The sequence below is a fragment of the Pleurodeles waltl genome, chromosome 9, assembly GCF_031143425.1.
Source record: "Pleurodeles waltl isolate 20211129_DDA chromosome 9, aPleWal1.hap1.20221129, whole genome shotgun sequence".
In the NCBI taxonomy this organism is placed as follows: Eukaryota; Metazoa; Chordata; class Amphibia; order Caudata; family Salamandridae; genus Pleurodeles; species Pleurodeles waltl.
Window position 1 is genome coordinate 943,707,918 of NC_090448.1, and position 72,089 is coordinate 943,780,006.

Consider the following 72,089-nt stretch of genomic DNA (forward strand, 5'->3'; position numbering starts at 1 on the left):
TCCGATTCCCCTTATCCGATTTTATTCATTTGGTGGCATTTTAAAGCTACAAATATTTCCTATTGTTATAAATTGATTTTGGATTTTTAAACTGTTTCCTGTGTTTTATTTAATTACTGTTTTGTGATATTTGAATGCTTTACGCTTTGTCTCCTAAGTTAAGCCTTGTCGCTCATTGCCAAGCTACCAAGGATTGAGCTAGGTGTAATTTACTGAGCCCTAACTGGACCTAAGTGGAGGTTAGTGGCCTATTGCTAATTGTAGGTACTTACCTGCCCTTACCAATAACCCATTTTCCAACAAAAATAATTTGGAATTGACAGAGTTGTGAAGAATGTAAGATGTGGAAATCAGGAGAAATCCCTACAAATTTTGGAAGCACGTTATATTATTAAATTAAGTTCCAAATTCCCTTTGCAGTCTTAATAGAGGGGAAGATTTGGGTATACATAATGGAGAACAACATTTTTCCCCCTCCGATCTTTTTGATTCACGCAATTGATGATCACATTATTATGCACTTGTTGCATTTATACCTATATATTGTCTTTCAGGTATCAACTAGTTTTGCTGAAGTGGGACAATGTAGATATACATTTTTTCATGATAGGTGAATTTACAATGTATATTTTGTATGTTATATTTATTGTAATACCCAAATACATCAAAAGGGAAGTACGAATTAGGCACTTGCCCTTCATGAATCTTACATGTTGACAAGGAATCGCATCCACATGAGTTTTATATGTTGAAAAGGAATCATATTCATAAGATTAAAGTAATGTGTTGTCCCCATTTGCACACGGTATACTGCCTGATGTTATTGTTTTAAATTCAAGATCATTGAAGCAATTCGCTTTAGTCCAGCTATGCAGAGGAAAGAAGATGCTGATTTTAATAAAGATTTTTTTCTTTTGCACTAGGTATGCTCTTTTATATTTTGTTTTTTTACTGTTGAACAGGTTTAACCCATTTGTTGCAAGGCCTTTTCTCCCTCAGGTGCTTAGCCTTTTTTTTGGCTATTTGGAGTAGTTTGCACTAAGGCCCTCATAACTTTTTGTCCACATAAGCTATCCACCGCAAATTTGCGTCCTTTTTTTCCAACATCCTAGCAATTCTAAAGGTACCCAGAGTTTGTTGGTTCCCCTGGAGGAGACCAAAAAATTTGCAAAAATACAGCTAAAATTTCATTTTTTTCAGAATAATGGGAAAAAGGCCTGCAGAAGAAAGCATGTGTTTTTCCCCCTGAAAATGGCATCAACAAAATATTTGCAGTGCTAAAATCAACATTTGCCCAGCTTTCATGAACAGGCAGACTTGAATCAGAAAACCACTTTTTCAACACAATTTTGTCATTTTACTGGGACATACCCCATTTTTACTGTATTTTGTACTTTCAGCCTGCTTCAAGTTAGTGACAGAAATGTGTGTGAAATCAATGCTGGATCCCGGACAACTAAACATTTCTGAAAAGTAGACAAAATGTTAAATTCAGCAAAGGGTCATTTGTCTAGATCCTTTAAGGTTTTCCTACATAAAATAACAGCTTAATTAAATAAATATTTAAATTGAGGTGAAAAAGGAGCCATTTCTGTCCACATTTTCTTCTATAACTTTTTTCAACGATGGCAGATTTTTGAAAGCAATATACTGTTATGTCTGCTGGACTCTTATAGTTGCAGGAATATAAAGGACTTGTAGGTTCGTAAAGAACCCTAGGTACCCAGAGCCAATAAATGAGCTGCACCTTGCAAGGGGTTTTCATTGTATAACGGGTATACATCAATTAATTTGGTGAAATATACAGAGTGAAAAATAGGTATCAAGGAAACCTTTGTATTTCTAAAATGTGCACAAGATAAGGTATTGAGAAGCAGTGGTTATATGTACATCTCTAAAATTCTGGGGTCCCCATACTAGCATGTGAAATACAGGCATTTCTCAAATAGACTTCTTTTTTACACACTGTCTTATGTTTGGAAGGAAAAAATGTAGAGAAAGACAAGGGACAATAACACTTATTCTTCTATTCTGAGTTCCCCCAAGTCTCCTGATAAAAATGGTACCTCACTTGTGTGGGTAGGCCTAGTGTCCGCGACAGGAAATGCAACATGGGCACATCACATTTTTACATTGAAATCTGACGTGTTTTTTGCAAAGTGCCTAGCAGTGGATTTTGGCCTCTACCTCGGCCGGCACCTAGGGAACCCTAGCAAACCTGGACAGTTCTCAAAACTAGACACCTAAGGGAACCCAGGATGGGGTAACTTATGGTGCTCTCACCTGGTTCTGTTACCCAGAATCCTTAGCAATCCTTAAAATGTTTTCCTCATATTTTGGTGACAGAAAGTTCTGCAGTCTGAGAGGAACCACAAATTTCCTTCCACCCAGCATTCCCCCAAGTCTCCCAATAAAAATGGTACCTCACTTGTGTGGGTAGGCCTAGTGCCCACGAAAAGGAAATGCCCCACGACACTACGTGGACAAAATAATCAGTTACAAAACTACCTGTTTTTGCAATGGGGGGCACCTGCGTTTTCGGTCCTAGGATTGGCAGCCCTCTATGGAAACCTACAAAACACAGACATTTCTGAAAAATAGACACCCGAGGGAGTCCAGGGATGTGTGACTTGCGTGGATCCCCCAGTGTTTTCTTACCCAGAATCCTCAGCAAACCTAAAATTACGCTAAAGAAATCCTGTTTTCCCCACATTTCTGTGTGGGATCACCACACTGCCACAAATTTCCTCCCATCCAATATTCCCCTCAGTCTCCCAATAAAAATGATACCTCACTTTTGTAAGTGAACCAAGTGCCTGTGACAGGGAAGAGCCAAAAACATGTCGAAATTAAGGGCTAACCAAAGCAGGTCCAAAAGAGTAGTTTGAAAAGAAAAACATTTTAAGGCTGACAAATGGAACTGAATTTTTATCAGTATAGATGTGACAATGCTGGGTGGTAGGAATTATGTGGATTCCTGCAGATTCCAGAAGGTTCCATCACAAAAATGTGGGGAAAATGTGTGATTTCAAGCAAAGTTGGAGATTTGCAGGGCATTGTGGGTAGGAAAATGCTGCGGGTGCATGTGAAGCACACCACCCTGGACTCATCCAGATGTTTAGTTTTAAGATGTATCTAGGTCTTGTAGATTTTTCTAGATGGCAGCGTCCCAAAGTCCAAAAAGGGCAGCCCTCACCATTCCAACTGGGACAATTTTGAGTTGAGTGAGCCAAGCTCTCATGGCCCAAACACCAATTTGCCGTTGGGATAAGATCTTTTAGTATGCAGGGGGAGAACTGAAAGAATGTTACCTCCTTCAGTTGGGGTGGGAGCATAACCTAGAGGTGCTCTTGAATTAACTGTATAATGATGTGACAATTGCTTATGACATGTCTTCTATGTGAGCATGTCTGGCACTTGCAGCTTGCTTTTTGTATTTCTGTGACCATTGGGTGTAACAAAAAGGGTGGTTTGCTGCATGGATAGCATACTCTGCAGCGCTGGATATCTGTCGCCTCATGAACAATTGTACAAAGGGAGTGTTAGCAAAAGGCCTTGAGGGTCCCTTTTGATGTAGCGGTGGGTTAAAGGATCTAACTTTGGAATACTCGATGTATTCCTCAGGGTCCTCATGCTTGTCTACAGCCTGGCCTCTTTTAAAGTGGTGTTTGTTTAAAAATCGTTTTTTGCTGTGACTGTGTGAATTCCCTTGCTAGTTTGTGTCTCTCCCCCCCCCCCCTCAGCCCCCCTTTTTTTTCACCCCTATTCTTAGTAAAAAGGCTACATACATCTTTCAGAGTGTGGTTTTAGGAGACTGTTTTAATCGGTTTGTGTGATTTAAATTGTGCTTAAAAGCTGTCTGCCCCCTGTATTTTTGCCTTAAAAAAGCCCGATTTTAGAGTGTGCGCCCAGCACTATTGCAGTGTCTTGTCTCTTAAACAATCTCCCCCTTACCTTGAAAGTAGACTCTGCTAGCTTGGAAGTGTGGATTCAGCCTGTCTGTATCCAAGGAGATACTGAATAGAGCAGCAGTTGCCTTCCCCCAGGCCACAGGGACTGGAGTTTAGTTAACTTACTCCTTATATAGGTTCCTCATGGTTGTTGCATATGCTGTTGTGATTGGTTGTTGGGAGATGGTGTTTCATTGGTTGCTAGCTCCAGGGATGCAATTATGATTGGTGGATAGGGCTGGGTTTCTGATTGGCTGTTGGTTTTAGGGCTGGGGCTGTGATTGGTGGTCAGGAATAGGGCTGTGACTGGTGAATAGGGCTGGGTCTTCCATTAGTTGGCTAAATCAGGGTTTCAAACAGGATTGGCTAGGGTTAGGACCAGCTTCTTATTGGCCGTTAGGGCTATAAAAGGCCAGGATTCAGGACGTCTCAGCCCGGGCGTCGAGGCAAAGGGCGGAGAGGACAAGGGTAGCTGTCTGTTTGGGCCTGTTCGGGACAGGTAGGGACTAGGGACTAGGGCCAGAAATGCTGCCCAATACATATTTCACCAGTAATGGTTTCTACCCAAACACATCCCTCAACATGCAAACGCATTATCTGCAAAGATATCCAACTCATGCATCACAAACTGACCACAGACATATTGCATTGCCCCACCACCCAACACAATACCCTACATACAACACATATACACATACCCCCATAACTACTACAGTCAAACACCTTCATTCTCACAGCAAACACTACTCTGTCCCCTCCCACTAACACTACCTGCCACCACCCACACAATACAAAACTACAACATACAATTCTCTCAGTTTCAGTATCCCAGATACACACTCTCTGCTCATACTAACCAAAAACACTATCCGCTGTTCGCTCCACACAGACCGCCTGTCTTCATAACAATGCCCAAACCCTGCCTTCAAACACATCATCTACAAACACTCTTCCCCTCTCCTCACCAATTACACACAACCATACAATCCCCACATTTCACTCCACCACACATATTACCCCTTCCCGTCATCTCAACTAATACTTATTTCCCTGACACACACCCATCACCTCTTACACATCTCATACATTCATCTCCAAAACACATCATCACCCCAACAAACACTCAAACTCCACTTAGCAGCTCTAACTCACATACAAATCGCACACCAAAAACAACTACACCAATAGCCCCTCTCTTTATTCCACAAAAACAATACCGACCACAAACATCAGCACATCAAAGCAACACAAACTTACATTACACTCATCATCACACCCACTCCCACCCCCAGGACTACACAAAGGATACAAATTCCATCCTATCTCCACCCCTACCCCCCCACTCTTCACAAACACCTACCACAAACACCCCATCCCAGCAACCTTCATTCACTCGCCTCTCCTCCATTGCACAATTTAGAGCCTTCATCATGATCCACATGCTCCACCACCACCCCTAACCCATACTCCATCCACACTAAACAAACGCAAACAAAATAAAAAACATGGCACTCATAGCAAACTCGCATCCCCTTGTTTGTTACATCATAAAACTACCCTACAAAAAACACTACACTCCTCATGGCTCTCTCAGCCACCAAGTCCACCACCCACACACACAGACCCAACTAAATGCCTCCTTAACCTGCTGGAAGAGGAACACTATGTTGAAAAGCAAGACTATTGTGAGCCTCAAACAGTTATCACAACTAGCAGCACTCCTGCTTCAAGCTCACATTATACTACTTACCCTTCTACTAAACAAAACAACACTAACACTAACACACCCTATCTAAACTGCCAGCTCATAAATGCTCGATCACTCTCAAAAAACAAGCACCACATCTACGACCTGCTCACAGACACACAACCTAACTTACTATTCATTACGGAATCCTGGTTGGGAGATGACATGGCACCAGTGTTGCACGAAGCCCTTCCTCCGGGCTATCAAACCATCACAAAAACCGTATAGGCAAGAGAGGAGGTGGACTAGCTATTATATTCAAACAGGCAATAAACCTCAGTAAAACAGACAACATCTCCATACAAGGTTGTGAAGCCCTCCTTACCAGATGCCACCCTACTCCAACTTCTGCCTGTAACTTTCTCCTCCTTTACAGACCTCCACCTAACAACTCCACTTTCCCAGATGCTTTTCTTGACACAGTCTCAAACCTTATTACACTATACTCCAATCTATGCATTCTTGGGGATCTAAACATTTGGTTTGACAAACCCAATATGCCCCATCCAAAAGCTATCACCACTGGTCCTACTCGCATTGAACCTACATCAGATTGCACACAATCCCACACACATCGCTGGTCACATCCTAGATGTCATTTTTGCTAAGCCTGAACTCGTTACTATTCATAGCATCACACCAACCACCTGGTCAGACCACCATCTGATAACTTTCCAACAGACAACTCCACAAATCAACACACACCACAACCACTTACATACATACACCTATCGACCATGGAGCAAACTTAATTTGGATCACTTAGAAACACAACTAACAGCAAACACCGATCTAGATACAATCAATTCTGTACCAAAACTTTATGAGTGGCTACAGGAAGCTTTTGATGTCCTAATACCACTCAGAAAAACTAAACATGACAAAAGAAAACCAACACCTTGGAGAAACACAGAACTTAAAAAGATAAAGCAACAAATCAGAAAGTTGCAGCGGACCTGGCTCAAAACAAACAACAGTCAAGACAAACTGCAGCTACACAAACTTAACAGGATATACAAATCATCAATCAAAAAAGCTAAAAAAAAGATACTACTCAGACAGAATTCTAAATGCTCAATCTACAACCAAAGAATTTTATAAAATTCTCAATGAATTTTGAAAACCTACATGCATGGAAAGAAGTCATCCCACCACTCAAGATTTCACAAACAAATTGGCAACTCACTACACAACCAAGGCAGACACGTTGGACTCCTATTTAAAACAGAAGAAAACCATCAGTACCAACCCTTTTACTAAAATACCCTTTAAGAATAAACCATCCCAACCTCTACAGTCCTTCAAACAAATATCCCAGGATGAATTTATGGATTTGGTCAAAGCAAGCAGACCTTCTGGTTGCCCTTCTGACCCTTGCCCACCACAAATCTTCAAGAACATCCTGCTATCTACTTCTGCTGCCACACCTGTAAGAAGAATCATCAACAACTCTTTAACTTCAGGAACTTTTCCTACAGACCTGAAAAAGGCATACATACGACCATTATTAAAGAAGACAAACCTAGACCCGCAAGACCCCAACAACTACAGACCTATCACAAATGGACCTTACCTGGGCAAATTGATAGAAAGAGCAGCATTCGCCCAGATGTCACAATTCATTGAAGACCATTCTATACTTTCAGACTTCCAAACTGGATTCCGCCCAGGAAGAAACACTGAATCGGCACTCATGGCAATCTGGGACGATCTTAAAAACACAGTCGACCGAAACAGAGTTGCTGCACTACTTCTCTTGGACCTCTCAGCTGCCTTTGATACGGTTGACCATGACACCCTAACTCAAAGACTCCACAAAGCCGGCATACAAGGGATTGCTCTCGACTGGATTACTTCCTATCTCCAAAAAAGAGCGAATATCATCCACTCACCCCCCTTCTCGTCCGAACCCTACCTCACAAAAACAGGGGTCCCCCAAGGGTCAATCATCTCACCGTTGCTTTTTAACATCTACATGATATCTTTACCAGAACTGATCAATGATTTCCATCTCACGTGCTACAACTATGCAGATGACACACAAATACTACTTCAATTAGAAGACCCCAAAAACATTGAAAACTCACAAATCTTCAGTTGCCTCAGAGCCGTTGATCAGTGGATGACCTGGAGCCATCTCAAACTAAATACCTCCAAAACAGAAATACTCATATGTGGTGACTGGAAAAATTATGACCCTCGGTGCGTCTGGCCTGACGATCTCGGACCACCTCCTCAATTATCCAAGGAAATTAAAAACCTAGGAATCACCATGGATTCCAAGCTAACTATGAATGCCCAAGTAGACAAATTAGCACGCACAAGCTTCATCACCTTAAAGACTTTACGACGCATCTTCCCCCACCTCGGATTTCCACACAAGGTGCAAGCTACTATCTCACTTGTATTATCCAAACTGGATTATGCCAATAGCCTCTACCATGGATCATCTCTATCTGTTATGAAAAAACTACAACGTATCCAGAATTCCGCAGCCAGGCTTCTACTACATATAAAGCCGCAAGCCCACATCTCCCCTGCCTTGAGAGCACTACACTGGTTACCTGTTGCCAGAAGATGCACTTTCAAGCTGCTTTGTATCACCCACAAAGCTATACATGGAACAGGACCTCTTTTTATTAGAAAGAAAATTACCAAATACATCCAACAAAGAACCCTCCGCTCAAGACTGGCACCCCGCCTTAGAACACCACCATACAAGAAAAAGACCGTAGGTGGTACATCCTTCTCCGTCCAAGCAGCCAAACTATGGAATTCATTACCCCCAACTATAAGAGACACAGATAACTTTCTTGTTTTCAGAAAACTACTCAAGAGTTGGCTCTTTCCTTCATAACCACCTTTTTCAAACAACTATGAACTGCATATTCCTATGTGGATAAATATTTTTTTCAGATTATATGTATATTTCTATTTATTTATAGTTTCTTTGGAAAATATGTATTTCTATTTAATTATAGTTTCTTTGGAAAATATGTATTGCTACTGTCATAACAATAAAATACACACACACTCTTTTAAACCTGACTAAGTATTTTTTACCCATGATTCTAATTATGTATTGTATGTGCATATGTGTGGGTATTCATGTGTTTGTGTATAAATATATATATATGTGTATGTATGCGTATATGTTGTTTCTGTGCTTGGCATGTTTGTTGGATCATTGCATGGCTCCTGGTTTTTTGGGTTGTTATACTAGATATCTATGAATTTCTGCTCTCATTTTATCACACTTATCTACTCATCACTCTTATGTCATGTCTCTATCAAACTATCCTCCATTCTCACTCTGACTCATCCCAAATCCCTTCGACCACTTTCATCTCCTAAATATCTCTGACTAAGCTCTTCCCTCCACCTCCACAACTAACTCACCAAACCTCACTCTACCTCTGTGACCTCCCGCACAACCCTACTAAATTCTCCTGCATTCATCTCACCCTGCTACTATGCTTTCCCTAACCCTTCCACATACTCTTCCCCCTCCGCCCCCTTTATTCATCCCAAGCCTTTGGATTGAGTAAATGAAGGATATATTCCCAATTAACACTTCTGGATTTCTTTCCTCCTCCACCCCTCCATTACTCCAGTCAATCTAACTAACAAACTCTCATATCCGCGGCTCAAATTAACTCATAATAATACTAAAACTGTACTCATTATTAAATGATACTAATCCATCACTAATTCTTGTTGGGTTCCGGAGTAGCGTGCTACTCATCGAAAAGCGCTTCGACGCCTCGTCAGGGGTAGTAAGCGCTATATAAATACGATTACAATACAATACTGGTTGGTAGCCACCACCACACTATTTTTTTTTATGCCCTGGCATCCAGTGGGCTTTCAGCCCCACTGGGAGTGAATCAGGGGTAATTGCCCCATCTGCCCACTGGTGAGCAGAGCAACTTTGTCCCAATTTATTTGGGGTGGGGCTATACTCCCAGCCTCTTTTTTTAAAAACAAATCTTCCCTGGTGCTTAGTGGGATTTCTGTCCCCCTTGGTGGAAGATGGGCCTTACAAAAATAGGCTGATCTGCCCTCAAGGGGGGCAGAAATGGTCAACAGAAATGTGCCCCCATGGGGAGCGACCCTTGCCCAATGGGCTGCCCCACAAACAAAACACACACACACCAATCCCTGGTGCCTAAGTGGTTTCTGCCCCCCTAGGAGGTAGATTGGCCTAATAGAAATAGGCCGATTTTCCCACAAGGGGGGCAGAAATGGGCTAAAATAAAATTGCCCCCAGGGGAGTGACCCTTGCCTAAGAGGTCACTCCCCATCTGTAAAAAAAAAATTTTTAAATCCCAGGTGTCTAGTGGTTTCTGCCCTCAGTCTGATCTGCCCCCAAGGGGCAGAAATGGCCTAAAATAAAAGTGCCCGCCAAGGGAGTGACTCTTGCCTAAGGGGTTGCTTCCCTTGTGTGAAATTGGTGCAAAAAAAAATAGCCCTGATCCCTGGTGACTAGTGGTTTCTGCCCCCCTTCCGGCACAATGGGTCGACCTCTGATGAGGTCAGCACACGATTGCACGCTGATGTCATCAGACTTCAATGTGGGGGGTGGGGGGGCCAGGGGTGGAAGAGGAAGTGATTCCCCTTCTATCCTTGCCCAGGGGAGGGAGGCCCACGGGGACGCAGGAGTTAAGGTTTCACCACATGCAGCTCTTATTATATTATTTAGTAACTTATTAGTGATGTTCATTTTCGTCTTTATCTTTCTTGCATTGTGGGTGGTTGACTCCATAATTTAAGTGATAATAATTGGCATGGGATGCTGATGGGGTACACTTATTGAGTTACATGTATAGTAATAATCTTTTACCCTAGGTTAGCATTCTATGACCTGATTTTGAAATTATTGTTGTTGGAGTAAAATGCTCCCTGCTATCCTACAGGCCAGCAAGATGTCATTGTATAATATTTTGTCTCTGCCCATGAACTTGCAGGAATATTATTGTGTGGAAGTACCTTTTCACTTGACAATGGCCACGTGGTAGTTGAAAGGTGTTGTGATTTTTCTGTGTCAATAAACTGGATTAATCTGATTGGTGTGCCGCTTTCATCTTTGCTGGAGCTGTGGGGTGGGCAATTTGGTGAATTGTTTGGATTGAAGACGGAGTGCAAGCCTTCGCTGGCACCCTTGTTGCCAGGACGGAAGCTGCTTTGTCACCATACAATGCAGTTATATATATATATATGTATATATAGAGAGAGATAAATATAAAACCTACTGGAGGTCACAAGTAGGTAGTTATACTTAGGCCCATGTTTCCATAGAAAAGGCGTAGGCATTTGGCATCGTTTGCTAAATCTTCATGAAATTTATTTTAAAAAGTGTGCTGGGTACTCTTGTTGAGCATGTTAAAGCAGATATGCTAATTAGAAATTGTTAATGAATGTTTATGTGTTTTGATTAACAAGAAAACTAAACGAAGAAAAGTTAATGTGCACGATTGAAAATGTGCCAACGAAGAGTGGCTGACAATGTTTACGAATTATATAAAAAATGACAAAAAATGTGTGAATTTACGAAAAAGAGTAATAATAATGTAGTAATATGCCATATTAAGATGTTTAACCTATGTTTTATATTGCAGAGTTAACTTAGCCGAAGTTGTGGCCTAGTGTTGCCAGGCCTCATGCAGAAACTGAATTACTAGCGCACTAGAGAAGCTGGTGTGTTGAACTGACACTGAACCGCGCATGGTAATAAAGTCTGCTTAGCTAGAAATGTCTGCAGTGTACCGACGGACAGGAGATGATGGAACTAGACATTTAACAAATTTGGTGTAAGACAAACTTGATGTACTTTCCAGGACTCGAGCAATACTGACTGGAGAAGAAGATGCAACATTTTCAATTCCTGATGACCCGCATGATGAGGACATTGTATAGTGAACCAATCAACAAACTGAGAATGGCGTAATATTAGAATTCATAGATTTGTAAAATTAATATTTTTGGGCAGAGTCATATCTGGTGATTAATTGACCAATTAGGAATTAGAGGGATGGACTGAAAAACTTTAATAAAAAGTCATGACAAGGGGCAAAAACTTCAGCTGTGAGAGGTGAATTGATGATGCCAGAAGACGTGATTAGAAATTCTGTCATTGGGCTCATGCTCTTGAGAGCCTGATGCGTTTGCTGATTGATTGATGACCTGAAGACGAAGACTGACTTTGTTGCTGATCCATTCCGTGGATAGGTAGCCATGACAATGTGACTAATTAACTTTGTGCCTTTTCTTTCTAGGTACCAACTGCACTGTCTAAATAGATTTTTTCGTAGCTAAATGTTTTCCAAATTCATGTTCTAAATTGTTTTCGCATGAAGTCCCACATGCTAATACTAATCTGGGTTAGGTAGGGTTCTTTTGGGTGACACTGACAGTGACAAATGATTGACGAGCCGGTTGTTGAACTCTGCTTTTAATGTTGAGATATTCCTCTTTGTTGGCTTATGCTGAAGCATTAGAGCATATGTTTTTTCACGTTCCGATTAGAGTATGTTATTGGTGGTCACTAATGAACTAATTCTGAGCTGACTGAATAAAGTTTGAATTAACCAGATGGTTTAGAATTGTAACTAATAGGAAAATAAACTATAAACAAATATTAAGAAGACAGCACCCTAAGTGATTGTCAAACTTTCACTAGTAACTGCTAATGCCTAACCAGAAAGGTGTATATATATATATATATATACATACACATATATATATGTATACATATATATATATATACACACACATATTTATATATATACATATATATATATATACACACATATATACACACATATATATATATATATATATATATATATATATATATATATATATATATATATATATATACATACACAAATATATATATATATATATATGACAAAAGAGTACACTGTTCCAAGAAAAAAGGAATTCTACAGGAGCGAGAACCCTCATGCATCACACTGGATGACTGGCTTCATCATTGGGAAGGCTCCTCGTCAGGCCGGTGCTGCAATGCCTAACGGGCTCCCCAATGGGGGGCTCTTAACCGTATTGCTCAGATAGTAGCAGATGAGAAACAGATAGTTTCAGTCGGGTGCCCGATTGTAAGTACCCAAGCAAAAGCTGGAGAGAATAGAATGTTAAAATTGGTTACCCATCGACGAATATCAATCATAATTTAATCAGTATTAGTGTGATGGGGACCAAGGTTAAAAACAAAATAGGAGTAACGGGTGATTAATAATGTTCACCTACTCTCAATAAAAATAAGAGGATAAAACCAACTATGGTACCTCTCTACAACAAGTCTACATGTTTCGCGTCTGGTGGTCCAGCCGGATCCAATGACGCTTCATCAGGACCAAAGAAAAAACTTCTCCAAAATCTAAGCTAAAGTAAACCCTAATGTGGGAAGAAAAAGCAGTCACTTACTTTGATCTACTTGCTAAGTCAAAAGGTCGCCCTAAGTAGATAAAAATAAAGTAACAATGATCAATGTACATAAATAAAATAGCAATCCAAAATTTGTGCACACGTGAAGATGTAGTGATTAAAGTGCAACACTCATGTGAAAATATGAACAACATAGGCTTACCATCCCCAGTATCAGGATAGAGCTCAAAGGGATCGCATGTCAGGAAAAGGAATCTAGAAATTAGTAGTCATAAAAATATAAAGTTTTGACATAATGAGTTGTGATAATACTAGGCTCACAGCCCGTCATATCTAACAATTTTAGACATGAAAACAGTTATTATTGTGACATGGCACAGCCAAAAACAGGGAAAAAACACAACAAAACATATATGACAGTATGGCGTTGTAGAAACTATCTCACCAATGACACCTAAGTCCATTCAAGTAGTTAAAATGCCCCTCATAATGAAACAATGGATAAAAATCCCAATGTAACAGTAAAAACTCAGAATGCATAATTGCTAGCAAGGTAAGAAAAAGGTGAATGTAATGTGCATATAAGAGCTAATACATGTAGGTAAAACAAGTGCACGCTCGAAAATATCGAGGCTGAAGGAGAGAATGAATGAAAAGGCTGGCGGAGTCAGTAACGCGTCAGGGCCTCTCCATGTAAGGAGTATGAGGGAGACTTACTTCAGTATCCTGCACATGGGTATCTACACCTACCCCTCCGACGCGCGTCCCCAGGAAACAGAGGCGCAGCGTTCGGCCGGGTTTTTAAATCCAATTAGCGAGACCCGGAAGGAGCTGCCGGCTCGCGTGACGGTAAACAGTGAAGACAGACTTAATCTACAGTCTAGGGACATTGTCAAATGAAATCTAAGGGAACCTGCTAACGTGAAGAGGTAGAATCAAGGGATTCAAGACTGCTGCCTCAAAAAATTGTATTAATGGATCAAGACCAAAAACAAGGATTAATTACGAATGTATTCCCTATGTAAAAATCATTGTTTACAAACCAAAGTCAGTTCAATTAGTATAAGGGCAAAGTAGAAAAATAGTCTAGTTAAACTACAATTTGAATCGAAGGTTGGTGACAGACTAAAACATTTTTCTTATAAATTAATCAGAGGAAATAGTGTCTAAGATGAAAGAGTTGTCCAAGGAATATCGTCGTTCAGTCCCCGTGACGAAGACCCTAATTTGAAAATCCATCGTTGATCGATTCTGAAAAGTGAATTAGAGCCATTAGGAAGGGCTCTAGGGGCTTCCAGGACCACCCACCGAAGGTCGTCTGGCGTGTGGGAAGCGTCCAAGAAATGAGCACAAAGTTTTGTAGTCACTCTCTAGCATCTAATATTACTCCTGTGCTCATTTATACGTGTCTTGACCGGACGTGTTGTCATCCCCACGTAGCATAACCCACACGGACAAGTAATCATATAGATATAGTTCTTAGAATTACAATTTGTGTGTTTTCTTAAAAACCACCTCCCAATAGGGTCAAGGTCTAGTGACATGATCCGGCTTGTTAAGGGACAAACATTACAATTCCCACAAGGAAAATGGCCTTCAACAGGGGGGAGATCCCATAGTGTTTGTTGTTTCGGAGTTTCACGAAAAGTCCGTGGGCGTGTATGGACCACTATATCTTTTCTGTTGGAAGTGCGCTTAAAGGCGAATAGTGGTTTTGGCATTTCAAAACCCCCACTCTCCAAAATCGACCAACGTTTATTGACCACTTTTTTGATGTTATTGGACAATGGGGTGAATGTAGTGACACAGGTTATGCGTGTCTGGGGTTTCCTCTCGTTTGTTGCCAATAAACATTCCCTATGATTGTTTTTTGCTCTCTTACGAGCCAAATTTACGGTCTTGATTGGATAGTGTTGATCGTAAAGTTTGGTTTGAAGGGTATCTGCTTGTCTATCGAATTCCTGCGTGGAACTACAATTCCGTCTCAGCCGTAAAAACTGACCCACAGGTAAGTTATCCCTAAGAGCTTTGGGGTGATAACTTTCGTATAGTAGAAGGCTGTTCCGATCTGTTGGTTTATGATAAGTGCTAGTAATCAATGTGCCATTGTCAATGGTGATCATCAAATCCAAGAAAGGCAGTTGGGTGGATGATATTGAAGCCGTAAATTTCAAATAAGGATCAAGGGAATTTATCCAGGTAGTAAATTCCTCTGCTAGTGATAAAGGTCCCTGCCAAATGATCAGAATGTCGTCTATGTAACGCTTCCAAAGATTGATATCTTTTTCAAAGGGGTTGGTCGATGCTAAAATATGTTTCCTTTCGAAATCATACATATGTAAGCAGGCTAGGCTGGGAGCAAAAGTACTACCCATCGATGTCCCTCTGATCTGGTGAAAAAATAGTTCTTCAAATTCAAAATAGTTCTCTGTCAGAGCCAACGTGGCACATTGCACGATAAAGGTTATAGGTGTGGACAGAGTGGAGGAATCATTCCGTAGTGCCGATTCCACTACCCGAAAGGTAGCTTATTGAGGGATGTTGGTATAAAGTGCTTCCACATCTAGGGTAATGATACCCTGTACCTCACCGATTTGATTGATAGATTCGATTAGGTTAAGGACATCCTTGGTGTCCTGTAGGTAGATGGAAGAATGTCTCACTAAGGGCTGCAAAAACTGATCACAAAAAATTGACAATGGTTCCAGGACAGATCCAATACCAGATACAATCGGTCGTCCTGGAGGGGGTTTAATGCCCTTGTGAATTTTGGGTAGACAGTAAAAATAAGGGGTTCTAGGATGCACCGTGTCAAGGAACTCAGCTTCCTTAGGGGAGATCCGTGAATTACTTTTGGCTTCCTCCAAAAGGCTTCTAATCTGGATTTGGAGTCTCCGAGTTGGATCACTAGTAATCTTAGTGTAGTAAGTATTGTCACTCAAGAGGCGTAGGCACTCACGCCTATACTCCACTGTATCCATAATCACGATTGCTCCACCTTTGTCGGCTTGTTTAATCACAATGTTGGGATCAATTGCTAGCTGTTGTAGTGCCTGTTTTTCTCGCTTGGGAATGTTAATGTAAGGATGTTTTGGGCATAGACAAGAAACATCGGCTAGTACTGCTTTTTCAAATGTCAGTACTTCACTAGGCATCAGCATTGTTGGAGGTAAGAAGGTAGAGTTTTTTTTTAAACCAGAGTCACACACTGGTTCGGCTGGTTTATCTTTAAAGAACACATGGAGGCGAATCTTACGAAAGAGCTGGGCTAGTTTAATGTGTAGACGGAAGAAATCCTCGTTGGGAGTAGGGACAAAACCAAGACCCCTATTGAGGACATTGGTCTCGTCCACTGAAAGATTTCTCTGGGACAGATTGACCACTAGGTTCTTGGTGTGGGGTTCTTTGTGTGGCTCCTGGTCACCATTTGTGGTTCTTCCTTTGACCATTGGACATGTCTGCCTCTTCCTCTTCTTCTGCCTCGCCTCTGCCCCGGCCTAAAAAAGGCACAAATGGCATCAAGGGACGGGGTTGGAAGAATGGGTAAGGTGGTTGCCAAGGCATCGGTTGATTGACGGGGTAGGGAGAATAATTATAGAAAGGTTGTGGTGTATTCTCATCAGTGCTCCACCCGTCTGATGATGAACCACTGCTGAATTGGCGTGGTTTCTTATATGAGGAAGTTGATTCATCAGAAGAGCGTGACTGGGTGTCAATATCATAATCCTCCTTAATATAAGGGTAAACCTTCTCCCTACTGAACTTAACTATATCCTTTTGGAGTTTGGTGATCTTTTGCCGAGTTAAAAACTCTTTTGTCTCGTTTAATTCAGCATTGATTTCTGTAAGGCGACTTTTGAAGGCTGTCAACGTAATTGTAGTCTTGAGGGTGTTTTCAATAGCACTAATTTGAATGGTGATGGAATCAGCAAGGCGTTTGGAAGTACTGATGATCAGTACCAGCCAATTCCTGGTACACTTCCATGCGATTTGTGCCCAATCTTTCCTAAAAGCTAAATCTTGTAGGAAAATTCTCGGTATATTGGACACTAACAAGCCATTGGGTGCTATATTCGCACGTCAATATTCAGTCATGATGGTCCCATGCATGACTGTCTTAATCAATTCGCGTTTCAAGGTAGAAAGTTTGTTCAAATCTTCCTTAAGACTACCAGATGGAATGGATCCATCATTACATCGTATACCTTTGTGGTCAGTCTTTGTCAGTTAGTAGTGAAAGTTGGACAGTCACTTAGGGTGCTGTCTTCTTAATATTCATTAGTAAAACATATGTTAAATATAGTGATCAAACTCAAGTAAAAAATAAAAATTAACAGTAGCTTGTGGGTAAAGCTAAATTTTTGGGAAAATAGACTTATGCACAATTTTTCCGATGGTGGATATAACTTTTAATATATTAGCATCAGAGTGTCAAATCATTCACAATATTTGTACATATATATATATACATATGTATGTATATATATATATATATATATGTATATATATATATATATATATGTATATATATAAATTTATATATATATATATATATATATATATATATATATATATATATATAAACATTTAACGATTGGACTGTCATGAGAATGTCACAATTGTCTATGAATACCTAAATGTGAGATTCAAACATGGCGCCTAATGGGGGAAAACCTGAGAAAATCACCATTACTATCAATTACATTAACCCTACGTGTACATGAAGTTCCTCATCCTCGTTTAAACCCCCGGGTGTCTTGGTCCCAAGGAGTATAATGTATTCTGATTCTCTCATCCTTACTAGTCTCTCTCGATCCCCTCCACGTATGTTTCTTCTGTTGACTAAAACAGCCAATGTGTTGATGGCTCTGTGCACTCAAATGACTATGGACCAAAATATCACGTAAGGATTTTGCCTTCCGGTACGTAAACCGCGGATGAGAAGCCAGCACCTTCCCAATTATAGGATAATTTTTGACTAAATGCCAGTGCTTCATCACTGCCTTCCTGATTGCTGGACTCGCTTTGTTATAAGTTGTAATTATCTCATGACAGTCCAGTCGTTAAATGGTTACATGAATATTATTTAACTATTTTAGTATGGACATGATGGAACTGATGTTGTTCTTAGGGCCACTTGGCCATTTTGAGATTCTGTAATTGAGCCTGTACATATATAATAGGTTGTGCATATTATTTATTTTCTCCCTCTTTTTATCTTTTCATTTCTTTTAATCTTGAGTTGAACTTTAGTTATTAAGCAATAGACAATTTTGACAAGGACAGTCAACATGAGTTAATTAAATAGTTAATGATTTTGAGTTTATTCTGTTAAAAAGCAAATATGCAGTATATTGTGGAACCATTTAAAGGTTTTCTTGAATGGGAGAGTATTTTTTCTATGTCTATGCATGGGCAGTTAAAATGTCAGGGGAGAATGGGCACAGGTTTTTTCAATTTGGCCATGATGAAGACACTGCTGTGTTGAAACGCGTTGCCATTTAAGATATACCTTTTGAACCATTGATATAATAAAGCTTTTTGCATGAGAAGCTGACACGTTGGGTGCAACTTTTTTTCTGCTTTTGTAGGTATTGGCAGAAAGAAAGGTATTTATAATAACGGTTGCCACGACCATCTGTCTGCACCAGCCTCGTTAGGTGGAAGTAGCCGGTTCTTTGTGGGACTTTATTTATATCTATACCTTTTTGGTCAGGCATTGGCCGTTATATGTGTAAGCAGCTCCCTTGAACATTAATGGTTAGAAAGCATACACAAATCTTTAATGGTTGTAAACACTACTTAATCAGCCAGGTGTGTTACCAAAATCACATCAGAAATTCAGTGGTGAGGGCATACAGGTGCAACCCTTTGGCATGAGGAAGCTGCGTGCTTCACTATGGCAACAGCTATCAGATTAACAAACTGATGAACATCCATTGTATCTCAAAGCATGTCATGTTTTCCTTTTATTGTTGTCTTAATGTAATAAGTGATTTAGTGAATGGCACTCTCTGACCCAAATCAAAGCCCTAGACTTAACTTTCCAACTGGACTAGCCAGTGGGGGCTGAGCCTTTTACCATTTCACAATGTACTTGACTCTAATGATGGCATTAATTATGTTTTTCCTTTTCTGTGGTAAGGGCACTCCCTGACATTTGAAATGAGGTACCTTGTACATAACACAACGGGACACAGGTTTCTGTGTGGCTAATACATGACAATGAGACATATAACTCATACACTTATTAGAAGTGAAATACTATATATAGGACAGTCTATCAGTCACATTGTCATTCAGTAACTTGTCCGGAGGAAAGACTTGTGAAACTGATGCATACATTAAGGACAAAGGCTTCCTAGCAATCATCGTGCAACAATCCAAACTGAAGGTTTTGGTTAGCGAGCAATTTCATCTTTTCACTGATGCGACGGGAGCTCAGCAACTCCTCCAAGAGCTTCTCCATGAAGTTCCCAAGGCACCTAGTCCCACATTTCTACTTTTTGACGCAAACCAGCACCAGGAGTCATGTCCCCCTGCCCAATGGCCATGCCCAGGGGACTTCTTGGGCATGGTCATTGGGCACAGTAGCACGTAGGGGGCCCAAGTTAGGCACCCCCATGACACTTAAAAAAAAAAGACTTACGTCTACTTACCTGTACTTACCTGGGATGGATCCCCTCATCCATGGGTGTCCTCCAGGGGTGGGCGAGGGTGGCAGCGGGTGTCCCTGGGGGCAGGGAAGGGCACCTCTGGACTGCTTCCATTGTCAGAGATCATGGAAATGAGCCCACAGGTCCCTTAATGCCTGTCCTCACCCAGGCATTAAAAAATGGCGCAAATCAGGCTGGGCACAGTTCTTTTAAGGCCCACCCCCTCCTGTGCGTCAAAATGACGTGGGAGTATAAATAAGGCACACATGCCTTAAAGTCATTTTTTGGACAGGAACACCTGCCTTGCATGTCATTAACGCAAGGTGGTTTTACGGATCCAGAAAATGATGCACACTGCTGAATTTTGACGTTCGCATGGTCGGGCATCAAAGTATAAATATTGTGTTAGGTTTGTGCCAAATTTGCATCAAAAATTTGGCGCAAAATCAGCACAAACAGTGTATAAATATGCCCCCTAGGGTGTAAGTCAATGTGCCAATTCGAGGACTGGGTACTGGCTAGTGCCCTGGGCCTTTTTTTGCTGTTTTGATGGGTCTGCAATCTTAGCCAGGGGGATTGGTGCTGGCTGATGCTTTATTTTGTCTAGCTCTGCTTAGGGATCTAGTTTGGCTTGGCTTATATCATAGAACCACATTTTTCTCTCTGCCAAAAGGGGGGAGGAAAGGAAGAAATCAACCAAGTATAAGGTACTCCATTGCAGGAGGGGTAATGCTGACAATTCTCCTGCCAGGGTTCTTTTTTCTTGTGTTTTCTTTTTCTTTTTCTAGTTCACTTTTGGGGGGGGGTGCCTCCCTTTTTGGGAGGATGGGTGGATTTTTGGGGAGGTGGGGTTTACGCAGTATAAAACTGAGCACATTTGAGTACAAGGCTGAGCTAGTGTTATTGAGTACAGATCAATGCAAGTTCACTTGGGGAGAGCAGGATGTTATCTGTAATGGGATATGAAATTAACTGTGTTTCCTGTAATATGAATGGTATGTCGAATAGATGGAAATATGTGATAGTGTTAAGGTGGTTAGGGGCTTTCCGCTCAGATGTCATATTCCTGCAGGAAACCCATCTTAAGACTAACAGTCTAAAAATTCATAGTGTATTTTTGACATTCTGCAGCACGTATAGTAAGAGAAAATTGGCATTTCAGATTGTTTTTGTGTAGGAAGGTGTCCCTTCCAGCACAAAACAATCTCCCACTCAACACAACCATCCTTGAAACATAGAGCAAGGGTGGCTGCGTTGGTGCTCGGCGGTAAATTTAGCACGGGTGCAGGGCACAAGACAAGGGTGCGCCCTATTCTATTTATTATGGTGCATCCTTGCATTGTGAAAATTAAAGAGCACGGCGCTGCCAATTTTGGCACATTTTTGGGCTCTGTCATTTTCTCATATCTCTGGGCCTAAGTCTGTCACAAAAGTGATGAATATCCCATCTGCTTCACGACAAGTGCTAGATATTATAATGCACTTGTAGTAAGGCAGGAGAATATCCAAGACAGTTGTTATAAAAAAACTGGTCTGCCAAATCAAAAGCAGATTGCTTATGCGCTCTTATTGAGTGGCCTTTATTGAGATTATTATGCTAAAAATGTAAATGTTTTGGACTTCTTTGTTCCCTATACATTTTGCTGTGTGCATATGTTTGATTTCAGCTTCCTCCACAGAGAGAGAGAGATGCTGGACACAATTCAAGGAACCAGTAGGAGAGCCAGTGGGAGTCAGAAGGTGGAGCCAAGGGACCCAGTGGCAATGAGAGTGATGAATCAGAATCTGCAGCCTCCAACTCTGGTGATCCCCTCATGGGGGTAGCTAAAACAACACAGGCCACATCATCTGTTCCTGTAGCTACACTACAACCACTAGTGCCACCCTTACTCTTGTCCTCCAGTTCAAAGGCAGCACCCAATACGGCCATATTTGCTATTTTGCATCATGGTTGCACCACTGTTTTGGCTTATCTATGAAGCACAATGCTAGTAGATATTTATAAAGTCATGCAAGGGGAAATTTGCACCACATTGCCTTACTTTGTGAAGAAATTGTAAAGCAACGCAGCGGCTTGCGCTTTTTGCATCCGCAGCCTGACAAGGGCCTGCTTCTGGTCACTTATGGAAAGGACAAGCTACCACTATCTAGTACCTCTAAGTGTTACATCTGCTAACCACATATACAAAGGCAATGTGTAATTCTTGGAATGGACCTTCTGGCCTAGGTTTTGGATGATAATGGTATTGCTGTATTGTTTGTAATGAACTGTATTGTTTACATATAAGACATTGATCTATAAAACAATCAATTTGTTTTAGAAGGTCTTGAAAAAAACAGTCTGCTCATATGGTTTTTAATAATTTATTTTCAGGGATGTGTTGGTAAGTGTAGTTGTGTTAATGCTAAATGGAGCAGACTCTGGGGCATCACTAATGTACTCATGTCTATATATCTATACAGAAAATCAGTGTATTTGCTACATCCTCTCTGTTCCCAAACCTCCTTTTCCTCAGGCGGAGCTGTTTCTTGTATGTCCTGAAGGTGGTATGCTTCTGATGTCATATAGAGGACAACACCCCCCCTCTGTATCACGTCTCCTCTGTACTTTTGGTATTAGCCATCTGCCCAGCCTTCTTAGCTGTCTGGTCGGCTATGTTGCTTCTTTGTGACACAGAATCCAAGCCCCTGTGTGCACTTGGTATTTTACCACTGCTTTGTCCCCCACTCTTCTCAGTTCTATTATTAGTTGTTGTAGGAGGGAGCCATGAGCTACTAAGGTACCATCACTCTTCTGACAACCTCTTCTTTGCCACTTTGTTATCCCAGAATGGACAGTAGAGGCTACATATGCTGAGTCTGTAAATATTATAACATATCTGGATACACCAAATGTAATGTCTGTTCCAGGGCATGTAATTCTGCTACTTGGGCTGAAAAGGGTAAAGGCAATGGTAAGTATGGCAGAACTGCATACATCATATTAGCTAAGGTACCTGTCTGTTCCACTATGGCTGCACCTGTGTATCTAAGTCCTGTCACCTGATCTATCATAGAGAAAGTGTAAATATATAGTACTCTGGTTCATTCAGTTTGTGTCCATTGTGCTAGGGCAAAGTGCTGTTCCTCATGTGTAGAACAATCATGGTGTGTGTCTTTTAACGGTTCTACTAGAAATTGTGCCGGGATGACAGGGTGAAGACACACTATTTTAATAGGACCATTGGAAAGTATGACTTCATATCCGTGTGCCCTTTGAGTTGTTAGACTGCTCTTAGCTTTCTGTAAAACTGCAAAAGGGGCATTTTCAACATACAATGTGATGGGGCTACCAGCTGTTATTGCTGATGCCTTCTCTACAGCTGATGCTGCTGCTGCTGCTAGGGACTGTTCAGAGGGAAAATGTCCTCTCATTATATAGTCTAGCTGACAGTAAAATATGCTACTGGTTTGTGCCCCATTGGATACTTCTGCGTAAAGAAAGCCGTCATTGTCATCCCACTTGTGTGTGAAAATAGGAAAAACTCTTTTGAATAGTCTGGAGTTGCTAACACTGGTGCAGAGGAAATGGATTCTTTCAAGTCAATTAATACCTGTATCAATTGTGGTGTCCACTGTATAGGTGCGCTTAGTGAAAACTTTCCTTTAGCCCTTTCCCTGCCATGAACGTGACAGTTACCTTCTTGGCTGAAGAGCTGAGGTGCCAAGGACGTGACCGTTACATCCAGGGACTGGCTCATGGGGGAGCGCTAGCGATCTCACATAAGGCGAGGGCAGGGATGGAAGGGGAATCGCTTCCACTTCCACCTCGCTCTCCATGCCCCCAGTGACGTCCGATGACGTCAGCATGCAATCGTGCACTGACCGCATCAGAGGCCATCCCCGTCGCGCTAGAAGCACAGCTTCCAGCACGATCGTAAGAGAAATGCTGAGTTGTCCTAGTGGATTTAGACCCAAATCAGTATTCCTTCCTCCCATTACCAATGATGCTTTAAGTGTGTTTGAAAAAGGTGTCATTAAAGAAATTAACATTTTAAGATATAGAAAAACTATGAAGTGGGACAATTTGGATCCCGGACATAGAGAAGCTATTAAATCTTAGATAAGAGATCAGATAAGGGGGGACATGTGGTTATTTTGCCACTTACCCAGTATCTAAATGAAGGATTGAGACAGCTTAATGATGTTAGTAGTTATGAGAGATCTAATAGGGAGGCTGTTAAAAAGGCCAACCAAATGTACTGGATGAGATTGGAAGAATGGAGAGATAGGGGATTGCTTGAACTAGAAGAATATACATTTTTGAGGGTCGATTTCCCTAGGTTGTCAGCCATGTATTTGCTTCCTAAACTACATAAACATCCATCTAATCCTCCAGGTCGACCTATTGTCTCTTCTAACGGCAGTCTTTTGGAGAACACTTCTAAATATGTTGACTTCTTTTTGCAACCCTTTGTTACATTGCTTCCCTCATACATTAAAGACTGACTTTTTGCGTATTATCAATTAGATTCCTTAGGAGCAGAATTATCTATTCATGTGTCTGGATGTCAATAGCCTTTATACCTGAATTCCCCATGAGATGGGAATTATGGCTGTCAGTCATTTTTTGAGAGATAGATCTTTATCCCATCTCCTCCACACTGAAATGTTGTTAGATATGATTTCGATATGTCTTATGAATAACTTTTTCATTTTTGATAAAGTTATTTATAAACAAAAACAAGGGACGGCGATGGGAACATGCTTCGCTCCCAGTTATGCAGGCCTTTTTTTAGGTTGGTGGGAGGAACAAATAGTTGGTAACATCGACCTGTTTGAGACCCATGTAATTCTTTGGGTTAGATTCATTGATGATATTTTTTGTATTTGGCAAGGTGATGTTGATGCAGCTTATAAATGTGTGGACATGTTGAACAACAATACTTTGAATTTGAAATTTTCAAGTCGGATTGATTCCGACTCCATTGATTTTTTGGATGTTCGGATTAGTAAAGAAGACAACAAATTGACTAGTATTTTGTACTGCAAGGAGACTGCAGGTAACAGTTTACTTCATGCTAGCAGCAGCCATCCTAAAAAGTTAATACAAAGCATTCCAAATGGTGAATTATTACGAGCCCGTCGGACCTGCAGTTCTGATGCTGCCTTTTTTATGTGAAGTTGGGGTCATGGCTGAAAGATTTCTTCAAAGAGGTTACAAGAGGTGTGTTATTGATAGAGCAATTGCCAGGGTTTCTCAAATCAGTAGGCCTAATTTATTGATAAAAAAGAACAACAGCAACAACCAATTAGATTCATTACCACGTATAGCAGTGGTAGTAATGAAATAAGAAAAATCTTTAATAAATATTGGCCTGTGCTGAAGACAGATGAAACCTTTTCAAAAACATTAGACGAGTTTCCTCGTTTTACCTTTAGGAAAAATGTATCTTTTGAGTGACTCACTTTGTAAGTGTTCAATACCACAACCTCAAGTTAAGAACCCTGTTCAGCGATTCTTTGTCTGCGGCAGATGTAAAGCTTGCAGAAACAGTGTTAATACTAAAAGAATTGAACTTCCCACCATATCTACTCCTTATGTAATTCATAAACATGTGTCATGTATATCAGATCATTGTGTTTATACTCTAATCTGTCCTTGTAATAAATTTTACGTAGGCAGTACTATCCACCCGTCTAAAAAACGAGTTTTGGAACACATGAGGGCCATAGATCATAAAGATAAAAGTTATCCAGTTGCCAGACACTTTGGAGATTTTCATAGCCAAAGGGCTAATTTGCTGAAATTTGTTGTATTAGATCAAGTCCCAATAAGGGAGAGAGGTGGAAATAGAATTGTCAATACACATAGGTAATTAAGGGCCTTCACATTGTGTCTTTTTGTATATTTTATATTGTTTAATGAGGCATCTCTTTTTTTTTTAATTCTTCAAAAAAATTCTTCAAACTTTTTCATATTTTTGTAGTGTATGGTACCTGTAGTATAATTTTATCTTAATTGTATTTTCATTTTTTAGGTGGACCTTATAGGGATGTATTAAATAGTGAAGATCAATAGTGTTAAGCTCCACTTTCGAAAATGCAAAGGAGCTATTATATCCTTTGATATATATTTTTTATATTTCTTGTACCTTTAATCCTATTATATCTAACTCCTTTGTAATAAAATATGTCATCATTTGGGGTGATAAAAGTTGTAAATATATTTCATATACCTTCCCTTTTTTAGGTGGACCTTATAGGGATGTATTAAAAAGTGAAGATCAAGAGCGTATAGCTCCACTTTAAACAATGCAAATATATATATATATATATAAATATATATATATCAACCATTCAAAATAATTGAGAACGAGTAGACAAACTCACATTTTAAATATCATCACAAAGGTTGAGAAGCAGACTAATCTTCTTGTTAAACTGAGAACAATTTCTAAGAAACTCATTACCTATTATTCAATGTCAACCATTTACACAGAAAGAGGGAGGCAATTCCTCTGGGAACTCAGGGTAAGTGAGTGTGATATTTTGGTCCGTGAAATTAATTGTTAGTCAATGAGAAAGAATAATATAATTCAATAGTGTGTCCCTAGTAATTGTAATTGTGATCTTTCATGTGCCGTTATCCCGTCAAACAAGAAGTGAGGCAACAGACCAGGGATTTGACAAAACGTTTGCTAATTTTTCTAATTCAATGCTCATTGCATTTTCTATGTAGACACATCATTTTTTCTGAAGACCAAACCAAGGTGGCATTTATATTGTCTTATCTGACAGGTGATAGAACTACATGGTCCATGCCAATTGTTTTCAGAAATGATCCAGTTATATATAATTTTTAAAAATTTCAAAGAAGAGTTCTTAAGAATATTTGATTGTTGAACTGCAGCTCAGGCCACAGATAATGAGCTGTTGGAAATTAAGCAAGGTAATAAAGATCTAGTAGCTTATCTAGCTCATTTTAATAAACTCATAGTAGAAACTAACTGTCCAGAGTCAAAGAGGGCTGCCATATTCTATTTTGGGTTGAAGGATGAATTGAAGGATGCATTGACACAAGTTCCAAATAGATTCACTGAAATTTCAGAATTAATTGATCTTGTATTACAAATTGACCATTGGTTAACTGAATGGAGAGCAGAAAAGAGGAGAGATTATCGGCCCTTCCCACGAGATTCGATCAAGTAAAAAATGATCATATGAGAGTAGGAGAGGGACTAACAGTGGAAGAACCAATGCAAATTAGTTAAATTTGAGGATCGCTATCTAAAGAAGAAAAGGAAAAACGAAGAATGAATCAACCGTGTTTATACTGTGGTGCATCTGGGCTTTTTGTTAAAGAATGTCCCAAGAAACCAAAGACTGGGCAGTCGGGAAAAGGCCAGCGTCATAAGTAGGGGTTGTTGCCGTGATGAAATCAGAAACCAAGACAACTCCCTCAGAACAACATGTGGTAAATACTTTACAGACGGCAGCACCACATTTGTTACAAATTGTGACAGTCAAGACTCCTGAGAAGGAAATTCAAGGAATATCAATTATGATTGATTCTGGAGATACAGGCAATTTTTGTGATATCAAATACGCTTGTAAGATGGGAATTCTATTTGTTAAGAAATCAACTCTGGGAGTAGTAAGAGCAGTAGATGGCACCGGTCTCTCTTCAGGCCCAATTACTCATGAGACCGAACTGATTCAATTACAAGGCTTTGGTGGACATCAGGAACAGATCATTTTGTATTTTATAGATGCTCCGCAATTTCAATTAATTTTGGGTCTGCCCTGGCTTACTGAGCATAATCCTCAAATTGATTGGGGGTAAAAGAACTATAGAAATGAGCTCTTCCTATTGTAAAGAGAATTGTTTTCATGGTCAAGTAGAAACGTTCACAAAGTCACAGGCGGCTTGTTTATCATCACATTCTCCAATGATCTGTGCTCTTGAAACAACAGAAATTCCAAAGGAATATGAAGATTTGATTAATGTCTTTGACAAGAAAGAGGCTAAGAAATTGCCTCCACATCAACCATATGACAGCAAAATTGAATTGGAGCAGAGAGCAATATTGCCATGTAGTTGAATATATGCATTAACCAACAGAGAACCAACATTTGAAAGAGTATTTAGATCAATATCTAGCTAATGGTTTTATTCGCCCCACTCAATCTCCGGTTTCCTCCGCGCTGTTTTTCGTACCCAAGAAGGATGGGGGACTCTGACCTTGCATAGATTATTGAGCCCTCAATCAGGTTACCATCAAGAATCGATACCGGCTGACTTTGGTGTCAGTTCTTTTAAAACAAGTAAAAAATGCAAAAATTTACACCAAATGCGATCTGCAAGGGACATATCATTTGATACGAGTGGCATCCGGGAATAAATGGAAAACAGATTTAGGAACTCGATATGGATTATTTGAATACCAGGAGATGCCATATGGATTATGTAACGCTCCTGCAGCTTTTCAACATTTTGTAAATTATATATTATAAGAATTTCTCAACAGAGTTGCTGTGGTATATATAGATGATATCTTTATTTTTTTCTGACAATCTGCAGGAACATGTTTCACATGTTCGATCCATTCTCTTGAGACTTCAAGAGCACAATCTTTATGTGAAACTGGAAAAGTATGCATTCCATGTAGAACGAGTAGAGTCCCTTGGATTCATTTTGTCACCAGAAGGAGTTAGTATGGATTAAGCTAAGATAAAGACAGTTCAAAACAGGCCTTCCCGTTGCAATGTTAAAGAAATCCAAAGTTTATTGGGATTCGCCAACTTTTATCGAAGATTCATAAACAATTTTTCTCGAACAGTCGCTCCCATCACTCGTTTGTTAAAAACAGGAGTGAGGTTTGAATGGACAAAAGAAGCAGATGATGCTTTTAAATTTTTGAAAAACTCCTTCACCACAGCTCAAATTTTACTACACCCCAATCCAGATGAGCCTTATTATGTGGAAGCATATGCTTCAGATGTCGCTATAGGAGGTATTCCATCCCAGCGTTATAAGGATACAGGGCAATTGCATCCAGTTGCCTTTTTGTCTCGAAAGTTTACTCCGCCAGAGGTAAACTATTCAATTGCTGATAAGGAGCTTTTGGCCCTTAAAGAAACCTTTAAACAATGGAGACATTATATTTTGGGAGCTAAACATAAAGTAACTGTTTACACCGACTACCAAAATTTACAGTTTTTTCAATCAGCTCGTATATAAACAGCATGACAATTGCGTTGGTCCCTTTATTTTGCAGACTTCGATTTTGTCATCTCTTTTCGACCTGGAAAAGCTAATGGCAAGGCAGATGCTCTGTCTCGAATTGATGTTGATGCATCTAAAGAACTTCCAGAAAAAAGTCTGATGATTCCACAAGAGAAGTTTATATTAACCATTCATAATGCAGATTTGACCAAGGAAATTCAAGAAAATTTAACAACCAAAAAGATGCTGAAGTGGTCCAAAGAAGCACTAGGAAGAGTGATCAAGGTTGGTGTACCATATTATAAAGATGCATTGTATATACCAACTTTAGAATTACAAAAAAAGGTTCTTCAGGCCTGCCATGATGATCAATTGGCTGGACATAAAGGGATTCAAAAGACTCAAGATCTGATACAGCAAAATTTGTGGTGGCCACAAATGAAAACTCAGATAAGACAATGTGTGTCAACTTGTGAAAAGTGTCAAAAAGGAAAATCCAACAGAACAGCTCCACAAGGTATTTTAACACCTTCAATGTCAGGCCTTTTCCCCTCAGGTGGCAGGCCTTTTTTTTGGCTATTTGGGGCAGTTCAAGCTTATGCCCACATAACTTTATGTCCACATAAGCTACCCACGCCAAATTTGCATCCTTTGCTAGGGATTATGGAGGTACCCATACTTTGTGGGTTCCCCTGAAGGAGACCAAGAAATTAGCCAAACTACAGTGATTTTTTTAAATGGGAAAAAAAGGGTGCAGAAGAAGGCTTTTGTTTTTTTCCCTGAAAATGGCATCAACAAAGGGTTTGCAGTGCTAACACCACCAGCTTCCTAGCTTTCAGGAACAGGTGGTCTAAAATCAGAAAACCCCATTTTTCAACACAATTTTGGCATTTTACTGGGACATACCCCATTTTTACTATTCTTTGGGCTTTTAGCCTCCTTCCAGTTAGTGTACGAAATGGGTATGAAACCAATGCTGGATCCCAGAAAGCTAAACATTTCTGAAAAGTAGACAAAATTCTGAATTCAGTAAAGGGTAATTTGTGTAGATCCTACAAGGTTTTCCTCCAGAATATAACAGCTGAAATAAACAAATATATAAATTGAGGTGAAAAAAACATCAATTTTTCTTTACATTTTCCTCTGATACTTTTTCCTACAATGTCAGATTTTCGAAAGCAATATACCGTTATGTCTGCTGGACTTTTCTAGTTGTGAGGATATATAGGGCTTGTAGGTTCATCAAGAACCCTAGCTACCCAAAGCCAATGAATGGGCTGCACCTTGCAATGGGTATTCATTCTATGCCGGGTATACAGCAATTCATTTGCTGAAATACAAAGAGTGAAAAATAGGTATCAAGGATACCCTTGTATTTCCGAAATGGGCAAAGGATAGGGTGTTGAGAAGCAGTGGTTATTTTCACATCTCTGAATTCCAGGGTGCTCATACTAGCATGTAAATTACAGGGCATTCCTCAAATAGACTTCTTTTTGACACTATGGGGGTCATTCCGACCCTGGCGGTCATGGACCGCCAGGGCCGGGGTTGGAGGATGCACCGCCAACAGGCTGGCGGTGCATCAAGGGCAATTCTGACCGCGGCGGTAAAGCCGCGGTCAGAAAAGGGAAACCGGCGGTTTCCCGACGGTTTTCCCCTGCCCCTGTGAATCCTCCACGGCGGCGCTGCAAGCAGCGCCGGCATGGGGATTCCGACCCCCTTCCCACCAGCCTGGTTCTGGCGGTTTTCACCGCCAGAACCAGGCTGGTGGGAACGGGTGTTGTGGGGCCCCTGGGGGGCCCTGCAGTGCCCATGCCACTGGCATGGGCACTGCAGGGGCTCCCTAACAGGGCCCCACATTGATTTTCAGTGTCTGCCTAGCAGACACTAAAAATCGCGACGGGTGCAACTCATTTCGGTGACACAAATGCCCATATTTATACTTTTTGACGCAAAAATGTGCCAACGCAGTTTTGCGTCAAAAAAATTAGCGCCGGCTAACGCCATTCTGAAGCGCCATGCGGGCGCCGTATTTATTGAATGACGTTAGCCGGCGTTAGCCGCCAGCGCCGTCTGGTGTGCGTTAAAAAAAACGACGTACACCAGGCAGCGCCGGCGTAGGGGGATGTGGAGCTTGGGCGTCAAGAAATGGGGCAAGTCAGGTTGAGGCAATTTTTTCGCCTCAACCCGATTTGCGCCATTTTTTTTTCACTCCCAACCCCCATAGAAATGACTCCTGTTTTAGCAAAGACAGGAGTCATGCCCCCTTGCCCAATGGCCATGCCCAGGGGACTTCTGTCCCCTGGGCATGGTCATTGGGCATAGTGGCATGTAGGGGGGCACAAATCAGGCCACCCTATGCCACCAAAAAAAAAAAAAACACTTACCTGAACTTACCTTAATGTCCCTGGGATGGGTCCCTCCAGCCTTGGGCGCCCTCCTGGGGTGGGCATGGGTGACAGGGGGTGTCCCTGAGGGCATGGGGGGGCACCTCTGGGCTCCTTCAGAGCCCACAGGTCCCTTAACGCCTGCCTTTTGCAGGCACTAAAAAACGGCGCAAAAGCGTCCGTACGTAATTTTTTTTGACCCGCCCACTCCCGGGCGTGATTTTTGCCCGGGAGTATAAATCCCACGCACATGCCTCGGAGTCCATTTTTTAGACGGGAACGCCTACCTTGCATATAATTAACGCAAAGTAGGTGTCCACGCTAAAAAATGACGCTAACTCCATGGACTTTGGCGCTAGACGCGTCTAACGCCAAAGTATAAATATGGAGTTGGTTTTGCGTCGAAATTGCGTCAAAAAAAACGACGCAATTTCGGCGCAAACGGAGTATAAATATGCCCCAAAGTTCTGGAATCTGAGAGGAGCCACAGATTTCCTTCCACCCAGCGTTCCTCCAAGTCTCCCGATAAAAATGGTACCTCACTTGTGTGGGTAGGCCTAGTGCCCGCGAAAGAAATGCCCCAAAATACTATCTGGAGACATCAAAATTATCAAATACAAAACTACCTGTTTTTGCAGGGGTGCACCTGCATTTTGTGTCCTGGGCTCAGCAGCCATCTAAGAAATCCTACCAAACCCAGACATTTCTGAAAACTAGACACCCGAGGGAGTCTAGGGAGGTGTGATTTGTGTGGATCCCCCAATGTTTTGTTACCGAGAATCCTCAGAAACCTCAAATTTAGCTAAAAAGTCAAATTTTTCCTTCATTTCTAAGTGGGATCACTGCAAAGTTGGAATAACCCCCTTTTAGAAAGTGAGCATTTTCTTGCTTATACCGTTTCTGTGACTCTACCTGTTTGTGGATTCACTGTCTCGGTCAGTTTGACTGTTGTGCTGGTTGCACCTCACACTAGACAGTGACACAAAGGGAGCTGGGGTGTAGTCTGCATTTCCTGATGAGTCATCTGTGCTAGGAGGGAGGGGAGGAGTGGTCACTTACACCTGAAAGGGCTGTGCCTGCCCTCACACAATGCAGTCTCCGACCCCCTGGTGAGTGCCTGGGGCTTGGCCTGGGCAAGGCAGGATTTCACATTCAAAAGAGACTTTACTTTGAAGTAGGCCTACTTCAAAGGAGAATTTGGGTATAAGAAGGGCACCCAAAACCACAGACTTTAGATCACTTCTGGACATCAAGAGGAACCTCTGCCTGGAGAAGAGCTGAAAAGCTGAGGAGAAGTGCTGCCCTGCCTGTGCTTTGTGGAGCTATCCTGCAGTTGCTGATTCTGCCAGAGTAAGAGGCAAAGACTGGACTTTGTGTGCCTTCCATCTTGTGAAGAAATCTCTAAGGGCTTGATTTAGAGCTTGCCTCCTGTTGGTTGAAGTCTCAGGGACAGCAAAGACTTCTCTCTGCCAGCACCTGGAGTCTCTGGAGAGACTCCTGCTCTGACAAGTGGTGCCCTATCCAGTCCCTGGGCCCTTGAAAGGAAAGCTGGTGGAAATTCAAGGAAATCGACTTCGGACCGACGGCACTGCTGAATCTGGTGACGCCACCTGCAACCGGCTCCATGAACTTCACTGGAATGCGACGACCTTCGCAGGGCTGCAGCCCCGCTGAAGTCCGTGACTCCGTGGAAGTCGCCGCACCACGCCGTGACCGACGCCGCTCGAAGTGCGTTGATTCAACGTTTCGCACAGACGCTGCGATCCCCGACTTTGCGCATTGACTTGTTTTCCCCTCTTCCCTAAAGGTACTGTTCTTGGGGGTCTACGCAACTCGGTGTCCGGCGCCGCTGGTGTCAGCTTGTTGTTTTGGGGCATTTCCTGTCGCGGGCACTAGTCCTACCCACACAAGTGAGGTACCATTTTTAGCGGGAGACCTGGGGGAATGCTGGGTGAAAGGAAGTTTGTAGCTCCCCTCAGATTCCAGATCTTTGCAGCACCGAAATGTGAGGAAAAAGTGTTTTTTTGCCAAATGTTAAGGTTTGCAAAGGATTCGGTGTAACAGAACCTGGTGAGAGCACCACAATTTACCCCATCCTGGGTTTCGCTAGGTCTGAGCTACAGACTAAAATCTACAGCTAGGCACTTTCCAAAAAACAGGTCAGTTGCCAATGTAAAAAATGTGATGTTTAGAGTGGGATAAAAACTGTCCAGTGTTGACATTGGCTAGCCACCACCTACATGTCCCGTTGAAGTGTATAAATATCAGACACAGTCAGATGATCTTTTAAACACTCCCTTGTATGGGTCTTCACATGCAGCACTACAGTGGGTCTCACAGCTGTGAAATAAAATCTATCCTGAGAACCCAAGATGGAAGACTGTGATAATTTCTAAGGGCAGTGGGAGGAAAACTGTCCAATGTTCACAGATTGCATAAATTGGATGGTGTAATGGGAAGATAAATAGAAAGATGAAAATGTCTTGAGAGATTGTTTTTGTGCTGGAAGGTATCCCTTCCTGCACAAAATGAATTCTGCTTTGAATGCAGGCACCCTTGCACCATGATACAAGGGTGACTGCATTGGTGCTAGGCTGCCTAAAGTGCGCCAATGCAAGGAGAGAGAAGAAATGCTGCATATCTCTGTAAATATGGAGCATTTCAGCCCTCTTCCCTTCATGTAACACAGCACAGCAACTTTGCTTGCTGCCCTGCATGTAAGTTTAGTACATATGCCCTTATGTTCTCTTCACCAACCCCAGACTTTCATTTGAGTTAGAGCCCTCATTATGCATTTGGCAGTCAGATGAGCCAACAACCAAACTCTCAAAAAGGATGCCACCGCCATGGCTCTGGCATCCCCTCCAAGGGTATTACAGTGGCCCCGCCTGGCTGTCTGGCAGGAACATTGTATTACACCGTTCCTGCCGGGCGAGCCAGCGGGAACAGTGCAACGGTATTGATCATGGCTCTTACCATTACCATAGCACACCAGCACCCTCGGAATGCGCACTATCTGCAAAGTACATAATGCACATTTTGATGGGGCTGGGAAGGGGGTCCCCAGACACTGGCTGTCTGCCAGCCTTTCCATGGCGTGGTGACCGCTGAAGAAAGGCTGGCTGAAAGCTGAGTTGTAATCAGCATGGTGGCGCTGAGTTCAGTGTCGCCGTGGCTGAGTACAACTCAGAAACTCAGACCTCCGTCAGCCCATTGGGAAAGATGTTCCTGGTGGTGACGGCGGTCCCCTGGTGGGTCCACCTGCCAGGGTTTTAATGTGCCATACAAATACAAAGTGGGAGAAGAAGGGTGTGGGGCTGGGTCTGTCTTCCTATAGTCTACATAACATTACAAAAGAGGTGCAGCTAAATGAACTACCACAGAAAAACCCTCACCCACCAGGGTTACCCCTTGGTGGCATGCTTCATCACTGGGTTTCTTCCCGTTCTGCTAAGGAGAGGGTCGTGCTACGACCTACAGGATACGTGGGAGCACTGATGTAGTCTTGTCAATGTGAATCTCAGGAGGGATAGGAGTGGTGGGTTCTTGGGTGAGTTGAAATTACCTGTCTCCTAGTAATTTCAATGATTTAATAGATCTCTTTGAGGTGGTATGATTAAAAAGGGGCTGCGGAAGTGGGGGATGTAATGTACCTGTACCATAGCAACACCCATTGCACGCCCCTTCCACGCAAAGTGCTGTGTGTGAAGGGGTTGTATTTACAAGGTGGCATTAAGCCACAAAAAGTGGCTTAATGCCACCTTGTAAATACGCCGCAGGGCTTAGCGCCACCGGAGCATCATATAAAGTGACGCTCCGGTGGCTCTAGGGGCTCATAAATATGCCCTTTTAGGTCTAAAGTTAGACATTAGGCCTAAACTTAGACTTCAGGTCTAAAAGTAGACTTTAGATTTAAACTTAGCTTTTAGTTCTAAATTTAGAATTCAGTTCTAAGTTTACCTTTGCGACTCAAACCTTGTCTGTTTTGTTAAAGATGTATCCTATGCAGAACTATTTTGTTAGTGTAAACCAGGATATGTATTGTATACTTTAAACCTCTTAATTGTAAGATGTGGTGCCTTAGAATATCAAGCACAACATTGAAAATAATAGTACAGTGACAGTTGTATGTAAGAATATTGCATACAGAAGTATTGACTGACAGAACTATCATTACAAAGGTCCATTGGGTGTAGATTTTTTACTACTAGCTCCAGTGGGGCAATATTTACATGATAAATATTGAGGATATGATCATTACAACAGATGATAATCTTACTTCAATATTGTGCTACCTTTACACAGTGAACAAATGCACATACATTTTGTTAAACCAGCTGATTCTTATTCCTAGAAAATGCACACTTCTTCAACACAGCCTCACCTTCTGCAAGGGTGACCAAGCACAAGTACTTCAAACTTGGAATAAGAGTGTATCAAAAACTGTAGAGTATAACATTTATCAATGTATGCATTAATCCAGTATAGTTGAACTTGACATATGTATATTAATATTTGTATTCTGACTGAAAATATTATCAGAGCAATAATACATGTTAAAATATTAAACAAATAGCAATGCACACAAAAATGGCAGTTTATGGATGTATAAACAGTAGAGGTGTGTCTGGAATGTATGTCAGAGGAGTAATTCCAAAACTATAAATCACAATGGTGTCCAGCTGTAGTGTTTCTGTCTGTAGGTAAAAGAAATGATAGTCCTGCCAGTAAATCTGTTTAGTCCATGAATACCACTCTGAGGGACCCCTCAGATACTTGGAGCGAAGCAAGTGTTTTCTGGTCTAGAAAAAGAGTACGGCGATGGAAGCAGGTGCTGGTTAATGGTCTTTCAATTGGAACATGTCCATGGGGATTGGAGGTAGCTAGGAGGTGCTAGGTTTCTGACAGCAGAGCTAGGCAGGGAGTATGGATATGGGTGTGATTAGGAACAAAGAAGATAGATCATAGATGCCTTTGAAGGCCAAGATTTTGAATTAAAATCAAACCCTGTTTTGTGCCCAAAGTCAGATTGTCCGATAGTGGAGGTGCTGTTAGTGTCAGGTGTAAATGGACCTGAGCAGATTGAGCAGAATGTTTGCTAAAGTGGTAATAACTTTGTTAAGGAGATGAATGAGCACTGACGCCTGCCAATTAGGTTTCTGAAGTAATTGCATTTACTTTTTCTTAGGGCGAGGATTTAACTAGGACCTTGGTTGATTTGTGTTGCTGGATTGTGCCTATGCTGTTGGCATTGTAATAGATTACGATCAGAGTGGGAGTTTTAACGAGTAACAAAGTGTACTTTGTAGATCCAACGAGAACGTAAGAGGTTGTTTTCTGCAATGTATTGTAAGGAGTTAAATGTAGGGATACAGAGTGTGAGGAAAAAGGAGGATTTGTGTTTTGATACATTTTTATGTTTATTTAGAGGTGGACCAATGTGCAGCAGTCTATGGATTTTGTGTGCTTTTATATTTTAAAGGAAGCAATGTATAACTATATCTTAGTATATCCGAACATGCATGACAAGAGCACCTAATTGTTTCTAAACTGAGAGTTGTACAACGATAAGAGGATCAGACTGAGACCTGAGCCTTCGAAGATAAGCACAATGCAAAGTGATAAAGAAGATGTTGGAGGATTGGTCGAACCCCAGAAAAAGGGAAAGTAGTCTTAATGGAAATGAGAGAAGAATAGAACAAGGAGAATCTTAATAACCCAAAGATGCATGGGTGCCATGTAGTAGGGTTGGTGATAGTGTCATGGGCCACGCCTTGATAGAGAAATGTGAGGATATGAGGTTAGAGAACAAGTTTGAGATGTGTAATAGTAAGGAGGTTAGATTTACAAATGATTGCAATCTGCTGAATTCCAATTGTAGGTAGTTTAAAAAGCAGGGAGTGAGGCATAATATTTTAGAAAAAGGTAAGATACAGATGAGGAGTAGTAAGAGGGAGGAACTAAGGGGCTTATTTACAAGTGGCTTGTGCTGCCAATGTGACCAAATTTTGGACAGATTGGTGGCACAGTCAGTACTCCATCTTACAAGGTAAAGCTGATATGTTACTTTTAGTCGTCCTGCACCGAAAGTTTCCTGCCCCTGTTCCTGCTGCTGTATTCAAGATAGGCATTCCTGCATACGTTTTTACCATAAAACCGATGCATGGATATTTACAAGGAAAATGAAAAGTGAGGCATCGGCTTGAACTTCACCGCAAGTGTACTAATGCGCCAAAATTCCTTCACATCGGTAACCCAGGCATAAGAAATGATGTAGTGGCATTGTAACATAACAAGAACACATACAGAACAGCCTGGTAAGCTCAATAACATAATGGAGCTCCTCATATTGCAGCTATGAGTGGCAGAGATAAGGCCACAACTCCCACCACCCCAGCAACATGCACCTCCACCCACCCTTTTACCCCAAAGGTAGTGCAGGAGAAGGGAGCACGTATATCAGCAGTGGGTTAGCCTCCTTGACCTAAGGGAGGATGAGGTCATCACTCACTAATGGCTACAGGGCAATCAATCATCCAGTTGCGGCATCAAACAGCACCTTGGCTCCAAAAAACTGGCCGGGTCACCAACCTCCCTCCATAGGTGAAGTTCATGGCTGTGCCCCACACATTGGCATCAGGGTCCTTCCAGATCACCACAGCCAGATTGGCTGATATCGCACAGCCATCATTCTCAGCTTTCCTCAATACTGTTCTGGATGCCATCATCTCCTTAGAACCACAGTACATCTTTCCCAACACACAACAAATTCAGCTGGAGACAAAACAAGGATTCTATGCCATTGGTGGCTTCCCATATGTGCTGGGTACCATTGACTGCACACATGTGCAACTTGTTCATCTAGTAGCTACGGCACACATCTACTGGAACAGGAAACACACACACCCCATGAATGTCCAGGCCATCGTGGATCATCATGGTCTTTTTACCAATGCCCTGGCCAAAAATCCTGGAAGTGATGATGCATTCCTCTTTCACCACTCCATCATCAACAAGAGATTCCAGAATAGCCAATGTGGAGGTGGCCTTCTGGTTGACAAGTACATATGAACTACAGGACTGACCCACTATCAGCAAATGTGAAATGACCCAATAGACACATCTGTGTATGCTAACTTCACACAGGGCCTCATTTCCAACATTTTTAGCAGGGCAGTGCTGCGGGTCCTTTTGCTGTGCTACCCTGCATACACAATAAAGGGCAGGATTGAGTTGCATCAATGACTTACAACACATTCTTGTCTTTTCTGCATGTGTTGGTGCACAAATTGGTGCCTAGTGCCAACACAGGCACATGTGCCCGTGGTTCAAAGATAACTACCTTGTTACCAGGATTGTCTTCATGCAGGAAGGGACACCTTCTGGCACCAATAATTTACTGGAGGTGTCCTTATCTTCCTATGTGTACTGCAGAATGCAGCAAGCATAGTAAAAGGAAATTAAAGAGGAGAAATAAAGGTATTTCTCCTATTACCACCTCACAACACCTCCCCTGGGGAGGTGTAGGCCTTTGTCACATCCTGTAAATAAGGTAATGCATCAAAATCCATGATTCTTGCGTGGGAACACCCACAGCAACACCATGGAGTACCTCTAAGACACAAAGGGCCTTATTACGACCTTGAAAGAGGGGTTTCCGCCATCACAAATGTGACAGATATCCCGTCTGCCCTATTACGTTCTCCATTAAATATAATGAGATCATAATACGGCTGGCGGGATATCCGCCACAATTGTGATGGAGGAAACCCCCTCTGTCAATGTTGTAATAAGGCCCAAAGTAAGGCAATGCATCGACTTGCACTGCATTGCCTCATTCCATAATTATAAGGCCATGAAAAGCCACTCAAAGTGGCTTTGCGTGGCCTTGTAGACATGGGAATGCATCCTGCCCCACCATTGTGGTGCAAAAACTGTTGCACCTGTGGTGCAACCCTGTTGTATATATGACCCCAAATGTATATGTCACAAGACATTCAAAGCCACTGTCTCAGTTAGCCAGTCATGCATTAACTCATCTTCGTTTGTCTTTACAGCTGATCAATGATATGGTCTGCAGGCATGGGTAATGACCTCATTTGCAAATCCACAGACCGAGGCACCACAAAAATACAACAGAGCACTGACCAAGACCTGGAGCATAATTGAAAGGGCATTTGGCCTGCTGAAGTCATGTTTCGGTTCCTCCATATGTCTGGGGGTCAGCTGCTGTACTCACTCAAACAGAATGTAAAATAATACTGGTGTGCTGTATGCTGCACAACATTTGTGTGTAGACAAATATCCCATTGCACCAGGGCGAGGATGAGCATGAACCAGTGGAGGTGGAAGACACAGATGAGGAGGGCAGAGCTTAAAATGTCGGAACTAAAGGTGGAACACAGAGAAGGAACAACATAGCCCACAATTTCTTTTCTGACTAATCATGTGTGATGCGAACATATGCCATTTCCAAAATCACAGGCAACGTACTTTGTAAATATGTAAATAAACAATGTAGAGAACACATGTGTATGGACTATCATTTCCCAGTTACAGTAAACATTCCATACATCACTATCCCACCTATGTGAAACTAAACAATCATAAATGTAGGTACTCCTGTGTATGTCACACAACAGATCAAAATGTTGTGGTAAAAATCATGTGTGCATATTAACAACATATGCAAAATGCATTTCTGAAAGAAGAAACACAACAAACAAAGGTGGCACTGCACAATATTGTGCATTTGTCCTGGGTATGTGTAGTGCAAATGTGCACTGACTGTCAGACCCACATCACAATTCAGATGAAGTGAATATGGCAACAATGTGTAATGAAAGTGGGGCTTATGTACAAGCCCATGTGCATCACCTGAACGTCACCTTTATTGATGATCTGGCGGCATGCACTGCAGGAACATATCTACAAGGCTAAATAAAGAAACCTGCGTGACTTTACATGGCCTTGTAGATATGGAGTAAGGCAATGCGTCAGGGAGGCATGCCATGGGCATTACTGTGGATGTTCCTGCTCAACGCCCATGGTTCTTGACACTGCCACAGAGTTACCACATAGTGAAAATTTGGTGGAGCACCAAAAACCTACACCTCCCAGAGCAGGCATGAAAAGGAGAAATGATTACATTGCTCCTAGTGGTTTCCTCTTTCCACATGTGCTACATTCAACACAGACACCTTGCTTGCACCATGGTGCATGGGTGCCTGCATTAGTGCCCAGCTGTAATTTCTGTGCCACCGCTGGCTGAAAGTACAGGAATGCGCCGTATTTTGTAGATATGCTGATTTCCTGCCATTCCATTTGGCGTAGGGAAGTGCAGCTAAAAGGCTTGTGGTGCTTCCCTACGTAAAATGTAAATAATGTCCCTTGACATGGCTTATGCTAAAAAAGTGATGCTTCAGTACTAAAAGTGTCACTTCCATAGAAAATATGACACATCCATTGAGGAAGTGATGTGCTGGCTCAGCCATGCTTCAAGCCAGGAAGTATGAACTCTCTTTCACTTTGGAGTATTGGCCTCTGTGCTGGCTGTTGGTGGTGTTTGGTGTGTGCTCCGTGAAAGTGGTATTTTTGTGGTCCTAATGTGCTTTCTGCTGTCCTTGTTGCTTAAGTCTACTGTCATTTGTGTCTTGTAATTGCCTATTGTCGAGTATTGTCCATTGTACTTTCGGATGGCTGTCCATTTAGGGGTTTTGTGGTTGTTGTGTTAGGCAGAAGGGTAAGTTTGTTGTTTGTTGTGGGTTTAGGGTGGGTTTTTCATTTTTGGATATGTCAGGAAGGAGTAGAGCCAAAGGTCCAAGGAGGAATTTGGGGGCCTGCTGTAGTTGCTAGCCCACTACTTACCTAACATGATAAGCACTGGAGGCCCGGTTAGCAAAGGATATCCAACTCAGGAGAGGAGGCAGCATTGGGCGATGGTCTAGTTCCAGATGGCCCAGATCTTCAATGTACAGCAGAGTGTCCACCAACTTACACATCACTGGACAGACGTCGTCAGCCAAGAGGGGGATATCCTTGATCACCTGGGGATCGAAGTTGGTGAACCTATGTTCATAAATCACCAGATTTAGTAGCTGATTGCTTGTACAAAGCGTGTATAGATTTAAGCTGTATATTAACAGTTTTTGTTGCAGGGCAGTGCTGCAAGCATTCATGCTGCACAGCCCTGCATCTAAAGCACATAACAGGAATGCTCCCAAAATGTTGGATTTGGAGCTTTAGGGGGCTATTTACAAATGACTTGTGCTGGCGGTGTGTCACTTTTTGTGACACACCACTGGATTAGGCTCCAGACCCATATCTACAAGGCCGCTTTGTGTGGCTTTTCACTGCCTTGTAGATATGGCTCTGCAGTGTGCTCCACCAGACTGTTATTGAGAGTGTAATTCCTTTGCTGCACAGGGGCTTCGAAACAATTCACATTTGGGCGTCATTATGACCCTGAAGGGAGGCGATAATGTGGCGGTAGTACCGCCAACAGGCTGGCGGTACTTACTGCCACATTATGACCATGGCGGACCGGCAATGGTAATACCGCCAATACCGCCAGGCTGCCGCCAGCCTGCAGCCTGGTGGTCCTGGTGGTTGTAATATGCCAGGGCACTGCTGCAAGCAGCACTGCCCTGGGGATTACCAGTCCCCATCTGCCAGCCTGTCCATGGAGGTGTGGCTGGCGGTATGAGAGACTCTGGGGACCCCCATGCACAGCCCCATCACTCATTCCACTGCCTGAATTATGAGCAGTGGCATGCGCGACGGGTGTTGCTGCACCCGATGCACCTCAACATTGACACCAGCTCGATTATGAGCCAGCTTCAATGTTGTGGTGAGTTTTCCGCTGGCCCAGCGGGTGGAAATTCTGTTTAGGTCTGCTGGCCCAGCGGAAATGTCATAATAGGGTGCCAAACAGCGGTATGTTGGCACCCGTGGCTTTGGCGATCTTTTCAAAAGACTGCCAAAGTCGTAATGAGGGCCTATATGTATCAGGAAGGTTGAGATATACATTTTGGTTAGGATGCCATGATATTCTGTATGACTGATGAATGAACATACCCTGCCACTGGAGTCTATTCACAGTGGTGTTAAATTTGCAAAAACACACCATGCTGTGAGGGTTAAGCCCATAGGTGCTAGGTGAGACATCTGGCATCGTTTAAGGGAATATAGTTACACATTCTCCTGCAGTTGATATGTGAGTTGCCAGGCATTGTCTAAAAACCCATCAATATATGAAACACATACCCACTATCCGGACCTTCAAATTTAGTCCTATGCTACATATCCAGTGTACTGGTAGTACCAGGCATTAGTGATGTCAATGTTCTGTGTAACATATGTACACAGTATAGATGTTTAGCATTCATAGAGCATTGTACCTTTTCTTGTCTTTCAGGTGTACCTGAACATTACACCCATGGTGAGATGGCCACCTTACAGGATCCGAATGCTACCAGTGAGTGTCTTCTGATGTACACTGCACACTGTAAAGAATATCTGAGTTCATGTATGTTGTTTTACATGTGATATGTAAGGTGCACCATAAGTCAGCTGCAACAAGCTTTTGCATACATGTTGATACACAACAGTAATAGGCCAAGGCAGCATGTACAATTAAAAATGTAACTTTGTATTGTAGTACAACAGCCTATGTAGGCAGGCACACATGACAGATGTACCAGGACCTGATGTGCTAATGTTGTGCCAGCTATGTTGAGGGTGTTTATGGCACATGTACCATCACCTGCCCTAGATATCAACAGATGTGCTTTAGTTCTAAAGTATGTCAAAAGTAATATGGACAGGAAGTGCCGAAATGTTACCCAGAAACTGTGACATAAATGTTGTATGGTACAGTCTGATTGATTAAAGACGTGTTAGACATTCATGCAATGCAAAATGCTGTTTGTTCTAAGATTATTACATGTACCAGTGGTTTGGTGTCTAACCATTGTTGGTACTACAATGGAGCCGGCAGACCATGTAAGCAGGCTCAGCGTCACTAAACATGATTCTGTACTATTGTAGATAATGTTGAAGTATTTCTGATGTGGCTTAGTCAACATGTGTAATTCATGAGTACAAAAACAGTGTGCAAACCACATACCCAATTTGTTGCATTGAGTGAGTAAGTCCATTGTCCATAGCAATGACAAACTTGGCTTCAACCCTTAGCACACATATATGACAAAATGTTGCAATTGCCCTCCAAGCATCATGGGTACATATGCATTCCTTTGGGTATTTTATATCAGTGACATGTGAGATAGGGTTACTGAGTAACAAGATCCAAAATTGTATTTTTGAACAAAGGATGTCGTTATGGAATCTGAGGTCACCTACAATTTTGTGGGATGAACTTCTATTGACCTGTATGATGCACATTGTTAGCATTGTTGTCCATATGGCAATGTAAGATACATTTTGTGTGGCAGCTGTACACAGTCTTTTTTATTAACCTCTTTAGTGTGGGCGTCAGCCACTGGCCAATGCCCGCACTACCATCCTGTTGCGGGTCACGACCAGTGGCCAGCACCAGGGTGTGGGTTGAAAAATCTTCTGGTGCGTTGCACCGGAGGATTTTTTTAAAATTTAAATTCCCGTGGAGACATGGAAGCTTTCGTGTCTGCCCCGCCCTTCTGTGACATCAGCACACCACGTTACGCACTGACATCACAATCTGTTTTCCCCACCGGAGCAGGAAGCGGAGGCAAGGCCGTTTCCTGCTCTGGTGGGGGAAACAGGCTCAAATGGGCCTCCACACCTTATGGGAAGGCCTTGTTTGAAAGGGGAGTTTTATGCCTTCCTGAGGCCCCCTAGACACCAGGGAATTCACTTGTACATATATATATGTGTGTGTGTGAGTGTATAAATATATATATATATATATATATATATATATATATATATATATATATATTTATATGATGATATACACACACACATAGCGACCACTTATTCAATGCGTGTGTGGTTTCCCTGTGGGCTGCGATCGGCCCCCAGGAAAACCACACCCACATATAAAAGTGATCTCTTTTTCCGCAACCAGTTTTCTTGCAGATGCAGCTTGTGTCTTCAAAGCAATGCACATACTTCAACTGATGCGTTTCAACTATAGCTTGTAGGCAGCAGTAAAAAAGTCAATAAAGTCTTGTTATTATGTTTCTGCTACAAAAGGATCTGACATTTGCCTAGTGGCAGTTTTGATGCCATAAAATAGCGCAGAAGGTTTATATGCCTACTGCAAAGATCAAATCTGTATTTTATGTAAATAGCTGAGTGAATTAGTAAAGCCTGCCATTGCCTGCGCTATAATACAAATGAAATGTATATGCGAGGGGAGCTATGGTAGTGAGGGAATCGGAGGAGGAGGTCATGGGAGTGGGAGCACCAATAATGATTGTTGGACTCGACGTGAAGTAATAGTGTGTCTTTTTTTATTTTTTGAGTGTTTTGAGAGAACATGCTGAATAAGGAAAGAAGCAAAGGTGAGGTGACTGTTGCACGCATCACACAGACACACACACATCAGCAATTTTGTGACTGTCTACATAGGCTAGTGTTTTAGAGTGAGAGTTTAGCCAGTCGCAGAGATGGCGTCTCGTTGGATGACTGCTGCTCAAGCCCTAACTCAGGTAATAGAAGACAGCTCTGACATAGGATCAGAGACTGAGACTCATCTGAGGGACAGGACAATGTCGCAGACTCTAGGAGTGATTCTTCAGTTGGAAGAGTCCGACAACGTCTCTTCCAGTGATTCTAAGGGAGGTGATGAGGAAAGTCCTGCTGTCCCTTCGCAAGCACAGTCTCTGAAGTAGGACAATAGTGGGTTAGCCCAACCCAGAGAGCAGGTGCTTGTGGTGGCACAGAGAGCGTGCTTTCTTGCAAGCTACCCAATTTAGTTCAGCCCTCAATTCTACCGCCCAAATTGTATTGTGGAGACAACAAAATTATCTATCACAAAACAACCTGGTTTTGTAAGGCAGGAACCTGCATTTTTGGTCCTGGGCTTGGCAGTCATATAGGGAACCCTACCAAACCCAGACATTTCTGGAAACTAGACACCTGGGGAAGTCCACACAGGTGTGACTTGTGTGGATTCCCTAAAGTTTTCTTACCCAGAACATCCTGTAAAGGTGAAATGTTGAATAAAAACTTTTCTTGCATTTCTGTCACACAAACTACATGAATATGCTTAGATCCACAAAATTCCTACCACCCAGTGTTTCCCCACCTGTCCTGATAAAAACGCTACCCCACTTGAGTGCCTGTACCTAGTGCTTGCATCAGGAATAGATCACCCCAGGGTCAACAGTTGCCTTCATGTAAGGACTAACATTGACTGTTGTGTGATCCATTTCTGACATGGGCACTAGGCCTACCCACCCAAGTGAGGTACCATTTTTATCGGGAGACTTGGGGGAGTACTGGATGGAAGGAAATTTGTGGTTCCTCTCAGATTCCAGAAATTTCCATCACCGAAATATGGGAAAAAAGTATTTTTTTGCCACAATTCAGGGTTTGCTAACAATTCCGGGAAACAGAACCTGGTGAGAGCCCCACAAGTCACCCCATTCTGAATTTCCCCAGGTGTCTAGTTTCCAAAAATATATAGGTTTGGTAGGTCTCACTTGGCGCCGGCTGAGCTAGGGGCCAAAATCCACAGCTAGGCACTTTCCAAAATACACGTCAGATTTTAATATAAAAAATGTGATGTGTCTCCATGTTGCGTTTCCTGTCGCGGACACTAGGCCTAAGCACACAAGCGAGGTACCATTTTTATTGGGAAGTCTATTTGAGAAATGTCCTGTAATTCACATGCTAGTATGGAGACCCTGGGATACAGAGATGTGCAAATAACCTCTGCTTCTCAACACCTTATCTTGTGTACATTTTGGAAATACAAAGGTTTCCTTGATACCTATTTTTGACTCTTTATATTTTACCAAATAAAATGCTGTATCTACGTATACAATGAAAACCCATTGCAAGGTGCACCTCATTTATTGGCTCTGGGTACCTAGGCTTCTTGATAAACCTACAAGCCCCATATATCCCTGCAACCATGAGAGTCCAGCGGTTGTAACAGTATATGTTTTTCAAAAATCTGCCATAACTGGGAAAAGTCATAGAAGAAAACATGGACAGAAATGGGTCTATTCCATCCTCAATTTCAATATTTTTTTATTTCAGCTGTTACTTTCTGTAGGAAAACCTTGGAGGATCTACACAAATTATCCCTTACTGAAATTTGAATTTTGTCTACTTTTGAGCCATGTTTAGCTGTCCGGATCCAGCATTGGTTTCATACCCATTTTTGTCACTAACTGGAAGGAGGTTGAAAGCACAAAAAATAGTAAAAATGGGGTATGTCCCATTAAAAAGCCAAAATTATGTTGAAATATGTAGTTTCGTGATTCAAGTCTGCCTGTTCCTGAAAGCTGGGAAGATGGTGATTTTAGCACTGAAAAGCCTTTGTTGATGCCATTTTCAGGGAAAAAAACACATGCTTTCTTCTGCAGCCGTTTTTTTATCAATTGTTCTGAAGCATCTGTATTTTGGCTAATTTCTTGGACTTCTCCAGGGGAATCCACAAATTCTGGGTACTTTTAGAATCCCTAGGATGTTTGAGATAAAGGATGCAAATTTGGCATGGATAGCTTATGTCGACAAAAAGGTATGAAGGCCTAAGTGCAAACTACCCCACATAGCCAAAAACGGGCTCAACACTGGGTTGGGGTGAGAGGAAGGCCCAGCAGCTAAGGGGTTAATCAGCCATTGAAGCCAGAATATGTATGAGCCAATGTTCAACATGTCAGCAGTCCACACATGCCAATGAAGGTAAATGCCTGTCTCATGCCCACATATACACAATCCCCAATTACCAGACACATCTCTTTACCTGTGTAGTGTTTGGAGAGGTATAAGGCAAACGTGAAAATTCCTACAGGCATTTATGCACATTGAGGTCTGCGTGCAGGCCATTTCACGTTCCACCTACTGATGTAGTTACAAATACTACGCCGGATTATGATCTTTGCGGAGGGGAATACTCATCAGCAACCATTATAAATATCCTGTCCTCTCTCTTACAATCCCATCATATCTTCTTGGTATTGATCCTTACAAGGTCAAGATATTAGCACATTAGGGGGCATATTTATACTCTGTTTGCACCAAATTAGCGTAATTTTATTTTTAATCTAATTCGGTGCAAAACTAACTCCATAATATACTTTGGTGCTAGACCAGTCTAGCGCCAAATTTATGGAGTTAAAGTCATTTTTTTGAAGTGGAGGCCTACCTTGTCTTAATGAGATGCAAGGTAGGCGTTCCCGTGCAAAAAATGACTCTATGACCTTAACGCCATTATTAGGAGCATATTTATACTCTGCGGCATATTTATACTCTGTTTGCACCGAATTAGCGTCATTTTTTTTTACTCTAATTCGGTGCAAAACTAACTCCATATTTATACTTTGGTGCTAGACCCGTCTAGCACCAAGGCCCTGATGCATACATTTTTTTGCGCCGCATTAACGTCATTTCTTGATGGAAAAGTGGCACAAACGTACAAAATATTGGCCCTTATTTATACTTTTTGCTGCAAAACTGCACTAACTCAGTTTTGAACCAAAAAAGTTTAGCATCGGCTTGCACCATTTCTGTGCACCAGCCGGGAACCATATTTATGGAATGGTGCAAGCCGGTGCAAAGGGTAGGTGTTAGACCTGACAGCCTTAGGGTGGTCACCCCTAACTTTTTGCCTGCCTCCCTCCACTTGTTGGACACTGTTTTTGCTGGTTTTTAGACTCTGCGCACTTTACCACTGCTAACCAGTGCTAAAGTGCATATGCTCTCTCTCTTTAAACATGGTAACCTTGGATCACACCAAATCGGAGTATTTGATTTACTTATAAGTCCCTAGTAGAGTGCACTATATGTGCTCAGGGCCTGCAGATTAAATGCTACTAGTGGGACTGCAGCACTGGTTGTGCCACCCACTTTAGTAGCCTCTTTACCTTGTCTCAGGCCTGCCATTGCAAGGCCTGTGTGTGCAGTTTCACTGTCACTTGGACTTGGCATTTAAAAGTACTTGCCAAGCCTAAAACTCCCCTTTTTCTACATATAAGTCACCTCTAATGTGTGCCCTAGGTAACCCCTAGAGCAGGATGCTGTGTGGGTAAAAGGCAGGACATGTACCTGTGTAGTTTACATGTCCTGGTAGTGTAAAACTCCTAAATTAGTTTTTACACTACTGTGAGGCCTGCTCCCTTCATAGGCTATCATTGGGGCTGCCCTCATACATTGTTGAAGTGGTAGCTGCTGATCTGAAAGGAGCAGGAAGGTCATATTTAGTATGGCCAGAATGGTAATACAAAATCCTGCTGACTGGTGAAGTTGGATTTAATATTACTATTTTAGAAATGCCACTTTTAGAAAGTGAGCATTTCTCTGCACTTAAATCTTTCTGTGCCTTACAATCCACGTCTGGCTGGGTTTAGTTGATAGCTCCTTGTGCATTCACTCAGACACACCCCAAACACAGGGTACTCAGCGTCAATTGCATACATCTGCATTTTGAAAGGGTCTTTCTGGGCTGGGAGGGTGGAGGGCCTGCTCTCACACAAAGGACTGCCACACCCCCTACTGGGACCCTGGCAGACAGGATTGAACTGAAAGGGGACCTGGTGCACTTCTAAGCCACTCTTTGAAGTCTCCCCCACTTCAAAGGCACATTTGTGTAAAAAACAGGGCCTCTGCCCTACCACCTCAGACACTTCCTGGAGAAGAAACCTGAACCAGAACCTGCACCCTGACAAGAAGAACTGCCTGGCTGCCTAAAGGACTCACCTGATGGCTTTCTACGGGGGACTGCTGCCTTGCTGTTGCCCTGCTGTCTTGCTGCTCTCTTGCTTTGCTGCAGAAGTGCTCTCCAAGGGCTTGGATAGAATTAGCCTCCTGTTCCCTGACCAAAAAGACTTCTCTCTTGCAACTGGACTCCTGGTGCAGCGCAAAATTCGACGCACAGCTTGTTCCGCGGTGAAAAATTCACTGCTCGCCGAACCAGGACGGCGCCGCTCGACTTCGCAAGGAAAAGATCGACGCGTCGCCTGCGGTGCGACCGTAACTTCGACGCACGGCCCACCTGGGACAACGCTGCCCGACTTCCAGAGGGGAAATCGATGCAGCGCCTGCCGTAAGGGAGAAATGTCAACGCATCACCCACCGGAACAACGCAGAGCTGGTCAACAAGCCAAGGATTCCACGCACAGACCCCGTGGCGTCTGAAAACCCCGCAACCGGAAGAGGAGACCCGTCCGCGCGCCGGAAATTGACACAACGTCTTACCCGCCTGGAAAATAACAACGCAAGTCCGTGTGTTAAGGGGCGAAACCGACGCACACACCATTTTCCACGCATCTTCTCCTCTGCGGCCCTTTGCAGAGATTTTTCACTCAAACCAGGTAATTTGTGCTTGGAAGAGACTTTGTTTGCTTTTAAAAGACTTAAGACACTTTATATCATTCTCCAGTGATATCCTTACATTTTCGTATTGCATCTTTTATCATTTTTGACCTTCAAATATCCAGATAAATATTATGTATTTTTTTAAACACTGTGTGGTGTATTTTTGTGGTGCTATATTGAAAAATTGTATGATTTATTGCACAAATACTTTACACATTGCCTTCTAAGTTAAGCCTGACTGTTCAGTGCCAAGCTACCAGAGGGTGGGCACAGGATAATTTGGATTGTGTGTGATTTACCCTGAATAGAGTGAGGGTCCTTGCTTGGACAGGGGGTAACCTGACTGCCAACCAAAGACCGCATTTCTAACAGTAGGCTAGAGTAAAAAAAAAAATGCTTTTAGTCAGGTGGGGCTGGCAGTATAGAAGAAGAGGGTTTAGCACCAAAAAATGACTTTAGGCAGGTTAGACTTAAAAAAAATAACTCTAACCAGATTAGCGTCATTTTATGGTGCTAAACTTACCATGTCACATGACTCCTGCCTTAGAAACAGCAGGAGTCATGCCCACCACCCCAATGGCCAGCACAGAGGACAAGGGTCCCCTGGGCATGGCCATTGCACCCTGTGCCATATATGGGGGCCCATTTCAGGGCCCCCATGGCACTTTCAAAAATAAAATAAAATACTTACCTGTACTTACCTGGGATGGGGTCCCCTATCCTCTGCAGTCCCTCTGGTGTGGTTGGGGGTGCCCCTGGGGCCTGGGGAGGGCACCTGTTGGTTTATTCCATGGTTTTTCACCATGGAAATAGCCCCACAGGTCTCCTAATGCCTGCCCTGACCCAGGCTTTAAAAAATGGGGCAAAGCAAGCTTTGGACCATTTTCTGACCCTTCCTCCCTCCCTTGCACCACTTTTGCATGGGAGTATAAATATGGCGTTAAGGCCATAGAGTAATTTTTTGCACGGGAACGCCTACATTGCATCTCATTAAGGCAAGGTAGGTTTCCACTTCCAAAAAATGACTTTAACTCCATAAATTTGGCGCTAATGGGTCTAGCACCAAAGTATAAATATGGAGTTAGCTTTGCACCGAATTAGAGTAAAAACAAATGACTCTAATTCAGTGCAAACAGAGTATAAATATGCCCCTTAGCGTCACAAAGTGACACTAATCTGGTTAGAGTCATTTATTTTGACTCTAACCTGCCTAACGTCATTTTTTATACGCTAGCCTACCTTTTGCACCGGCTTCCACCATTCCATAAATATGGTGCCCAGCTGGTGCTAAAAAATGGTGCAAGCCGGTGCAAAACATTTTGGTGCAAAATTGAGTTAGTGCAGTTTTGCGCCAAAAAGTATAAATAAGGCCCTAGCTGTTTAACTTCAGGAGATTAACATGCTTCTTGTCACATTTGTTCATGGTTCCTTATATGGGAGTTCATTTTTGAGCTGGATATGCCACTTGTGCTGCTAATATGTGTTCATGCATGTAAATGATGAAAACAGGGACTGTTTCATCATGATCTGATTCATATGTTCTTCCTCTAAAACAGACAAAGTTTAACCAGAGCAGCAAAGAGCTTTTCAGAACCATTTGGAGAGATACAGCCACATATGTCAAGTAAGCAAGGCACACTGCAGAAGGGGTGAAAGTTTGAGGCGGGCAAGGCAACAGGATCCTGGAGGTCACCATTACAGGTATAGAAACTGGGAGAGAAGGCAGTCCCAAGTGCTGGGAGTAACGGAACACATGCTGCAGACCTTGAAGCTGTCCCTGGACCCTTTACTGCCTCACCACCTCTGCCACCACAGGGAGCTCAAGCAACACCAGAGCCTAGCTCCAGTGTGGACCACTGGCCAATGAGGACATTAACCTGAGAATGCAGGCATAGACATCCAGGTTGCCAATATACTGACGAAGATTGAGAAACTACAGAAAGCTATTGATATGATTTTGGGAAAACTTCAGTGGACTTGGACCTGCTGCCCCATCGATATTTGTTTGGTTTTGTTTTATTACCTGATGTTTGCTAAGATTCGTATAGGGAGTGGATTAGTGTTACGTTAGGAAGTTTTAAAGGATGTTTTAGCTTATAATAATTGATAGTTGTTAGTTGGGTATGTCGGTGGGTAGTTTATTTAGTGGGTGGTGGTTAATGTTTAGTGTCTATAAAAAGAATAAGTAAAAAAATTAATAAAAGTTGAAAAATATGAAGAATATATATTTGTTTAGGTTTCAATGTTTAGTTGGTTTATGTATAGGTTTAGTGTATGCATGCGTCATGTCTTACTGTATATTAAGGTGGGTGGGGGGTTTGATGTTTAATAGGCCTGATGTGGTTTATGTATAGATATCATTAAGTTAGGGGTAGCTAGTTTAGGGTGTTTGTAGGTTAAGATAAGATAGATAAGTTAGTTTAGGCCAGAATAGGAATAGTTTATGTTTGTATTTTAGTGTAGGTTTGTTTAGTATTATATTTTCTTAGGACTATAGTGTGGATAATAAATCATTTTTATTGACTTACAATACTGCTTCCTTGCTCACAATGTGGCAGTTGACATATGGCTACTCTAGACTAAGCCCATGATGTGTGCTTCCAATGACAGTAGTTGTAAACATTGTTGACTGAGTAAAGGACCAAAGGAAGGTAAGTTTGCAATGGAATGACTAAATAGATCATCCAGCTTGGTTGTGTAGACAAAGTAGCTTTATTCCTGTAAATGGTTAACAGGCCGCATACAGATTTTCATCCAAATATTGGACTTTTTTATTGCTATTGTTAAGGAGCTCCTGATATAGCACAATACAACTCGTCCATGAAAGGGCATCTCTGCCCTGAGGAGTACAGAGCAAGTCAATAGAAACCATTCAGAACTGCCAGGTCTTAAGATGTTTTATAACGCTAGTGAAGTCTGTGCATATACAAATTAATAAAATGAGCCTGTTCTAGTGGTAGGGAGCTAGATAAGAGAATGCCCGGCCTCCTAATTTTGATGTACACATGCAATGAGGGCATTGAAGAAGTTGTTTTTTGGATCTTAAGTTGCTACCATTGTGGTAGAGGGGGAGTCTGTCCTGCAGATATTTATGGCTTTTGCCAGACATTGATTTATACATCCTGCAGAGTAATTTAAGCCGTGCTCTTTTCCTATTTGGGAGCAAATGCAGGCCTCTAAGGATAGGGTCTAACGAAGTACAAGGAGGCAGTTTATTGACCTGTCGGGCTGCAGTGTTTTGAACCACCTGCATTTTTGATAGTAGAGCTTCATTGGCAGGTAAGATTGAGACATTGCCATGATCAAGATGGCTAATTATTAATGCTTGAGATATCGACTTGCAAGAACTCAAAGTTAGTCACTCAAAGTCTTTCCCAAGAAGGTGCACGATTCTGAAACAAGTGCCACAGGTATACCTGATTTGCTCATTCATTGACAACATATCACCCAGAAGTGTGCCTATGTTTCAAGCTGTTTGCTGAGAGATGGAGCAGAGCCAAGCTCTGCTACCCACTGCTCTTCAGTCCAAAGAAACTGAGTTTTTGACAAAAAGGAGAATCTCTGTCTTTTATTTATTTAACTGATACAGTTAAGAGACATCCATGTGGCAATTTTCATCATGCAGACTACAAATCGATGTTTGACATTCTCAGTGTCTTGCCCAAAAGAAATGGCTAGTTGGGTGTGGTCTGCATAAGTTAGTATCTTAAAACCACACAAATGAACTATCTTGGCAAGGGGAGCAACATTGATGCTAAAAAGTGTGGTACTTAAGGAGGATCCCTGAGGAATCATCTTTCCTGGGGAGAGTGTTTGGAATTGAAAGTGCCCAAGGAGGCTCTTTAGACCCTGTTACTAAGGACATCCTTGAAAGAGTCAAGAGCGGTGCCCTGAACACCTATCTAAGAAAGGCACTGCATCAAGATGAAATGATAGATAGTATCAAACGCTGCTGACAGGTCAAAGAGAACCAGCATAGCTGAATTTCCAGCATCTAAAGATAGTCAGATTGTATGTACTACCACCAATGAAGCCATTTCGCTACTGAGGAAGGTTCTGAAGCCCGATTAAGAAGTGTCAAGCAAGCCATGATCCTCCAAATAGGAGGAGAGCTGTTTTTTGGCATAGGACTCCAGGACCTTACCCAGCAGAGGAAGAAGAGATATAGAGGGGTAGTTAGCTGGCTCCATAGGATCAACATTAGTCTTTTTAGAATAGGTGTAACGTGTGCTGCTTTTCATGCCTGAGGGATGGCGGCAGAGGTTAGAGATAGGTTGCACAATGATGTCATAGTGGGCACCAATAGAATAGCTAAGGTGGTGTGTGCTGTGAGCAAAGCTAAATGTTATGTCACAGCAAATATTTGATGCAATTTTGAGTTATCAAGGATGTGTTGGCTCACATACTTTTCCCATTGACTTCCTTCCTCTCCCTTCCACTAATTTAGTATCACGTCAAAGTTGACTGTGAGCTAGCATTCATTAACATATATGCCACCTGGACAAATGCACTGAATGCAACAGTGCACTAAGAATGGTCTGCTGTTTGCCAACACAGCACCCACATTACAGTGGTAGGCACCTATAGTGGCAATGTATGTTTCCTGCTTCCCCTCCATGGACTCCAGGATATTGTATATTACCCCTAGATGTTTGAAACCTTGCTGGTGCCACTTTGGCAGGGCAGCTGTTCATGCCTTTGTCTCATGACACCAGCGATAACAGCCAGGGACTGTTTGAGTCTACAGAGCAGAGTGTAGGTGCCTTGTAGAGCGGATGAGGTGTCCTTATTTGTACTGAAGAACTTAAGGGCTGCCTCTAGGGAGCCCACCATGATCTCCATTCCCACCTGCACCACATCGAGCATGTCCTGCTGGACGTCTACTGCACAACACTGAAAATCTATTTGTGGGTCCTCGGAGTCCAGGGCTGGGGGTGGTGTGGCAGGACTTGTTTGTTGTGGGCTGGGTGGATACCCTGGATACCCTCTATGCTGTTGGCCCTTCCCACACCCAGAGATGGTTGTTTAAGGAGCCCAGGATTTCCTGGAGGGTGTCTTGATCAAGGGTTGGCAGGCTTCATCCTCATCCAGATTGTCATCATGGACAGGCAGCTGCTCAGGAGTTGAGGGTACAGCCTCTGAAATGTGAGAGTATAATGTTGACAGTGTCTTAGGTTGCATGTTGAGTGAATGCTGTGTTTATTGATCAATAAAAAACATAAACATGTTAAAATACAATATACAATAAAAGCTGTCCATTTGACTTATGATACCTTTATTTTAAAATAAGAAAAATATTAATATTTCAGATAAATATTCATGAGCAGCGGTAAATACCACAAGTAAAGTGACAGAGTGCATGTTAAGTCCTGGTGATTAGGCCATCCTTAGGTTAGATAGTGACATGAGTAATCTGTTTGGCACTCAGACTTACTAATGTTTAAATTTCTGCACAACATTGACATAGGATGTTTGTCACCCAGAATCCTAATTGCACAGGAGTTGTCTTTCAGGTGGCAGCATTTCTACATTCTTAATATGACAACTTTGTGACTAACAAGGCAGACTTTTTGTGTCGTGACACATATTGCAACACAGTTATACAGGTCACAAGCCTACCATTCGTGCAGTTATGAGATGAGATAGAGTCCACTTGTGCCAAGGTGATTTGAATTCTTTGTCATGAGGTCTATGATGATTGTGCCTTAATATGTTGACATTACAACTGTTCTGATTGCACCTAATTCTTAATGTGGCTGCATTCCGTGTGGCTATTATTCTACCCATTTCTCCTCTGCTGGTAATGTAGCTTTTGTCCAAAATGTGTAATAAGTCTGCCCTTTGGTTTTCACCCTGTCCACAATGGCACTGTGCCTTGTTTTGCTGTCTTGCATGCACAATGTGCATTCTCGTGGCCAAAGGCTGCTTTGGTAACACTTATCCTGCCCAACTCTATACACCAACTGCACCTTGATGGCCCACAGAAATGTGTGAGGCCATGTACTTCCCATGTATTAACAATATCTGTTTTATTAGATTACATGATTGTATTCCATTTGAGCACCATCAATGAGGACGTGGCCATATCAAGTCTGAGGTTATTGTCAATGTCAGACTAGGTAATTTGGTGGCACTGACTCAAGGCTGCTCACTTGTACATGCCTCCTCTGCCACTCTTTATTTAGGGCCAGGGACTCAACTTCCTGTCACACAGTGAGGTAATCCAGAGTATACATTGAATCTCAGGAGCCTACAAAATCAATAATATGTGTGACCATGTCCAGTGTACTGACATATCTTGCTGTTATTGAGGGCCTATGCATAAGCCTGTACCCCATGTGGTGGTAGTGTTTTATTTGCTGACATGTATCTACACAGGTTTGCAACATAACTGGACATATTCACCTCAGTCTCCACACACTGTTGACTGCTGCCCTTTGTGGTTGTAGACTAGTTTTCATGTCCCTTGACAGATCCCTATTTCACATCCTCCAGCTGAGACACATATGGCATGGTAAGATATTTTCCTTCCAGACCCCTTCCTGCCAGATACTACGGGCCCGATTCCCAAAGGTAAACTTAGACCAATGGTGTAAGTTTAGACCTAAAGTACAACTTTACTTGTAGTAAAGTTAGATTTGTGGTCTATGCTTAGACTTTTGGTGTAAGTTTAGATCAAAATCTTAGACCAAAAGTCTAATTTTGCTCTCAGTAAAGTTAGAATTTGAGGTAAGTTTAGACTTTTGATCTAAACTTACACCAAAATTATAAACTTAGACCAAAAGTCTAACTTTGCTCATAGTAAAGTTTGACTTTTGGTCTAGGTGTACCTTTGTGAATAAGGTCCTACATCTTAGATCCTGACCAAGTCATATATAGGATATAGTACCCCAATGGGCTGTTCGCTGTCATTCCTTCCCAGCTGCAACAGAAGTGTGGCACTATCAGACACAGCAGTGCATTTGTACAGGCCTGGCTACCTTGCAAGACACGTAACCATTCAGACCTCCTTGCTATACAATCATTCCCCATTTAACACAGTGGTAATTCTAAATACTCAGCCAGCACTTACTATGCACTGCACAACCATGGGCCCACCAGGGCATCCCACCATTTTTAGTTTCAACCCACATTGCCCTCCGATGTGCATCCTTAGCATTGCCCCTGCCCCAATCAGAGTTAGTACATGACATGGGTTCTGGTGGTCCCTACCGTGTCTTACTCTGCATCAAGGGGCAATACCATGGCCTTTATGACACAGGTTGACATAGAGTGGTGCTGCACTTCACATGTGTAAAGATTAGGCGTGTTGGAGCCGGAGTGAGCTGTGAGACATATTACTGGGCAGTGTGATTTCCATTTCATTGTTTTTAAATGGGACATGGTCCATATTCCTGCCCTATGCCCTGCAGACAGTGCAGTGGAGTGCTGGGACATGGCTAACTGCACTGCACAATATGACTTTGGTGCCCCCACTGCCCTTTGTTGGTATTTGCTCTGTGTCTGTAGTGGTTCCTCATGTGCTGTACTGTTGTGTCCCGGGACTCCCGCCACCAACTTATCTGGGATGACAGCTGCCTCCCTCTCCTCCAAGGGTCCAGCCCCCCACTGGGGCATCGGCTCTCTCTCCTCTGGTCTCCATTGCTACTTTCAGGTTTGCTGCCAGTTTCTCCTTTGTCCAAAGCTTGTAAGCGTGCCACCACTCCTCCAGTCAGTAACACTCCTTTTTGCATGTCTCACACTATTGACTGTCTCTACGATGGCCTGCCAAGTGGCCTTGTTCCTACCTAGAGGTGACAAAATGCTTGTGTTGGTGCTCTGTCACCTCAATGATCAAGATAACATTCTCCTCTCCAATAAAGTTGGACTTCCTTTTCCTCTATGAGTCTGTCTGGACATCCTGGCTGGTGCTGGAGTTGTTGTCCTTGCATTTGCTGCCTGCTGCATGCTCCATGGCTGCCTCCTGTGATGTGTGCCATGTTTTTCTCCACCAGTGCATCATTTTTTGTAGTTTTTTTCACGCATTCCGCAAACAAAAGTGACACAGGTCAGATTAGCATCACTTTACGTGCAGCAAGTCAGCCCTATGTCACTTTTGCTGCAGTAGCATCAGAATTCCTTGCGACAAGATGCACATTTTGTTTGACATAGCCAGGATCCTTATGCCATGGTGTGCAGTATTGTAAATATGGCACTTTCATGGTGTAAGATTCTGGCGTACTATAGCACAACAATATTTGACGCATCGTTGATGCAATGCAACAATGCATCATTTCTTGCAAATGAGGCTCCAGGTGAGCACATTCTCTAAGAAGAGGCTAAGCACCAGTTGTCTTGAAGTGGCAGGGATTCATGCTGGATCATCTATGGAGTTCTTGCAAACATTTTTAAAAAATCTACACCTAGATTACAGCTGACAAGCACACTTTACAGAAAGTGTTTAATTAAAGCACTGTTACACTGGTGTTTGACTACCTGTTGGGCTTACAGTATACTGCTATATTAAGTCCTGTCACATTCTTCTTTCATTCTTTCACACTTAAGGCCTCATTTATGAGGAAATGATGCAGGGTGGTCAGTTGTAAGCCAGCTTGCTGCACAGCATCATTTTGAAAGTGCAGGGATGTGTTGTATTTACAGAAATATGATGCATCCCTGTACTTTCCTCAGCACGGGCACACAAACTGCTGCCTAGCACCAAAGCAGGCACCCTTGGACCATGGTGCAAGGGTGCCTGCATTGCAGGGATGATTGTTGATGTGCAGGAAGGGACACTTTCCTGCAAATAAACAATCATTAATGGCATTTTCCTCTTTCCATGTGTGCTGCAGACTGCAGCACACATCGCAAGAGGTAAAAACAGGGATAAATAATGGTATTTCTCCCTGTTGTGCCACTTTAATGCCACACCTGAGGTAGTGTAGGAATCTGACACATTCCCAACATTGTAAATCTGGGAATGTGTCAGAGTCTGTCAGGTTCCGTGGGTGTTGCATGGGAACACCGACAGCAACAACCATGGAATGCCCCTTTCACGCAGAGATATGTGTGAAGGGGCAATATTAGCAAGGCCATGAAAAGCCACGCAAAGTGGCTTTTTGTGGCCTTGTAAATATGGGCAGGCACGCTGTGTAAAAGAATGACACTCCAGTGGTGCAGTGTGCCACTAAGGCCTTGTAAATGAGGACCTAAATGTTTGTTTGTCTGCATAATAGCAGAAACCATTGGGAAGAGGGGGGAACATGTCCTTTAGGGGCTAATTTACAAGCCCCTTACACTGTTGAAACATCATTTTTTTATGCTACGGCGAGGCAAAACAGTCCCCCACTTTGCTCTGTATTTACAAACTAGCTCAATGTCACCATTGGGCTCATTTACAAGCCCCTTGAGCTGCTGTAGCATAATTTTTTTAATGTTATGGGGCACAAAACAATCCCACACCCGGTGTCATTTTTACAAACTGGTCCAATGTCACCATTGCACCAGTTTGTAAACCCTTGTATGACATTATACCTCCGTCAGATATAATGTACATAAGGAAGACGTTACCCGCAGGGAGCTTAAAAAATGGCACAGTGAAATCTACAAGATTTCATTCTGCCATTCTGGCATCAGTTTTTAACACCTGCCCAGGGCAGGCATTAAACTGCTGCTAGGCTCTTTTCAATGGGTCTCCCTGAGCTTTCCTGGTCTAGAGTCTAAATTTTAAACAATTAGTTCAGCAAAGTGCCACAACTGGGTCAAGCATTTTGACTCAGTTGTGCTAATGAGCACCATGGCGCATTGTATTATAAATACAGGGCTACTATGGTGTCGTTAGAGGGGCGCAGGGAGACACAAGGAAACTGGTGCATTGTAACCAATGCTCCAGTTCTTTGTAAATAAGGCCCTTAGTCTTGATATATAAATAGAAAAAATAAATATAAATATCTTAGTGGGTAAACAGGAAAATTGTTAGAGACTCCCTAATACAACAAGCACTGTGCTAGCTGGACTTGTAAATACACATTTGGAGAGTCATGACATCCTGAAAGAAATGCAGCTTGACCCTTTTTGTCTTTGGTCACTGGATTTCATAAAAGAAAAAGACGAGTAGAATCAATACACCTACTTTTCTGGTAGAGGGATGAGTGGCTTTTAGTGTTTAAAATAGGAACTTATAAAGAGTCACCATAATGAGTCTGCAAACTGTAATTATTATTAAAGGTAAAAGCTTCCCCTGTCTGCCTTCTATAGTGCATCAGTCTTGAGCATGAAGATGAGAGGACAGTACAGAGTCGAAGGTTCAATGATATTGTACTAGACTTTGTAAGGAAAGTCCTTTCCTGTATGATTACCACGCAGGGTCTGGGCTGATGCTGCTGGCTTTCAACTGGGTTGGACTGGGCCCTGCTAACAAGGCCTCTGTGCATGTGCTCTCACCCCAAAACGTAATCATAAAACTTTAGGGTATTGTACTCAGGTTACACAGGACCTGTACGTTAAATGTCGCTAGAGGACTGCAGCAACTATTCTGCCATCACTAATGTGACAAAGGAAAGCATGTCTTCAGTCCTGCCTATGCAGCCTGAGTGTACAGTTTTAAAACAGCTACTTTAACCTGACAAAATAAACCTTTTGCCAGGCCTAGACCTGGCAAAGTGGGCCTATGGGCATTTAGAGTAGGCCCCAGTTGCCCATAGGGCAGAGTGCAGAGTATTTAAAAAGTAGGACATGTTTTTTAAAGTTTTACATATCTTGGAGGTAAAAAAAAATCAAAAATAATTTTTCACTGTAGCAAGGTTGGCTCTTCCATAGAAAAGCCATTGGTTACATTATAGCACTTTATAATGTATAACTTCAGTTTGGAAATAGCTAGACTCACAGTAATAGGAACTCAAAATCCAAGTTTCCAAAAGCCCCTTTTAGAAAGTTGACATTTTCCTGCCTAAAGCTTCTAGTAGCCTTTTCAGCGTTAATCCCCAACTATCTCCTGGCAGCCTGGTGGCAGGAATGAATGGCTCCCAGGAAAGGGAACAGAAGGGCCTTGGCTGGGAAGAAATGTGATCTCCTTCTCAGAGGATGGCTTAGGGATATGCCCACTAACTTTGCACAATTCAAAATGGCATCTCCTGCCACATTCAGATATAACTCACACCTAGGCCTAACCCTGTTGTTATCCAAGTGGCCAGAATGACACCAATCCCAGTGGTTAGAACACCTGTTCCAAATGTGGTTTGCAAAGGGAGTTCCTAATTTTCCCTGCCATACCTCGGGGTGTGCCCAGAGGTCTGACCAATGGAAGATAGATTTTGCCAAGTTTGATTTTGGGGCCAGAGGGCACTATGAGATTGGTTAGGGCCAAAATGATATCAGAGTGGGTAGGGCTGCCCCTGGGAACATTTCTCTATTGGACAGAGGCTTCCACCCACAAGTTGCTTCAAAGTTCTTGAGAACACTGCTGTACCTGATGAAGATAGAAGGACTGTAGCTGCTGAACTCTTTGGTCTTGAGCAGAGGACTTCACCTACTATAATCTGTGCAAAGAAACCCCAAGAGTTGGACCTGCTCCAACCTCTACCCGCGATGGACAGAAGAATAGACTCCAAGCACTAGTAGGTTAGACTCCTGTTAAGCTACATGAACACAAAAGCTGCAAGAAGCCCACCTCCCTGAAGTGCCCAGCTGACCATTTCCAAATAGACTTACCACAGAACCTGCTGGTGGCTTCCCCTTGAGTGAGTCCTGACCCCCAAGTGGTGTCCCTAAGGACCTGGGGCCCTTCGATAAATATCAGAATGTACTCCTCCTGCGCAACCCTAGAAGCAGGGACTTTTTTGAGGATTTTGGTAAAAGAATCTAATGCTAGCACAAAGCGCTGTGGGGCTGCAGCAACTAAAGTCACATCGCCGGTTGGATTCAACTTGCTGGCATGCTCTGCTGAATTAAATTTGACTTCCAGAAAAGAATCTAAGTGCAAAAGTAGATGACTGCATAAGGCCAAGCATCATGCCGCTGACGAAGATGACTTCCTGGACCTGATTTTCAGACTTCAACCACTTCCCACCTCCAAGATTGAGAGCCTAAAATTTCCCAACAAGGGTCTGCACACCACTCGGCCACCCTCAATGCGCCCTTCTTCAGATTCAGCTGGCAACACTTCCCTCCCAGCCAACAAGCTTGTCAACAATGATTTTCTCCAGGAAAAAGATTAAACCAGAAACTTTTCTACCAGGACCGAACTTAGGCCCATACTTATGGATTTTGACGCAGAAACTGCATCAAAATTGTCTTAGTAAAGACAGGAGTCATGCCCACCACCCCAATGGCCAACCCAGGGGGACCAGTGTCCCCTGGGCAAGGCCATCATACCCAGTGCCAGGCAGGGGGCCCCATGTAAGGGGCCCCCAATGGCACAGAAAAAACAATATACTTACCTATACTTACCCAGGATGGGATCCCCATCCTATGGTGTCTTTCTGGTGTGGGTGGGGGTGTTTCTGGGGCTTGGGATGGGCATCTGTAGGCCCCTTCCATGGTGTTTGGCCATGAAATGGGTCCACAGGTCCCCTGGTCAGACCCAGCCTTTAAATATAGCTCCAAGCAGGCTTAGCACTATTATTTGGGACTCTACTCTGTGCGTGTCATTTTTGCACCAGAGTATAAATAAGGCGGTAGGGGGTTAGCGTGATATTGTGGACTGGAACGCCTACCTTGCATCTAATAGCGCAAGGTAGTTTGCCACATCCACAATATGATGCTAACCTCTATATTTTGATGCTAGATGGGTCTAGCGTCAAAATATCAATATGGAGTTAGCTAGGCGCCATTTTAGTGTTAACATTTTTGCAGCTAAAACAGCGCAAGTTGAGTATAAGTATGCCCCTTAGTTCCTGTATCTGCGCCATCACAGTCAACCTTAATGTTTGACAGGGCCAGCATAGTACATGTTTTCAACACCAAAGCCAACCCAGAAGCACAGCAGACGCACCTCTACTAACAATGACGCGGTCAATAGAATGCCTCAAATGCATTTACGGTAGAGAGAAGCCTGAGGAATCTGCACAAAGCATTGTTTTGGTTCTCTTGCTTAATCAAGGCCAGTTGGCTACTGGAGAAACATCAAAACTCATTACTGGAGAACAAAATGAGCTTGCAATCTCTTTGGACAATACAGACCTATTGACTTACATGGATTAAATCATAGTAAACCCTGTCAATTATTTTTCCTGCCTCTTTCTAGTGGGAAGAGAAATATTTTTAGGTTTAATGAACTAAGGTCAGTCACCGAATAAGGATACAAATACTCCTCTAGTTTATCCAGTACTTTCCACAATAATTGGAATCAGCTCAACTCTGACAAAAATGTCTGTCACCCTGGATGCATAATCACATTTTATTGGTGAACAAGTTACCTTATTAAACTCTACTCATTCAGACACAGTCAATCAGAATATTCTCAACAAGATTCCAGCTGGCATGGAAGCAAATATTACAACATTAACAGAGAACACTTCCAACCTGACCAGAATAGATGACCTAATCAATCTCTTGCTGCTTCTTCGGTAAAAATAAGCTTAAATTTCAAAATCAGAGAACACACCAAACCCCTTTTTTATATTGCAATATCTGGTCTGGAGGCACAGGATATAATTTCATTTGACCAAATTAGTCATGAATATACTGATAAACACATCTCCTTCAATGGAAATACACAAGATGCTGACTCCAGAGGCTGTGTTTGAAATGCTAAGGTCAGAACCAGTTGAAATGAATCAACCATAATTGTGGCTCGGAAGCAAAATCATGTTTGGATCAACTTTGAACAAATTCAGTGGTTGAGGTCACACCAACCAATGAAGAGATCCAGATCTTCAAATCAAGTTAACCCAATCAGAACCACTTGAAACACATATAAGCAAACAATGCCTACAAAACAGAAACTTAGATAAAGCCATAGCTAAAGAAGCCCATTCCTTTGAACCCAAGACCTTACCAGTGGTACAAAAAAAAACTATCCCATCTTAAAGAGCAAATCACATGCACAGTCTGAAATGTCTCTGCTATCTTCTTGTGCTGCCAATTGTACATCTTCAGTGGGAGCTCTGCAGCCCACCACAGGCTGTTCTTCACAGACATAGAAATAATTCCAACTTATAGTCAAGTGGTTGCAGGAGAAGCTCTTACTACTCCCATGTCAAAGACAGCCAGCACAACCAGAACAGAGTTATGCATGTGACCAACCTGTATTGAAAACACCATTCATCACAGACTATCATCAATCCATAGGCAAAACTAAAGGTCCAAATTTGTCTCAGAAAAAGGACTCACAAACCACTCAGGAGCATTTATTGCCATTGACAAATCTATTACATCAAGTTGCTTATGGAATCTTAGATTTGTTTAGTAAGCTGTGTACTCAAACCCCACTGAGTTATTAGCTTCTGATCTGGAATCCTGCTATCACTCCAAGCAAATCAAAGGCATGTTTTACAGTAACAACGGGTATTGCTCCTCTTACCCCTCAGCCATGCACCACCTCAAAGTTTGCTTCAAACTATTTTTGTGCCAGACATTACCTTAGACCAAAAAAGGAGTCCCGGAAAACCAAGATATCCCATAACGGAAAGCCAAACTTTGGATTTAAGCCACTTTGTCATTCAAGCCACATTAAATCAGCAGAACCCGATACAACTAATAAGATCATTTCTAGACATTAACTATATTACTTCAGTTGATCTTGTGTCAGTCCATTTTCTTGCAGATAACAACTCCAAAATAGAATTTACTCAGTCAACTTGGTCAGCAGAGGAGATTGTGCTCAAGATCTGGCCAGGGTACAGGTTTTAGGGGAGTGGGGCATTTCAATTTCTCAAGTGGATAAGCCAAAATAGTCCCCTGTATTTATTAAATCGAAGTCCATAAAGGACTTGTTTTCTCATGGACACCTGCCCAGTTCTACAACTACAGACAACAGGGAACAGCTTACTAACACAAACATTTTGCACAATGAAGTGCTACAGCAATCCATACAGATGTGCTCTTGAAATATTGTCAGTATTTGTCACCACTTGAAAAACTCACAGCACAATTTACTTTATTTTTTTAAGTGTTGTCCACATGGTATGATTGCAAGAATCATGGGAAAGTCACAGTTTTAACTTACCGAATTTCACAGTTTTTGAGAAAAGGGAAATAAAGGTGAGATTCAACTGCCCAAATGGGAACGTGTTTATAAGCAATCACTTCAATTTCAGTTGCAACAAGAATCAAACCTCCTCCAAGTAGGTCCTGGTTGCAAATTCGAGTGATGTGGCCAAAGAACAATTATTTATTATCAACATTAATTTACCATCTTCAGTGACTTATTCAGTAAACTTCACTACAATGTTGGATGTGTTGGAACTCGTCACTAACCAATAAAGGAATTTAGGGATTTTAGCCCCTTAACTGCTGTGCCTCCCCCTTATCCAGTGCTGAGCCCTTTTTTGGATATTTGGGGTAGTTCATGCTTTGGACTCCATAACTTTTCTTCACCTAAAGTATCCACTCCAAATTTGCAGCTTTTCTCCCAAAATCCTTTGGATTATAAAAATAGCCAGTATTTGTTTATTATCCTGTAGGGGTCCTAAGAAAATAAGCAAAATGTAGCAACATTTTCAGTTTTTTAAGAAAAATAGGACAAAAGTTTTGTTTCCTAGAAATGGCACCAATTAACACTTTAGTGTGCTAAAGTCACCATCATTCCAGCTTTCAGGAACATGTACAGATAAGTAAAAAACCTAATTTTGTACCACAGTTTTGTCATTTTATAAATGATTAGCTTATTTTTCATATTTGTGGCGCTCTCAATCTACTTCCAGTGTTTGGTGGAATCCAGTGGGAAACCGATAGGTGATCCAGGGAAGCTATAGATACCTGAAAAGTAGACAACATTCCAAGTTCAGAAAGAGGTCACGTGTATATCCCTCAAAGTTTTCCCAGAAAAAATCACCATCGAAATAAAGAAATATTGAAAATGAATAAGAAAAAAGGTCCATTGGTGATATGTTCATCTGTGACTTTAAATCCAAATGACTGATTTATAAAAGCAATATGGCATTACATCAACTAGACCCTTCTTGTTGCAGGGATAAATAGGTTTTGTAAGTTCTCCAATAGCCCAAGGTACCCAGAGCCAACAACTGAGCTGAACTGTTCAATTTTTTTTTCAGTGTTTACCAAGTATAGACTAATTTATATGGTCATAAATGTAGAAAGAAAAATGGGTTTCAAGGAAACCTATGCATTTTTGTAATGGCCACAATATATTGAGTTTAGAAGCAGTGTTCATTTGTACATCAAATTTGTCGGTATGAATACTGCTGTATGATTAGAGGGTATTTTTTAAGATGTCACTATTGTTATACACTGGCTTATATTTGGAAGGCACAAATGCAGTGAAGTCCAATAGGTAACACCAAATGTTTTACTATTCTATGCTCCCACATATCTTCTGGTTCAAATGGTGCGTTACTTAGTCTGTAGGGCTAGTGCCAGTGACAGGAAACAGGCCAAATCACAACATGGATGCATCGCATTTTTCCATTGAAAACAAAAGGGCATATTTATACTCTGTTTGCGCCGAATGTGCGTCAAAAGTTTTGACGCACAATCAGCGCAAACCCTGCCCCATATTTATACTTTGACGTCTGACCCGCAGGCGTCAAAATTCCACCATGTGCATCATTTTTTGGAAGGGGGAACCAGCCTTGCGTTAATTATATGCAAGGTAGGCGTTCCCTTCCAAAAAATGACTTTAAGGCCTGTGCCCCTTATTTATACTCGGGCGTCATTTTGACGCACAGGACGGGGAGGGCCTTAAAAAATGGCGCACAGCCTGATGTGCGCCATTTTTTAACGCCTGGGTCAGGGCAGGCGTTAAGGGACCTGTGGGCTCGGAAGGAGCCCAGAGGTGCCCTCCCCTGCCCCCAGGGACACCCCCTGCCACCCTTGCCCACCCCAGGAGGACACCCAAGGATGGAGGGACCCATCCCAGGGAAGTAAAGGTAAGTTCGGGTAAGTATTTTTTTCTGATTTGTTTTGTGGCATAGGGGGGCCTGATTTGGGCCCCCCTACATGCCACTATGCCCAATGGCCATGCCCAGGGGACATAAGTCCCCTGGGCATGGCGGCATGACTCCTGTCTTTGCTATGACAGGAGTCATGTCAATGGAGGTTGGGCGTAAAAAAAAATGGCGCAAATCCGGTTTGAGGCCTGAATTTTGCCTCAGACCTGACTTGCACCATTATTTGACGCACAACCCCCATTTTCCCATACGCAGGCGCTGCCTGGTGTGAGTCATTTATTTTGACGCACACCAGTCCGCAGCACCGGCTAACGTCATTCCATTAATAAGGCGCCCGCATGGCGCGTTGGAATGGCGTTAGCCGGCGGTAAAACTTTTGACGCACAACTGCGTTGGCGAAGTTGTGCGTCAAAAAGTTTAAATATGGGCCTAACTCTTTTTCCCAATGTGATAAGCTGTGGAGTTTGGACCATAGCTCAAACACCACCTAGGGAAATTGACCAAAACTGTACATTGTTGAAAACTAAATACATAGGGGAATCCAGGGTGGGGTGACATGTATGGCTCTCACCAGGTTTTTGTATCCAGAATGGCTTGCAAATCTCAACCTGTGACATAGAAAACACATTTTCCACACATTCTGCGATGGAAAGTACTGGAAGCTGTGGGGAGCCACAAACTTCCTTTCACTCAGCATTTCCCCAAAGCTTCCAATAAAAATGGTACCTCACTTGTGTGGGTAGGCCTAGTGTTATGAAAGGAAACAGCCCAAAATGCAGCATCGACACATAGGCCCTCATTACATCCCTGGCGGTAAATCCCGCTTACCGCAATGCTGAAGACCGCCAACATACCGTGGCTGCGGCAGAAATCCGCCACAATACAGACACCCACACAAGGCTGCCACACCAAAGGTCAGTGTTAAACTGGTGATAGCAAAACCTACACCGTCACGCCAACAGAACTACGCCCACACTATCATGACCCACAAATCAATGCAGCGGTCTTTAAACTGTGGTAATCCATTGGCGGTACACACCACTGCGCTTAAAATACACATACATTTACAAAAGACAACCACATTGGACAATTCCAAATACACACACCTGATACACATACACACACCACATCCACCCACCCACAACACTATAAAAAACTCACCCACATTACCCACAACCCCTTACAACGACATTTTTTTGAAGACGCACAGAGAGAGAGAATAGCAAACACACCACCAGCATCCACAGGCACACAACACCATCACTCATACAACATCCACACACCTCAAAGAACACACACAACAAACAGCACCTCACATATCACCCACACCACGTTATGGCACCCCAAAGGTTTTCTGAGGAAGAGCTCAGGGTCATGGTGGAGGAAATCATCCGGGTAGAGCCACAGCTTTTCGGATCACAGGTGCAGCAGACCTCCATTGCTAGGAAGACGGAGCTATGGCAGAGAATCGTCAACAGGGTCAATGCAGTGGGACAGCACCCCGGAATACAGGATGACATCAGGAAGAGGTGGAACGACCTACAGGGGAAGGTGCGTTCTGTGGTATCCAGACACCAGGTAGCAGTACAGAGAACTGGCAGTGGACCCCCACCTCCTCCCCCACAACTAACAACCTGGGAGGGGCAAGTCTTGGCAATCATGCATCCTGAGGGCCTTGCAGGAGTAGCAGGAGGACTGGACTCTGGTAAGGCAAATCTTTACTACCTGCATGCCATCACACACCCCCACCCTCACCCTCACCCTCACCCCCATCACTCCAACATCTCACATATGCCCCACCATCACAACCCACCCACCCCAGTACGAAGCCCTGCATGCAACACCTATGCATGGACCCCCATCACCAAAGCATGTCCAGTACAGAAACTCACTCAGACCCCAAAATCAATAATCACACAAGGGCAAACACAATAATGCAAGCACAGGAGTAGAGGATAACTCACCCATTGCACAAGATGGCACACACAGATAAAATAACTATTCATTTACACCACCACAGGGCCAACAGGCCACCAGTACCCCACCCCCTGCAGAAGGAGAGCCACCCCGCAAACGGTCCCTGAGATCCAGGAACAAGACACAGAACATTATCAAGACCCCTGCCAGGAAATAACACTCTCCTGATTGTCACCTTTTGTCCCACTTTGTCACCCTCACAACTTTGAACTGCCAATGCTCCACTTCCCATGCCCCCTTGGACAATGCACCTGTGATACCAAGAGACTGGACTCTACCATGGACATTCCTCCACCATCACCCCAGCCCATTGCACAGCCCCCTCCACCTATCAGCACATAAATAAACACTCTTGAATCACAAATCAATCTGGAGTCAGTCTGTACTTTCAAAAATGTGTAATTGCAACCTCTCAGAAATATAGCAATGTCAATGTTCATGTTCACATACCAATGTTCGACAGTTGTTGGGCATCAGTAAACATAGCAGAAGGCAGAAAGTGGTACCCAGGATCTGTGAAATGGAAAACCAAAGTGACATGTCAGGGTCTATACACAGAGGTTAAAAGGTAGATTCAGACAATTTCCAACAGTAGTATGATATGAGAGGATCAGTGGCAGTCTCTTACCTGTGTCTCACTGGAAGTATTGCATGATGATGTTGTTTCGGTTGTCTATATCTTCTTGTTCTGCCTCCTCTTCTTCACTGTCCACAGGTTCCACAGCTGCCAGAAGACCAACATCAGGCCCATCCTCCTGCAGAAAAGGCACCTGGCATCGCAAATCCAGGTTGTGCAACATACAGCATGCCACGATGATCTGGCACACCTTCTTCGGTGAGTAGTATAGGGGGCCATCTGTCAGATGGAGGCACCGGAATCTGGCCTTCAGGAGGCCGAAGGTGCGCTCTATTATCCTCCTAGTTTGCCAATGTGCCTCATTGTAGCGTTCCTCTGCCCTTGTCCTGGGATTCCTCACTGGGGTCAGTAGCCATGACAGGTTGGGGTAACCAGAGTCACCTGCAAATATCGAGGGACAACTGTTAGACATACTCCAACCCTTAGGGGCTCTCCCATTCCCAGACATCTATGTCAACTGTGTTGGGACCTTGGGCTCACCTATTAACAACACACAGTACCTTTGGAGCTGCCCCATCACATAAGGGATGCTGCTATTCCTGAAAATGTAAGTGTCATGCACAGAGCCAGGATACTTGGCATTCACATGGGAGAAGTACTGGTCTGGCAAACACACCATCTGCACATTCATAGAATGGTAGCTTTTGTGGTTTCTGTACACCTGTTCATTCCTGCGGGGGGGACAAATGCCACATGTGTACCATCAATGGCACCAATGATGTTGGGGATATGTCCCAGGGCATAGAAGCCACCTATCACTGTAGGCAAATCATCCTCCTGACGGAAAACGACGTAGCTGCGCATGTGTTCCAGCAGGTCAGACAACACTCAGGACAACACGTTAGAGAACATTGGCTGTGACATCTCTGATGCCATTGCCACTGTTGTTTGAAAGGACCCACTTGCCAGGAAATGGAGACTAGAGGGGGCATTCCTATGGGATGGCGGATAGCTGACATCAGGTCTGGCTCCAACTGGGCACACAGTTCATGGATTGTGGCACAATCAAGTCTGTAGGTGATAATGATGTGTCTGTCTTCCATTGTCGACAGGTCCACCAGGAGGTCTGTATACCAGAGGATGATGCCATCTCTTCACCTGCCCCAGAGGAAGTGCCCTATGGTGAAGAAGGGTGAGCAGAGGGTCATACACCACATAGGTTTCACAAGGGTGCCATCGCCAAGGAAGTGCGGACCCTGGGGGTCTACCATAGACAGAGCACCCACTACCGCAAAAGATGGGAGGACCTGTGCCGTTGGACCAAGAAGACGGCTGAGGCCCAGCTGGGGATGGCCTCCCAACGTGGAAGGGGTGCCCGTAGCACCATGACCTGATGTACCAGATCCTGGCGGTGGCATATCTTGAGTTGGATGGGCACTTGAGGGCATCACAGCAGCCACAAGGGGGTGAGTACAGTCACATTCAGCTGACTCTGCGTGCATTTAGAGGTTTCTGGGTGGGGGAAGTGGGCCGTGGGTTCCCCTAGGCCAGGGCAAACGCGCCAAGGTAGATCCATTGTTTGGCAGGCTCAGTAGCACTCCAAACCCAAAAGTGGTAGTGGCCCTTTACACCTAGTCAGGCCCCTGTGGGTTCCAGCTGTGCATCAAATGGGTCTAGGCAGAGTCCTTAATCGGCATGTGCTTTTGCCCTGAACTGTTAGTGCATGGGCTTCTGCATAGAGCTGCTCCCTGTGTTTTGTGTCCACCAACAGTAGTGTTGTTGCAGGCATTGACCATGTGTCTCTTCTGTCTTTCCTCCCCTTTTTGTTTTGTCACCCTGTCCTTGTGTGCATTAGCATCATCTGGTGGAAGAGCATTGGCACCGGAGCAGGAGGGAGCTGCAACCCACATGGCCCCGGAGGGTGAATTTACGGAGTCTGAAGGCACCAGTGGAACGGAGTGCGAGGGGAGCTCCACAACGGGGACAGGAGGAGACACCAGCGACAGCGACTCCTCCTCTGATGGTAGCTCCCTTGCGGGGGCAGGCACCTCTGTGCCCACCACATCAACAGCTACAGCTGCCACCCCCCACCAGCACTGCTCTTCCAGCAGCCCCTCAGCGTGTTTCCCATGCCCGCTCACCCAGGAGGGTGGGCATCTCCTTCGCCCAAGGCACCTCAGGCCCTGCCCCAATCAGCCCTGCTGCCCTCAGTGAGGAGGCTATTGACCTCCTGAGATCCCTCACTGTTGGGCAATCAACCATTTTGAATACCATCCAGGGTGTCGAGAGGCATTTTCAACAAACAAATGCATACCTGGAGGGCATTCATTCTGGTGTGGCAGCCCAACAGAGAGCATTTCAGGCTCTGGCCTCAGCACTGATGGCATCCATTGTCCCTGTGTTCAGCCTCCCTCCTCCAACTTCCACTACCCAGACCCAATCCCCTCTACCTCAGCCTATCCCAAGCACACCATCAGACCAGCATGCACACTCATCAACACACAAGAGTGGACATGGCAAACATAAGCACCACACATCCCACAGGCACTCACACAAGCACCATCCCCATGCAGACACACCAACATCCACTGCCTCCACTGTGTTCCCCTCCTCCACATCCTCCTCCTCCCTCCCAGTCTC